General features: G+C 38.9%; 1 pseudogene; it reads left to right on the top strand.

Moving 5' to 3' along the window:
* Positions 1–41,116: 41,116 nt before the first annotated feature.
* LOC117036680 (cold shock domain-containing protein E1-like) lies at positions 41,117–67,476 on the top strand (annotated as a pseudogene).
* The last annotated feature ends 4,613 nt before the right edge of the window (positions 67,477–72,089 follow it).

Here is a 72,089-nt window from a genome sequence, read left to right as displayed (position 1 = left end):
TTGTAATTCCTAAGGCTTGATTCCGACAGTTTTTCTTTCTGAGATGTTCCAGTATATTTCTCAGCTATATGCTAGTGTAAAGCTATGCCCAACTTTCACTTAAGCTAGTGTGAGGTGAGAGTTTATTACCTGACTCAGACACAATGTGAGGTTAACTCAGTTACTAAACCTAAGTAAAGAAAACACACACGCGCGCGCACACACACACACACACACACACACACACAGAAAACTACAGGCTAATATTAAGTATGAATGAATAATAAACCATTCTAAAAATATTATGGAAAAAAACACTAAACCTATGTATAAAAAGACTAACCTACCATAACCAAATAGGGTCTACCCCAGGAATACAAAGACAGTTTAATATTAGAAAAAATTTGTCAACATAGCCTATAGAATCACCTCATATTCAAATAAGAAAAAATATATGATCATCTTAATAGAATGGTATAGTAGGCTAAATAATAACTCCCCTAAAAAATGTGTTTGTCCTAATCCCTGGAAATTATGATTATGTACTTTATATGATAAAAGGGACTTTGCAGTTGTGATTAAAGAGTTTAAGATGAGGAGATTATTCCGAATTATTTAGGTGGGCTCATTATAAACACAAGTGTCCTTATAAGAGATGGGAGGAGAGTTAGAGATTTCAAAAGCTATATGAAAATGAAGTAGAGATTACAGCGATGTCCTTTGAAGAGGAGGAAGAGGCCACAAACAGGAATGCAGGCAGCCTCTGGAAGTTAGAGGTTAACGTTAGCTCAGTAAGACTGATTTTGGGCTCTGTCCTCCATATAGTTAGAAATTTGTATGGTCTGATGCCACCATATTTGTGGTAATTTGTTACAGCAGCAACCAGAAACAGACACAAAGGGGGAAAAACAATAATCTTTCATATTTTGTAACAATTTAGGAAAGGACTTTTTTCAGCTTGACAAAAGTCAACAATCTACTTTAAGTAACAGCCCACAACAGTGTCATGATTATTTTTTAAATGTTGTTTTGCAAGTTTTAGTGTTTGGCATTCTCGTTTCATAAATATGAGGTCACTTGGGCATTACAATAGAAATAACTACATGGTAAGACACCAATGGGATTAAAAGGTGATCATTTTTGTCAGATAATCTTCATCACATTTTAATCAATGCCAAGAAATAACTTAAACTTATAAAAAGAGTCTTTATATGCTTTATTTTAGAGACAATCTTATGTAGTAGAAAGCCTAGTGATCAGGGATTTGGTTATTTTGTAACACTGACCAGCAAGTCACTTAAAAACTCTAGATATCACTTGGCTTTATCTGCTATTTGGTAATAATAATCACTGGAGGCTTTGTGTTGATATACTTATGTGATCCCTTCCATTTCTAAAACTTATGACATTGTCTTAAAGACCATCTCATCCAGAGACGACAGAGGGAAGGACATTATAAAATGATCATTCAGAAGAGTTTCCCAGAACTGAAATTCTCAAGAAGAAAGCAAGAACTACTATGAAGGAAGGAGGGAAGGAAATAAGTGAGTTTCTAGATTGAAAGAGCCCATTAAGTGCCCAGAAAGAAAAAGGAAAATAAACCCACACACAGGCATACCATGAGGGCATTTCACAATACTTGGGATAAAGAAAGGACTCATCAGGAGACTACAGGCTTCTAGAATTAAAAGAAATTGTACATACAAAAATCAGATGTCACAGTGGCTTTAGAATATTTAACAGCAACACTAGAAGTTTCAAAGCATTGGAGCAATGCCTGCAAAATTCTTAAGAAAAATGATCTCCAACACAGAACCCCATATTTATCCAAACTATCCATCAAATATAAAATACAGATACCTTCGAACATAATTTCTCAAAAACTTACCTCTAATTTGTTTTGTTTAAGGAAGCGATGGGAAAACATGCTCTACCAAAATGAGGGTGTAAACCCTCATGGGGTAAAGACATGGGAAAGCCATGGGATACAGGAAAGTGAGGATTCAGTTTAGAAGAGAGGTGAAGGGGAACACCAAGTTGTTAGCTGTGCAGGAGTAGAGATCAGCAAGCCCGCACTGAAGTGGATCAGAAGGTTCCTCTATTTCCGTATTTCTACAGGAATGAGAAACGGATAAGTACCTGATACATCTAAACATCTTTAAAGGAGATTTAGATGATTAATGAATTGAATAAAAATTTGACTAGTGCTTTTTTTCCCAATCAAATAACAACAATTATAGCACTCTTACTGTTAGTAACAGTTAGTAACTGTTTACAGTCATATAAACATTGACTATTATAGAACCAAGAGTACAACATAACAATGTAAGGAGATGAGTTCAGGAGTAGGGAAGGGGGAGTAGAGGGTGAAAAAGCGCTCAATCTTTTTCTTCCATAGGGAAAGTCAATAGAGAATGCCGAAAACGAAAACATCAAGATGTAGTAATACAAGCATATTACGTAGAGATGCGGAGTTAAAATAAAATAAAAACATACTCAGCTCAGTTTGATTTCAAACTCTGTGTTCTTTTCACTACCACACACACAATCCCTAAGCACAGAACGTCAGGGACCCCTGTGCCTCCCTGGGCAATGACAATGAGTAACCCAACATTCAAACAGTCTGTTAGAGATGAGCCATCAGGACACTGACAGCTGTAACAGGGTGCATTGACGTGAGGAAGAGGGGAAAACTGTTTACTGGGAGCTGGTGATATACTTGGTTTTCTCATGTAATCCTTGTTTGTTTGGAAAAATAAATAAACAACACTTCTCTTTCTGAACATCTTTACCTGAAGAGTAGAAAGATATTAACCAGTTCCTGGTTTGTGTGTTTCAAAGTGGCATTTATTCAAGATGCCCATCACTAAAACTAATGCATAAATTTTATATTATAAATATCTAAATGGTGTGTATGATTTTACTGGGATACTGTAGATTCCAGAAGTGTTAGAGGCCAGTGTTCACACTGATTCTTTCTAAACACGACTTTATTTATAAAATATTTTTTGTTTTATGTGTTTCATTTTTAGTTTATTCCAGTGGCTAAATCGAAGGAGGAGTGTTGGTTAATTTGCAACAGTGTACAAGGCATAAAAGAGAGGAACCATTTGGTTAGCTCAAAATGTTCCAGCTTTTGGATCTTACTTAAGGATGTAATACATGGAGTTATAGGCTTAAAGGGAAATAGAATCCTTAGTTATATTTTATCTACCCATCAAATATTAGCATGGTTTTGATCACTGGGTTTTATATGCCAATCTAGGTTTCATAATCTTTAAAGCAACACCTCTAAGCAGAGTTAATCATAAGAAACAAAGAATATCAGTCAAACTGAAAATCGTAAGACACTTAAGGGGTGTGGATTTTCCCAACTTTAATGGGGGATGTTTAAAAATCTAGTTTCAATCATTTCACTGCATTTCAGTCTTGCTTTGAAGCCCACATTACTCCAACTAGTTCCTGTCACTATGTGAGAATCATAAAACATAGATGGTAAAAATTACAAAGTTGGGCTTCCGCCTTCTCAATATCCAAGGGCAGAAAATGAAATGTACTTCAACAATACAAAATAATGGACTAACGGATATATACACACTTATCAACTGTTTCAAAACAAATTTCAAAATAAAAACAGAAAACTTATCCACTCAGGTCCTCATGCACCAGGGCCTTTCAAAGGTATTTTCTGTTAATATTAGGCACACACAAATCTAGAAAACCGAGTTTCATTATTTTTGGAAAATAACATTTTTGTAAATTTACAGACTTTAAAATCTTCATATACCTGAAATCTATGTAACTTTACTAACAATTGTCACCCCAATAAACGTTAATTGAAGAAAAAAAAAAGCCGTAGTTTTGAGATAAGGAAACTGAGGCATTGAGAGGTTGTACAATTTTCTCAAGGTCACCTATTAAAGAAATTGACTTTCAAGTCAACAAACACATGGTCTAGTGTTTTGTTGGTTTAATTGTGTTTGTTCGTTCTCAAAAATATTTTTTGAACATCCACTAGGGGCCCAACACTGCAATTTAGCAATGAAAAAAAATAAAATAAAATCTCTGCATCAAGAAGCTAATAGATTGGTGGGGAGGACAGAAAATCAAGCAAGAATAATAACATTTAGCCAGAGAAAAGAAAATGAAGGAGAATAAAAAGCTAGAAAGCCGTAGATGGGACTGGGGAATTGTGGTAGGAAATGAAGTTGGAGATGCAGCGAGGGGCCGGGCCTGTAGGACTTTGTGGGCCACAGTAGAACTTCATATTTTATTTTAAGTATCATGGGACATAAAGAGGATTTTGAGCATGACATAATCAGTTCCATTACATCATGTTTATTTATAGCATTAAATGTTTGGTTTACTTAATCCTATAGTTATATTTTCCTTTGTTTTGCTTCAAAAACTTGTGTCTACTTTTTATTTTTAAAGAAATGGTAAACCTTATCTCCAGCAGAAACCACCCTAACTTCAATGAAGTTGAGTCTGTGCTAGCAAACCAGGCCCATTTACTGAGTCTGAGGGTCAGATGATTTGTCTGCAGAGGATTTATTCCTTCCTCGAGATTTCTCTCTCCCATTAACCCAAGTCCCGATTCCTTTAACCCATCATTTGTAGTTATATCTAAACAGCAGTAGTGATTTTTCCCAGAATAATTTGAAATTCATTGCACTTTAAAGATTCAGTAATAACAGTGCTATAGAAACAAAACTTAAAAACAACATTAAAAACTACAGCTTCTCTTTTCAGAGAGTGTACATCCTGGACTTTGTAGACTGGTCCTGATTTGAAGTATTCTGTCTTTATGTCTCTAAAAGATTTTTATATTCATTGCCCCATTATTTCTAGTTCTCAATAGATAACTGTACTTATTTCACATTGTACAGCTAAATGAACTTTGATTTGCTCAAAAGAGTTTTCAATTGACCTAATATAACTACATAGTCATTTTGGAAATACATATCAGTATGCAGTTCTTTTCGTATCTCAAAGAGAAAATGTCATGAAAATGCAATTAGTGAGATATGGGTCAGGATCTTTTCTTTCTTAATTTTAAATCTGAAGATAGTATCAACTTTGGAAATACATATTTATCTTCAGTCTTTTGGCAATTAAGTTATTTCAGCTGAAAAGCATTTTTCTTGAATATTGCTCTAATCAAAATTTCCAAAGAGAAGAACAGCTGATATGGGTGTGTGAGAGAGAGAGAAGAAAGGAAGGGAAGAAAACATTCTTTTTCCCAAACCTCCTGGAAAACACTTTAGATTTATTTTAAGTCTCGATACATCATAATTAACTTATTTCTGTTCAATAATCACTCCAAACTGCAACTTTTTCTGCTTTTCATTTAAATCCACCTAGAACGCTTGTCTTTAAATTTATTTTGAATGTAAGATCTCCTCATCTCTTTACAGGAAAGTTCATGTGCTAAGTTACATAAATATTTACTCAGCAGAATATGCAATAATTTAACCAGACTTAAAAATAATTTATGGAGAATAATTTTGGCAGAGATCAAAAATGTCTCTTTAACTTAAATCCAGCTATAGTTTCAAAGTCCATCACGATAGTAATAAGACTTGTTAAATGTTGTTGCTCACAAGATAGACACTTATTCATAAACAAATGTATCTAGTGTACATTTATGCACACATAAATGTACATTTTATTCTGAATCCAAAAGGGACCAAGCAGAATCCAAAAGGGACCGAGCTCGGGGACACTGGGGCTAGCCTTTATTAGACCCGTGAGCTTGAGTAAATTCATCTTGTTAAGCCCCTGTTTTTCCATCTGTAAGTGGAAAGGAAATATCACACGTAGAGTGTTTAGCACAGTATCTGACACATAGTAAGTTCTCATCAATGTGAACTATTTGTTGTAATTAAGTTGGCCCCTGAATTCTCCCCACACCCCTACTATCCAAAAGCAGCTGTGCATCAACTGTCAGGAGACCACAGTAATTTTCAGTTGGAAAGTACCTCAGAGGTCTTCAAGTTCAACCTCCCACATTTCACAGATGAGGAGACTGAGACCCGGGTCAGAGAAATATGGCTGAAGGACACAGGGTTAGCTATTGACAGAGATTAGGGTGTAGTTTCCTGTCTGCCAGACCCATTATTATTTCCTGTAGTTCAAGATGAATCGAATCTCCTCTTATAAGAAGTTACATGAAGCAGATTGATGCTTCGCATCGTGTAACTACTGCCTCATCTGGGGAGTTCCTTGGTGTTAGGGTTGAGGCTCCAGTTGACCCGAGTTCAGTCCACAGGGTAAGTTGCTGGCCTGAAGGCTGGAGTATAGCTTGTGAGCCGGAGCCTGGAGCTGTTCTCTAATGCTTGGACAGGGCAGTCAGAACTATCCTTTTTAGGCACGTATCAGATCTTTTCGCTCCATCAAAATTTTCCAGTAGCTTCCCACTTCATGAGAAATAGAATCTCAAATTCTAACTGCCGCATGCAAAGCCCCCAAAAAACTGGCTCCACTTACCTCTTTGATGTCCCCTTTTACTGCTGTCCCCAACTTGCTCTGCTTCAACCCACACTGGCTACCTTGCTGTGCTTGGAACATAACATACCAGATGCATTTCACCACTGGGCCTTGACTTGGCTTTCCCTGTGCCCAGATTGCAATCTCCCAGACATCCACATGGCTCTGATGTCACTTCATTCAAGTCTCAGCTCAATTTCATTCAAGTCTTACTCCAGAGGCCTTCTGTACCCTCCCCTGCATAGAATGGCACCTCTGCCCTTGCTAGTCTCCTTTCTTCTTAGCCTGCTTTATTGTTTTTCACAGCACTGATCCTTAATGATACTTTGATGGATATTAGTTTATTTGCTTATTGTGTGTTTCCCCACTAGACAATCAGCTCTACAAAATCAGGGAGTTTGATGTGTCTGCTGTTGTATCTTCAGAGTGCAGAAGAGTGCCTGGTCTACTGTAGGCTCACTGAGTGTATATGAAATGAGTGGAGGAAGGGAAGCAGGGCTGAAGGGTTAGAGGAGGGATCTGTAAGTTTAGAAGACTCACTGAAGAATTCTTAGCTGAGATGGAAGTATCAAGATGGAAACTTTAAAGCGGACAACAGGCATCCTCTCTCTTCATAAGTCCTTAAGCCACCCACTTGTTTCAATGTATGTGCTTATTTTATCTGCCTCTTCTCACTCTTTTACAAACTACATGAGAGCAAGAATTTTGTCTGGTTCTCTGCTATGTCCCCAACACTAGACCAGTGCCTGGTATGGGGTTGGTACTCAATAAATTAAATGAATGAATCAATAAGTAAAGTTTTATAAAGGGAAAGGGAGAAGAAAAATAACATGGATATAAATACCTAGTACAGGCCTTGCATATGAGACAGACCACAAAACAGGTAATTTATACCACACTTTGTCTCAGGTAATGCTCAAAACAAAAACAAAAACAAAAACACATTAATTTTCAGAAACTGAATTTACATATTTCTTTCTTTCTTTTTTCTTTCTGCTATCTGTGTATCCTATTGCTATCAATGGATAATCAATGGATCCTGTTTGGATAACAGTTCTCTAACATTCCTTCTCTATTCAACAAATATCATTGGAGGACCAACTGTGTGTTGAACATTGCATTAGATGCCACAAATATAATGGTGAGGAAAAGAGATACAATCTTTGCTTTTATTGGACTCACAATCTTGTAGAGGGAAGAGATACTAAACAAATAAACACACAAGTAACTTAATCACATTGCTGATTGTGTAAATGTTCGAAAGAAAAAGAACAAGATGCAACAAGGGAAAAAATAGATTTTTGTGAAACACATTCTGGGAAATACAACCCAGAGCTGTCCCTCTCTCAACCTCGAAACCATAACCTGATGTATGTCCTGTGGATCTAAGAGGTAGTTCTAGTACCACTCACCTGAACAGGGTTCTTTACTGGAGAATCAGGCTCAAAAGTGTCACCATAGAGTTAATTTGATATGAGATATTTATTGGTAACCTCTAAGTGCTATCTGAAACTGCACTCCCATATCAAAGCCCCTCAACTTACAAAAACAATAATAGTAATTACACCAGACACTTCTCTACCCCACACTCTGCATCAGGCAATATTCTCAGCTTTTCACATATACGCATTAACTCATTTATAGTTATAAAGCAGCTACTATTATCTTCATTTCACAAGTGGGGATCAGGCAATCAGTGATTAAGTGACATGTTCAAGCTCATGCAGCTCTTTAGCGGTAGGACTGGGTTTATTCATTGTTCTCAGTTATTCACCTTTTATAGACTAATGACCCTGATGGCTCTGGAGTGTATAAGAGAAAGGCAGAAGCTCCATTTTGTAATTTTATTATAAACTCAAATTCCAAGCGAGTTGGCATTGCCCAATGGATACTAAAGGTCTTTCCATCTTGTATTTGACACAAGGATGAAGGCTCTTGGTACAAATATTAGTTTTCTAAATACCATTTCTAGATTTGACACTGAAATATGTACACTGAAATATAATTTTACTCCTCTCATTTTCCTGTGTGAAGCATTTGGAGAGCACACGAGGCTAACACATTTCCCACCCACTACTTTGCCACTCTGAACACACTCATTGACCTCTTCAAGCCCTCAGAGGTCCTACAAGCAAGGCAAGTGCGAAGAGATGCGATATTCCAATCACTGAGACAATTTTCAAAGGAAAGTCCTTCTTACACATTATTTTTTCCCCAAAAGGCCATACGATTAGCAGAGAGAAAAGCAATAGTGTAGAAGGCAGTACATCTGGCAAGCTAGGGTTTTAGTCAGTACTTAAAAGACAAACAGACAAAAATAAAAAAAACAACCCAGTATCTATGAGAAAAATTGGATGTGTGTGTCTATATGGTGGGTCCTCAAGCTGGGGTGAGTTTGCCCTCAAAGAGACAGTGGGAAATGTCTGTAGATGTTTTTGAATCATAACTTGGGAGTGACAGAGGCATCCAGTGGGTAAAGGCCAGGGACAGTGCAAGGCATCTTACAAAGCACACAACAGTTTCTCCTTAGCCCCGCAACAAAGAATTTTCCGGATGAAAACATCAGTAATGATGAAGTTGAGAAACCCTGGTCTATAATAAAATATTTGTTTTCGGTATTTCTAAAATGAAATCAAATAAAAATGTATTTACTGAATATCCTCCCTGTGCAAAGTCCTGTGATAGGTCTTATGACAGGTCCTTGATTGAAAACATCAAAAGAAGAGAAAAGACATAAAGCACATGACCATAAAGCACATGACAGACTTCTATTTCTGGGATGCAACATAGATGTAGTTTTCCTTATTCCTTGCTCAAAGTACAATAAAACCCCTGGACATTATCTATGAAATAAACATAAGATGACTTGAAAAGTGGAAATAAGGTGGCAGACTGGCTAGGGAACTTGAGACCCAAGGCACAACATGGTGGTGACTTCCCTGGATTTTCTTTTTGTCTCATGTGTCCCAGACCTGGGGCAGAAAAAGCTGGGAAAACAGAAAGGCCAATAGCCAAAGCCAAAAAAAAAGAAAAAAAAGAAGAAAGAAAGGAAGGAAGGAAGGAAGGAAGGAAGGAAGGAAGGAAGGAAGGAAGGAAGGAAGAAAGAAAGAGAAAGAAAGAAAGAAAAGAAAAAGAAAGAAGAAAGAAAGAAAGAAAGAAAGAAAGAAAGAAAGAAAGAAAGAAAGAAAAGAAAAGAAAGAGAAGAAAGAAGAAAGAAAGAAAGAAAAGAAAAAGAAAAGAAAGAAGAAAGAAGAAGAAAGAAAGAAAGAAAAGAGAGAGAGAGAGGGAGAAGAGGAGAGGAGAGGAGAGAGAGGAGAGGAGAGGAGAGGAGAGGGAGAGGAGAGGAGAGGAGAGGAGAGGAGAGGAGAGGAGAGGAGAGGAGAGGAGAGGAGAGGAGAGGAGAGAAGAGGAGAGGAGAGAAGAGAAAAGAAGCAAAGGCCCAACAAAAACCAAAGGACTGGGAAAGGGAGAGCCTGTCAAGAAAGAAAATTTTAGACAGTGACTTTTTTACTTCATCCAAACACCACAGAAAAAAACTCTAGCCTTACTTCACTCCATGCCAGCAAAGACTGAATGGGGAGCTTATCATTATCACCAGGATGAAATGAGGTGCCCCAACATTGCTGAACGGTGGTGTCAGAGAAGGCCACATAGTGTCCCAGAACTTTCATCCCTGCAATTTACAAAGCCCCCTATCTGCCAGAGTGTCAGAGGACATCACCTCAGAGTCTGAACCTCCACTCCCCGCTGCGGTACTAAGGCATCTGTCTCCTCCCTCCTCCCTGGAGTGATGTCAGAGGAAGCTGAGAGGAGAGTCAAGACTTTCACCATTGCCCAGCAGTAACGAGGCCACTTCCACTGTGGCATTAGTGGAGACCACGTAGGAAGATAGAACTCCCACTCCTGTCCAGCAGCAACAAGGAACAAATCCCCTCAGGTGTCTGAGGCCAAGCGGAGAATCTGGACTCCTACCTACACTTGGTAGTAACAAAGTACTGCCTCCCACTTCCCTGGAGAGTGGTATATTAGGAAAAGGCACATAAACAGAAGGTTTCAATACATAATCTCGTCCATAAAATAGAAGAGGAGGGAACACATCCCAATTCACTTTATGAAGCTAGTTATTACCCTTATATCAACACCAGGAACAGACAATACAAAGAAGGAAAAGATGTTTTTAAATGTTGGAAAATAGAATTCATCAATCAATTAAAAGAATCATATACCTTAGAAAGGGGAACTTATTCCATGAATCAAAAGCTGGTTTAATATAATCATGCATTGCTGAAGGACGGGGATACTCGTACATTGTTAGGCAATTTTGTTGTTGCACGAACATCACAGAGCAGACTTACACAAACTTAGATGATACAGCCCACCACACACCTAGGCTAAATGGTACATAGCCCCTAGGCTACAAACCTGTACAGCATGTTCTATACTGAATGCTATAGGCAATTGTAGCACAATGGCAAGTATTCTTGTATCTACACATAGAAAATGTACAGTAGAAACGTGATACAAAAGATAAAACATGGTCCACCTGTATAGGGCACTTACCATGATTGGAGCCTGCAGGCCTGGCAGTTGCTCCGGGTGAGTCAGTGAGTGAGAGGTGAGTGAGTGTGAAGGTCAAGGACATGACTGCCCTACTGTGGGCTTTATACACACTGTCCACTTAGGCTATGTTAAATTTATTTTTAAAAATTTCTTTCTTCAATAATAAATTAAACTTAGCTTGTAACTCTTTCACTTTATAAACTTTTGATTTTTTTAAAACTTTTTGACTGATGTAATAACATTAAGGCTTAAAACACACATAGCATAGTGGTACAAAAACGTTTTTTTATATCCTTATAAGATTTTTTGTCTATTTAAATTTATGTATGTATGTATGTAAGTGTGTGTGTATTTTTACTGTTTAAATTTTTTGATTAAAAACTAAGACACAAGCACACACATTAACCTCAGCCCACACAGGGTCAGGATTATCATCACTGTCTTCCACCCCCACGTCCTGTCCTACGGGAAGGTCTTCAGGGACAGTAACACACATGGAGCTGTCACCTCCTATGATGAAAATGCCTTCTTCAGGGGCTCCTTTGAGGAGGTGTCACTCTTTTCAGAAATATGTCCATGGTGCTTTGCTTGGTTTCTTTCTTTCTTTCACCATAGATTTGCTCATAAGTAAATAATACACCATGAACATTCCTCTCCATTAGTGAAAACCTTTCAGTGTTGGGGGTCCATGTTTTGAAACTTTTTAAGGAGCTTCCTAAGGTCTGCAAAAGCTTCTGCTAAACCCTCAGTGTGCATTTTCTTCGGGTTTCTTCTTTTTCTTCTGCAGTTTCCTTTCTCTTGCTTCTTCTTCAGCTACGTATTCCTGCTCCAGTTCCAACACCTCTCCATTAGTCAGTTCCTCAGGACCCCCTCTAGGAACTCCTCAGTGGCATCCCATCCACATCCAGATTAAAGTTGTTTGCCATCTCAACCACAGCTTTGTTGATTTTTGCAACCTCCTTATCCTTGGCGAATCTTTGAAGTCATGAACGAACCTCTTGACTATGTTCTTCCAGATGCCATTCATACACTCCTTGATGACATCACACCAAGTCCCAGTAAGGTTCTTGATGCAGTCATAGATGTTGTGAACCTTCCAAAATTGCATCAGTGTCTTCCTCAATTGTAGTAATAGTCTGGGCACAGGACCTCTTCAGATAGTAGGCCTTAAGAACTGCTATAAGTCCTTGATCCACTGGTTGGATCAAAGATGCGGTGTTTGGAGAGAGAAACACCACTTTGATATTGGGATGGCGATCAGTAATAAAAGGAAGATGTTTTGGAACATTATCAACAATAAGCAAAATCTTTAAAAGGTGTGTTATTCTCCAAACAGCATTGTACTTCTCCATTTCTCTGGCACAGCAATTCAGGAGGACATCTTGGAAGAGGAGCTGGGTCATCCAGGACTTCTCATTGCTCCTATAGTACACTAGCAGGGTGTGCTTTTTGATATACTCAAAGGCATGGGGGTTCTCCCTGTGCCAGATCAAGGAGGGTTTCAGTTTGTAGCCTGCAACATTGCCTTCATGCAAGACTGTTATCTTGTTCTTAAAAGCTTTGAAACCTTCCATTGACTTGGTCTTCTTATGAATGAAATTCCTTTCAGGCATGCATTTCCAGAATAGGTTGGTTTCATCCATATCAAATATATGCTCTGGCAAGTAATTTTCTTCCACAAACAGCTATCTAGAGTTTCCAAAAATTCTTTAGCTGCCTTCACATCAGCACTCCCAGACTCACCACTAACTTCCACATTATATGATGAATAACGATTCTTGAATTGTTTCAACTACCCAGAACTAGCAGTAAATGTAGCATTGTAGTTGGGTCCAGTGTTTTCTTTCAACACTGCAAACAAACTCTGCTTTGGCTGTGATTGTCATAGTGCTTAGAGGGACGCACTTCTGTGTCTGGTCTTCAATCAAGGTCATTAGATGTTTCCGCATATCTGATATATGCCCTTGTCGAATTTTTGTTAGTCTCATCGCCTTCAATGAAGATGCTTTAAGAGCTTTTGTCACTTTGTTCTTGGTCTTCAAGATGGTAGATATGGTGAAATGGGACATTCCTGACTGGTGAGCTATAACTGTCACTGATATTTCAACTTTGTAGTTCTTAATAATTTTTAATTATTTTCCAGGTCAATAACTTGATGTGATATCTCACTGGCCACATTAGCAGTGGATTTTGTACACTTATGGGCCACGATGAGCAAAACAACATGAAATAGAATCAAACATAAGAGAAATGATGCAACCAAGAGACTTGGTAAACACGAGATGTATGAGGATGCAGCTGGCGCGATTAACGTGATGAGGCTGTAGCTGGCATAACACAACATACTGTTTCACAGCAATTTCTTTAATAAGTAGGAAGAGTACACGCCAAAACAATGATAACAAGTGTAGTACAGTAAATATATACACCAGTATCATAGTCATTTATTATCATTCCAAGTATTATACACTGAACATAATCGTGTGTGCTATACTTTTATACAACTGGCCGTGCAGGAGGTTTGTTTACACCAGCATCACCACAAACACATGAGTAATGCATTGTGCTGCAATGTTACCACACCTATCACATCACTAGGCAATAGGAATTTTTCAGCTCCATTATAATCTAATGGGCCCACCATTGTATGTATGGCCTGTCACTGAACAAAATGTTGTTATGCAGCACATGATTACATTTGAATCCACCATATTAACAAGCTAAAGAAGACAAATTACACAAACTTATCAATCAACATAGGAAAAAGCTTTTGAAAAACCCAACAGCCATTAATGATAAAAATAAATAAACTCGGAAAAATATGAATAAAGAGGAACTTCTTCAACAACGAGCATTTACCAAAACCCTGCAGCTAACATTAAACCTACTGATGAAATGTTTTTCTCCTAAAATCAAGAATAAGGCAAAAATGGCTGCTCTCACCACTCTTATTCAAAATAGTGCTGGTAGTTCTACCAGTGCAACAAGGCAATAAAGAGAAATAAAGGGTATACAGATCTAAAAGGAAGAAATAAAACTGTCTCTATTGTGGATGACATGATTGTCTATGTAGAAAGTCCCAAAGACTACAAAACACCCCCAAATTATTGAGTTCATCAAGATCATAGGATACAAGATAAACATGAAAAATTAATTCTATTTCCATATACTAGCAATAAACAGAGGGACACTGAAATTATTTACAATTGCTTAAAAATGAAATACTTAAGTGTAAATCTAACAAAACATCTACAGGACTTGTATGTTGAAACCATACAACACTAATGGAAGAAATCAAATACACCTGAATGGAGATATACTGTGTTCATGGATTGGAAGGCTCAACATAGTAAAGATATCAATTCTCCTCAAACTAAAATATAGGTTTAATGCAATTCTTATCAATATCTCAGCAAGATATTTTTGTAGATATAGACAGAATTATTCTAAAATGTATGTGAAAAAATGAACTAGAATAGGTAAAAACAATTTTAGCAAAAGAAGAATCAAGTGGGAAGAACAAATTTCAAGCCTTAGTCTATTCAAGCCTACATTTATCAAGATTGTGTGGTACTGGTAGAGGGACAGACACATAGATCAGTAGAACAAAGAATCCAGAAATAAACCCACCTAAACATCCACAAATAATTTTTGAACAAAGAGCAAATGCAATTAATTGGAAGAAGGATAGCATCTTCAGCAAACGATAACAGAGAAATTGAACATCTACAGAAATAAATACATTTAAAAAAATAAAAACCACATTGTAAACATCACACCTTATACAAAATTTAACTCAAAATGATGAGATGCAAGATGGTGGAGTAGATAAACACTGTGTCCACTTCCTTCCATGAAAAAACTAAAATTACAACTAAATTATAAAACAATCATCCTGAGAACCATCTGAAGTCTGGCTTAACAGAAGTTTTATAACTAAGGATATAAAGAAGACGCCCCATCGAGACTGGTAGGAAGCGTGGAGAGGCAAAACGGTCTAATCCCAAACGTCTGTGTGGTGGTTGAGAACTGGGAGAAATATCTTGTCCATGGAGGTCCACCACAAGAGGAGCAAGGGACCCCAGCCCCACACCATTCTCCCCAGCCCAAAGTACTGGTGCTGGGAAAAGGAGCCCGTGCAACATCTAGCTGTGAAAAACAGTGGGGATGGAAACCATCCAGGTGGGACAGAAGGCAGTGGGAAATCCAGGCGTCCTCTTACAGGGCCCTTGCACAGACTCTCTTACACCCAGGCACTCACCTTGGGCTCCAGTGGAGACACAGTGACTAGGGGAGCAGGGGATTGGAGACATATGGGGAGCAAATGGAGTTGTGTTGTTTCAGGTTGAGGGCTGGAGGACAGTCGCCACTTCCCTGTGCGGAGGTCCTCCTCCCATGCAGCTGGCAAGCGGGCACCATCTTTCATGTGTTGAGCTTGCCCCCACTGAGCCAAATCTGAATCTGATTGGTTTGGTGAGCTCTGCAGCTCCTCTCTGCTAACTCATTGGGATCCCACCCCACTCAACTCTCCCAACACTAGAGGCACTTTCTCTAAGAACAGTCAGCCCACCAGCATTGCACACTTTCTGGGAAAACTATCAGAGTTCGACAAAACCTAGGTGGGCAGTGACTGGCCACAGTGTGCTCTGAGACTTTTGTCAAGAAGCTTCAGGCTCAGCACTGACACCAAACAAGAATTTACATTACCCTGGTGACCACAACTCTTCCCACTCTAGTGACTGCCTGAGACCGTGCCTCATCCAACCTGTGTACCACACAAAGCTTTATCTCTGGCTGAAACATAAGGGAGCTGGCAGGTGGCAGCAGGCTTCAGGGTGTTATGGCATTTTGCAGAGCTACCCTAGGCCTGGTACTTGTGGAAGATGTCCTTTGTTCACAGCATGGCCACTCCCATGCACCTCCAGAGTTAGCACAGGCAGCAGACAATCACAGATTGCTTTGTAGCTCTTACCAGGTAGTCTCTGCCTGGTCACAGGCAGTGAGTGACCTGGGCCTGCACCGGAGACCCTCCCAAGAGGCACCAGAACCAACATACTTGGAGGTTGGCTTCAGACCACAGCAGAGCACCACCTAATTAGCCATGCAAGTGATATACCCAAAGGGCAGTCTCAACAGGCACCAAAGCCCACTGGGGTGAACAGCACTCAGGGGGGTAAGCCCCTTGCACAGCAGCCTGTAAGCTGTGCACGTGGCCAAACCCCACAGCCAATCAGCCTGAGGGTCAATCCCACCCACTGACGTGCCAATAGCAATGAAGTCTCAACTATAACAGGAGGGCACACACAACCCACACAAGGGACACTCCTGTAGCACCCAGTAAAGGTGACTGGGGAGACTGTGCCACTGAGCCCCATGGGGCACCTACTGCAGACGGCCATCCAGCCAAGACTAGGGGATATAGCGGATCTATGTAATATATAGAAACAAGCACAGAGAGGCAGCCAAAATGAGGAAACAAAGAAATACATCCAAAATGAAAGAACAGGAGAAAACTCCAGAAAAAGAACTAAACAAAATGGAGGCAAATAACATACCAGATACAGAGTTCAAAACAATGGTTACAAGGATGCTCAAGGAACTTAGTGAGAACCTCAACAAAGGGATAGCAAGTATAAAAAAAGGACATAGAAACCACAAAAAACAACCAGTCAGAAGTGAAGAATACAATAAATGAAGTGATGAAGGCACGAGAAGGAATCACCAACAGACTAGATGAAGCAGAGGACTGAATCAGTGATTTGGAAGGCAAGGTAGCAGAAAATACTCAATTGGAACAGCAATATGAAAAAAAGAATTAAAAAAATGAGGATAGTTTAAGAGACCTTTCGGACAACATCAAGTGAAGTGTAACAGCATTTACATCATAGGAGTACCAGAAGGAAAAGAGAGAAAGCAAGCGATTGAGAACCTATTTGAAGAAATAATGACTGAACACTTTCCTAAACTGGAAAGGAAATAGACATACAGGTCCAGGAAAGTGCAGGGAGTCCCAAACAATATGAACCCAAAGAGGCCCACCCCAAGACACATTATAATTAGAATGGCAAAGGTTAAAGACAAAGAGAGAATCCTAAAAGCAGCAAGAGAAAGGCAACTGGGAACTTATAAGGGAGCGTCCAGAAGATTGTCAGCTGATTTCTCAATAGAAACTTTGCAGCCAGAAGGGACTGGCACAGAATATTCAATGTGATGGAAAGCAAAATCCTACAACCAAGGGGTACTCTACCCACTCTTGCCACACCATCTCACACTCGCATCATAAGCAAAGCTATCATTTAGAACTGAAGGACAGATAAAGAGCTTCCTAGACAAGAAAAAGCTAAAGGAGTTCCTCACCACCAAACCAGTATTACAAGGAATCTTAGAGGGACTTCTTTAAAATGGAAAAAAAAAAAAGGATCAAAATGATGAATAATAAAATGGCAGTAGCTACATATCTACCAACAACTTATTTCCATGTAAATGGAATAAACGCTCCATTCGAAAGATATAGGAGGGCTGAATGGATAAGAAAACAAGACCCTTACATATACTTCTATAAAAGACTCACTTCAGATTGAAAGACACACACAGAAGGAAAGTAAAGGGATAGAGAAAGATATTTCATGAAAATGGAAATGAAAAAAACAACAACAAAAAGCTGGGGTAGCAATACATATACCAGACAAAATAGACTTTAAAACAAAGTCTATAACAAGAGACAAAGAATGACTTGGTAATTCCACTTCAGGGTGTTTATCTGAAGAAACCCAAACGTTACTTCGTGGGAACATGTTAACCCATATATTCATTGCAGCATTGTTTACAATGGCCAAGATGTGGAATCAGCCTGGGTGTCCAGCGATGGAAGAATGGATAAAGAGGAGATGGTATACAATGAAATATTGATTAACCCTGAAGGGAATAATTTCTTGCCATCTCTGGTGGCATGGAGGGACCTGGGGTGTATTATGCTGAATGGAGTGTCAGACAGAGAAAGACAAATGCAATGTAATTTCACTTGTATGTGGAATCTAAAGAACAAAATAAACAAACAAAACAGAAACAAAGTTAGAGATACAGAGAACATATTGATGGTTGCCAGATGGGATGGGGTGTGAGGGTGAGTGAAAAAAGGGAAGGGATTAAGAAGTACAAATTGGTTGTTACGCAGTAATCATGGGGATGTAGGATATAGCATAAGGAATATAGTCAATAATATTGTAATAACTATGTATGGTGTCAGATTTGTTGGGGTGATAGATGGGAGGGGGTTGGGGGGCAGGGTGAAAAAGGTGAAGGGATTAAGAAGTATAAACTATAGCTCCAAAATACTCATGGGGATGTAAAGTAAAGCATAGGGAATATAGTCAATGATATGGTAATAACTATGTGTAGTAACTATGTGTAGTGCCAAGTGAGTATTAGACTAGTAAGGAGGATCATTTCTTTTCTTTTCTTTTTTTTTTTTTTAAAGATTTTATTGGGGCAGGGGAACAGGACTTTATTGGGGAACAGTGTGTACTTCCAGGACTTTTCCAAGTCAAGTTGTCCTTTCAATCCTAGTTGTGGAGGGCGCAGCTCAGCTCCAGGTCCAGTTGCCGTTGTTAGTTGCAGGGGGCGCAGCCCACCATCCCTTGTGGGAGTCGAACCGGAAACCTTGTGGTTGAGAGCCCACTGGCCCATGTGGGAATCGAACCGGCAGCCTTCGGTGTTAGGAGCAGGGAGCTCCAACCGCCTGAGCCACTGGGCCGGCCCCATTTCTTAAATTATACAAATGTCTAACCACTATGTTGTATACCTGAAATTAATATAAAATAATATTGAATGTCAACTGTAATTGAAAAATTAAAAAGGGGGGGAAAGGTGAAGGGGAATAAGAGGTCCAAATTTATAGATATAAAACAAATAAGTCATGGGGATATAATGTACAGCACAGGGAATATAGTCAATAATATTGTGATAGCGTGGTACAGTGTCAGATGGTTGCTGGACTTATGGTGATCACTTCTTTAGGTATATAAATGTTGAATAACTATGATGTTCACCGGAAATTAATATAATACTGCATGTTAGCTATATTTTAATAAAAACATCAAAAAATAAATTGAAAAAAAAAGATGGAATAAATACGAAAACTTCCAAACCACACACACAAAATATTTAACTCAAAATGGATAATTGACATAAATATAAACCATGAAAAAGAAATAGGAGAACATCTTTAGGATTAAGGGCTAGGCAAAGAGATTTTAGATTTGTCACCAAAAGCTTGAGCGACGAATGAAAAATTAACACATTGGACTTCATCAAAATGTAAAACCTTTAATGCATGCATTTGGAGAAAATCCACACTTTATAGACTAATGACAGTAACTGAGAGGTAGAACTGAAAGCCATACCTAATCATTCAATCTTGTATTCCCCGTATTAACTTATACCATGAAAATAAATAAGTGTGAAGTAAGTACTGGTTGAATGAATATATGAATATGTGTAAAGTATTTTTAAAAACTTAATCTGCTATATGTGATGTAATTCAATTCCGTGTTCATTGAACATCTACTATTGGAAAACACTGGGTTAGATCCTGAAGCATTGAATTTTAGAGAAGGAAATGTAGTGAGCAAATTGCAGAGTCAGGAAAAGTAAGCACGACTTGCCTTTCAGATAATAAACATCACCCTGTGGAAAATGACTCCGAGCAATTTTCTTAGATCCTAGCACTCTTAAAACTTTGGTATTTTGGGTGGGTAAGCTTATCTCAGTCATCTCCACCAGGCCTTGGTTCTATAAACTAACTACAACCTTGAAATTGGCACTGCACATGCTCGGCATGGGTGTACCTTCTTTCCCTTATTACCTTAGTGACAGACATCACTAATGAAGCTCAGCACTATGTCGACCTGTGCCTGGATGTGGTCTTGGAATCGATCTCAGCACAGTGCTCCAGTCAGTGCTTACCAAAGGATCTGAGCTAATTCTAGAGAAAAACCTACTCTTCCCTCGGAGTCTGAAAGGTGACCTCGCATAAGTCAAATGTGTGAGGTGAGGATCTCACTACCTGCGTCTGTGGAGAGTGGCCTTTTAGAGTTCTGGAGCTTAGCAGGAAGAGGTGACTACAGATGTAAGGCTTCAATTGGGTCATCCTCCTTCAGAGGCCTGGCTTTCTAACGGAGTATTTTTCCTAGTTCTCAATAGACACGTCAGCACTCTTCCTACCTGCTGTCTCTGGCAGAGGGAAAGGGAGAGACGGGGACAAAAGGCTGCCACGGATTCCAGGTGTCCCTTAATGCAGTCCAGCGTGGCCACCACAGGACCTCTCTTTGCCCGCAGATATCCTTTTGAGCGTTCAATTAAAAGGGACATTTGCTGACGTCGGTAGGTGGTGTGCGCGGTGCTGGCAGTTTCAACATGTTGGCTTCCAGCATGAATGTTTATAAGATTTGGGAGATTCTTTTTGTTTTTGTTTAAATGCAAACATTAATGTTTATAAGACCTGGGCTGTGTTGCGCTTTTTTTTTTTTTTTTTAACCTCATAAATAACAGGACTACTTTCTTTAACGACGTGGATAATATTTTACAAAAGTTTTCCTGCAATGGCCACAGGTGTGTTAGTATTAAAATTTGAAATTCAGAGCCCAAAACAAAAGTAATCTTCACAATCTCCCAGCAAAAAGTTTGCAAAGTGACACTGAGGAGAGGAATTCATTTTTCTCATTCTTTGTATTATCTTCTGAGAAACTTTAGGCGTGAGGGAGGCTGAGATCGGAATCCTGGATTTCTCTTTCCTCATCCATAAACAAAGGCCAACGATGCCTACTTAGAATTGTTGAAACAATGACAATAATGAGTAAATTCCTTTATAACTTTAGAGTGGGGTAAGGCCTTTTAACAAGTACGCAAAATCCAGGGGCCATGAAAAGAAAAACTGATATATTCAAATACATTTTTAAAATAAGCAAATCAAATAATGAAAGAAAAACTAGAAACAGTATCTGTGTCTGGTATCAGAAAGAACACATCTCTTTAATATATAAAGAGCTCCTAGAAACTGAGAAGAAAATGACCAAAAGCTTCACAAATAGACTCCGTATAGAAAAAATATATACAAACAGCCTTTATACATATGAAAAGAGACTCAATTTCACTCGTAGTAAGAGATAAAAATCAAGGGAAACTACACTGAAATAACAGTTCTCACCTATCAGATTGGCAAAACCCCAAAAGTTTAACAACACACTCTTTTGGCAAGGTGGTAGAAAAATGGGCACTCTCATATGTTGCTGGTGGGAGTGCAAAATGGTGCAACCCCTGCAGAGGATAACTTGGCAATCATTATCAGAATTTCAAATGCATTTACCCTTTGATCCAGCAATTCCTCTTCTGGGAATTTATCCTACAGATAAACTTCATATATATGAAACAATGAATATACATTAATATGCAGCATTAATTAATAGCAAAATGTAAATCCAATGGTCCATCAAGAAGGAACTAATGAAATCAGTTGGTGTATGCATATGTTGGTGTATGCATAATCAGTTGGTGAATCATATGGTGTATGCACACTGTGGAATATCATGCAGCTATAAAACAAAGAATGAGGGTGTTTTCTATATACTGATATGGAAAGGCAGGAGCACTTCTTAGTGAGAAAAGGCAGGAGCAGATACTGCATATAAGAAAGGTGAGGAGTTGGAGGAAAAAATACAGTTGTTTCAATTGTCAAAAAGGAATATTTGTAGTATCCAAAAGAAATTAATAGAAATATCAGTACCTATGGGACACAGAGCTGGAAATAAAATGGATGGGAACAGTGGCAGGAACAATAATTTTTGACATTTTTATATAATATTTTGACTTTTAACCATGTGAATTTGTTACCCTTTAAAAAATAAAAATTTAGAGAAAACAGAATTAAGTTCAGTAACTGAACATGAAATATTTCGCCAGTGTTCCAGATCCATTTGGTATAAATGTTAATAATTGATATAATTTTAAAAGGTACTCTCGTGGTGTTTTGAATTGGTCTCTGCATGGTTCTGGAGCTCTTTCTCACACTGTGGCCTTCAGTACACTAATATCAGAATTTTCTATGGTATGTATTAGAAAGGGAGATTCCTAGGCCCAATTCAGTACTTGCATGCCTAATCAGAATCTCTGGGGCTGAGGCCCAGGAATAGAGATTTTTATAAGCTCTCCAGATGATTTGTATGAACCATGAAGTTTGAGCATCACTACAATCAACCTGTGATACAGGTGGTGATGGAAGTAGCAAGCATGTCGGAGACCATGCTGGCTGTAACTTCAATACCATGCATAGGCTGCCAAGTTCAAATTATATATCTCTAGCCTCGAGCTCCCGACTTGCATATCCAACTGCCTATCAGCATTGTCACTTGACTGTGTCACAGGGATCTCAAATATATCACATCAAAAACTGGATTTGGATTGGACAGGAAATGGTCTCCTGCGCCCATCTGTTCTTTTACATGTTCTTCCTGTAGTCTTCTCCATCTCTGTAAACAATATCGTAAACCACCCTAAAGCTAAGAATTTGGACATCTTTGATTCTTACTTTTGTATCCTTCACTATATCTAATCCCACAGTGAGTCCCTTTCTCAGCAGGGATTGTACAATTTGACACTCCCACCCGCAGTGCATGAGAGTCCCTCTTTACCTACTGCTTTGCCAAGAGACATTGCAATTGGGCATCTTTTCATATGTATAAAAACTGTATGCCCCCTCATTTTTTTCCCTATCAACAGTCTTCTCATGAACTTTGCATTGTTGTTTTTTTTTCCCTAGGTACTCTTTATGTTTTTAGTGGTTTCCGTTGCACTCAAGATAAAAAAAAAACAAAAAACCGTTTTCCTTACTATGACCTCCCAGTGCCTATATGACCTGCCCCTTCCTACCTTTTCTTATTTCATCCTGTGCCGCTGTATCTTGCTTTCTGTGTTGTAGCCACACAGCCCTTTTTCCTTTCTTTGAACATGCCACACTCATCCCTGCCTCAGCGTCTTTGTGTTTGCTAGTCTTCTGCCTGGAACATTCTTTCTGAGTCTCTCTCCCCAGGCTCATCCCTTTGTGTCACTGAGGACTCAGCTCCAATCTTACTTCCTTAGAGAAAGCTTCTCTGACTACACCAATCCAAAGTAGCCGCGTACACTGCCCACCCCTTCGTAGTCACTCTATTGCTTCTCCCCATTTTGTTTTCTTTATAGCACTCATCATGATCTAATATATATTTGTATTTGTTTAGCTCTTTGTTGCCTGAATGTCTGCCATCGAATGTAAGTTCCATGAAGCAGAGGCTCTGCCTACTTTGTTCATGCCATGTCTCCAGGGCCTGGAACTGTGTGTGGCACACAGTAAGTGCTCAATAAATGTATTTGCTAAAGGAACCAATGACCCTCTGCTTTCCATGACTCTTCATGGCATCTCTTCTACTTTCTCTACTTTGGCGCCACTCAGCCTCATCGTCTTGGCTTTAACTACCATGGTTAATGCCTGTTGCTTTTCACCAGTTTTTAATGTAACTCCTAGGGTAACATCTGATGGATCCAGCTCCTCTCTTCCCTCTTATCATAGTTGGCTGTCTTAATTCAAGCTTCTGCCTCTGATACAATCAAATGTGGCTATAGGTGGATGGGTGGTGGTAGAACCAGAGTCATGTGGTTTGCACAGGAGTCTATGAAGGGGACTGCTTCACTTAAAAGGATATCTCTAGAAAAGCATTACAATATTGAGTACCTATAATAAGTGCGGGAGGAGAGGGCCCTATCAAAACAGAAAGAGGAAACTGGGAACTCTCTCTGCCGACTTCACAATATTCAACAGGCTGAGCCTTCTTCTGAAGCTTTGTCTCCACTTTGTCCTACTTGGGTCCAGGTCCTGTACTACAAAAGCACATGAGGGACAAATAAGACCGGGACTGGAGTGGAATTCACATCTTTTGTGAGCATGATCACAGACTTGGGCCAGCCAAACACAGTGAACATGATGTGATTATAATCTGTTGCTCTGTGCTATCTATGACAGCTCTTCACTATAATTAACAAAGAAATCTGGACTTTGACAGAAGAAGCAATTCCCTCTTTAGTGGGTCATGAAAACAACTTAAACTCTGCTTTCTTCTGGCTTCTCCGACTTTGGAGCAGCGGAGGCATTGCAGTCCATTTTAAATCAACATCTTCTTTCCCCTTTGCAGCTCATCCTTTTATAAACTCCTGTAAAATAAAACCACCAGATTCCCAGAAGATAAAAAAAATCCATTCTCTCCCTTCCGTTCACATAAGTGCATCCTCACATGTTCACAGGCTTCTGCAGATTTTAATAAGATCCCCTGTGTGGGTTTCTTCAAATACGAGCAAAATACTAAGAGTGAGAAAATGTCACATCTAATCAAGGGTGCTATAAATGCAGCACCGTGGCAAGCAGACGGCTCACAAGTGGCTTGAACCAAATCACAATCTTTGCCTGTTGGTAACCAAAATTGAAGCATCTCATTTTGGCTCTTCACATTGGCGATTTCAATTAAATACTTAGCATTAAAACAAAACAACAACTATAGTCGAATTGGACAAACTGCATAGCATGCTAATGATGAGAGACCCTTAGCACTTTTGTTTCCTGGGGGAAAAATGCTTTCGAGACCAATGTTCCTTTTAAACATAAATACCTAGATACACAGACACAACAGCCCCTGACTCCCCCTGCCTCCCAAACTCATTCAGACTCTACGTTTCTGCTTACGTTACCGTAACCTTGATCCTCAGCTTGGATTTCTGTCGTCACATGGCTTAAGTCAACACCCCATGCTTTGAGGGTGACTAAGCCCTTCCTGGTGAACCCTCTGGAGGGCTCAGTGTAGGATAGCAGTTCTTACCCAGGGAGATTTTGCCCATAGAGGATGTATGGAAATGTCTAGAAACATTTTTGGTGTTACGACTGGGGAGTGAAGGGTGCTACTGGTATTTAGTGAGTAGAGGCTACGGGACTTCTGTGCATCTTACAATGATCATGACAGCACCCGCACCCCCCCCCCCTCCAAGAATGATCAGGTCCCAGGTGTCAATAGTGCCAAGGCTGATAAATTCTGTGGTAGGGACTTAGTTTCTGCGGAGGCACGCCACACCACAGGTTGCAGCAGCTCAGTCATTACAGGGTCCAATCCTTGGACCTACAAGAGGCTTGGACCTGCACTTCTGCTGCAGCTCCTTCACTGTCTGCAGCTCTGGGATTTTCTCTGTGTGGTGCTGCTGTCACCATACTGGTACTCGTAGAGTGTTGAGGAGAAAACATTATGCTCCTTTTTACTGGTCTGTCCCTTTCATTCCCCTCTCACACAAAGCTGAGTTCTCATCTGGACGCTCTGGGGAAGAATTCATTTGCAAGGTCACCCAGGTCATTGGTAAGTTCCTTGCAGCTGTAGGACTGAGGTCCTATTATATTGCCAGCTGTCAGTGGGGCACTGCTCTTGGCTCCTACGGGTCACTGTTGAGCCCTTGCCATGTGACTCCCTTACCTCAGCAACAGAGAACTTCCCTTGTATCAAATTTCTTTCAAATAAAATCTCTTTGATTTTTTCCTTCTGCTACTAGTCAACAACAACAACAAAAAACCTCTCTACTTTTACGGATTTTAGGATGATCTCACTATCTGAAGGTCGCTATCTGCCAAAGAACACTTCCTAATTATGGAAGTGAGATCCATCATCTTCATAATCCTGAGGCATGTGCAGCAGAAACAGGGACGTCCAGGGGACAACTTAGAATTCTGACTACCATACCAGGGGTTAAGGACTGGATGTGTCCCCCCAAATTCATATGGTGAAGCCCTAACCCCCACTGTGACTATATTTGGAAATGGGGCCTTTGAAGGGGTAATTAAAGTTAAATGAGATTTAATGATGCGGTCCCAATCTAATTGGACTGCTGCCCTTGTAAGAAGAGGAAGGAATGTGCACTCAAAGAGGAAAAGCGACGTGAGGATACAGAGAGAAGGTAGCCAAGGAGAGAGGGCCCTGGAGAAACCAGACCTGCTGACACCTTGGTCTTGGATTTCTAGGCTCCAAAACTGTGAGAAATAAATTTCTGTTGTTTAAGCCACTCAGTCTGTGGTATTTTGTGATAGCAACCCTAGCAAACTAATAACACCGGATAATAATACCAATGAGAATCTAATTTTTAAAAATTTAAAATTGGGATGGCAAGATCCTTTGATGAAGTTTGAAATGTACTCTTATACAAACCAATTGAAACAAGCGTGGGCCAGCCAAGGGGACCAGAACGTGAGGTAAGATGATATAAGTATACACGAAGGCCTAGGCACTAGAAAATCACCTATGAATATAACTTAGTGCAAACCAATGTTGTAAGATATGTACTAAGTGCAATGGAAACAGAGAAAGAGAGATGACCCACAATGGTACTTAGATACCTTCATGGACGAGGCTCATCTCATCTGGTGGGCTGGGAAGATCTAACGTGGTTTAGAAGAACGAGCTGTACTTTCTGTAGATACAATTCTTGGTCAATATTTGTGATTGCTTGTTTACTGACTAAAAAACACCAGTCCAAAAGGAATGCTCTATATATAAAAAGAGAAAAATTATCCGAGGAATACTACTAAAAGGCAGAGGGAGAGAAAACAGCATTTTTTCATTTTACGTTTCTGGCCAATCTGAATTTTTACAATGATTATGAATAGTTTAATAATACAGTTCTACAAAAGACAGCAGATGAGTATTTTAAAAGACATGCATCGATGTGTTCGTTTTCATTTATTTCTGCTCCTCTCATATTGAACCAGTGATATCTGGATTGTGACAATGATGTCCCACAGACATAGCTAACAACTGTCAGACAGTCTTCATGTGGGTACGGTAGGACATATTGTCCAATAGCTTGTTTGTCATATTTGTTGTTGATTATCCAGTTAGACTCCAATGAATTTACTCACACATTTTAGAAAATAGGATTGAGTGTTTTAGGCTTATTATTTCTCCAGTGTCAACATTAACATCTTTAGAGGAAATATGCAAATCCACAATCATTTTATTTTTGAAAGATAAAATATAATCAGTTAAAAATTGAAGGTCCGAATTTTTCTTCCTTGCATTTAGAGATGTAATCAGGGATAAGAAAGGATCACAGGGTATACCAGCAGATCACTTCATTAAACACATTTCCAACTATGAACCTGGATACACACAGTTCAGAACTCTGGGGAAGACTGATATAATCACATGTGTAAAGCAGCAGGCTTTTGTGTTTCTTTTTCTTCTTCAAAAAGACTTGAAAAAGAAAAAAGATTTATTTTGAAATTAGCAAGAAGGAAGGTGGGAAGGGAATGGCAAAGGTTAGCCTGCTTGAGGTGTGACTAATCCTCAAACTAACATCTCTTATAACGTAACGACCTTACCCTGGGACATGGGGGTTGCCACTTCTTTTATGTGTCTTTGAGTCACATGTTGTGGGTGAACCCATACTTCAAAGACAAAGATCAACGAGAGTGTGTGTTTCTGGGTGTAAGATTTCCTGCAAATGGGACTTACATACTTTCATAGCACAGGGCTCGTGGAAGAAAGGCTGCCTCCTCAGGGAGGTCTTGGAGTGGGCCCCTTGAAAGGGACAGTTGAATTTTTCAGTAGGTTTTAAAGACATAAGCAGTTGACTCCCTGTGTAGCTTCCAGAGTCTCATTGCCTTTCCCCTCCTTCAGGAGCAGCCAAAGTCCTGGCCAACCTCCATGGCTTGCAGGACTTCGTATGTCTCAAAAGCAAAGCTTCGTGTCTATAAATTGATGACCTTGAAATACATAGCTATTTCCTAAATTCTATTTTGCCCAGAGAACAGCATTTAGAAATTGCCCTATCTCCACATCTCCGACTTCCTTCTCCCAGAGAAAGCCACAGTTTGATCTCTTAGCCATTATCACAGCTTCCCTCTCCCCGTTTTATTCAAGCCGATAGCTGTAGCTGTAAATTTTAGCTGATATTATACTATTAGCTAGAAGTAGGAAGGGAAGGATGAATGAATGAATGAATGAATGAATGAATGAATGAATGAATATTGTCTGGCAGAAACCCACGGTAAAGCACAAAACAGCATTCTCACACCTCCATTCAATAGCTTCACCAGGCATTATACTGGTGAGTGTATTGCCACTATTGTTGTCTACTTTCAGGCAATGGGCCTCACAAAAATTAAAAAGATTTTCCATTCCTGAAATATTGGGATTCATCATCTTAAATAATGTAGAGGGCCCTGATAAATTCATAACAGCTTCCAACTGCCAGTTTTTGACAGCTTCTTTGGCATTTACAGAAAGCTTTGTATACTATGTGTGGTAATGCATTTTTCCTATTTTTTGTTCTTTTGATTTATTATAAAATATGTCCATTGGAGGGATTTGATTGTTTATGCTACAGGAAATTTGCATGATAAGTTCTATGCATGTTAGCTAAAACCGTTTATTACAGTCAATGGAAAGGGAGGAAAGATATTTTTGTTCCTGCTATTCCCTAAACTATACAAGACACATGGGTTTTCTACATGAGTATTTCTCTCCCCTTCTCAGCACCATAGAAAATTTGTGACACACTGCCCACAAAAGCAAGATGTATGGCCGCTAAGAATCTCTCGTGTGCTGTCCTTATGGAAAATGTTTAAACTAGAAGAGGAAGTTTATCAGGAGCAGGATTTAGCTTCACCTGCTGGAAGCCAAGCTTGGGACATGGAGGGCAGATTCTTCCCACCAGGGCGGGTGCCCCTCCTAGCACTGTGCCTGCGACCACAGCTCTCTGCACAAGGCAATCGTGTTGACCTTGCAAGCAGTGCTTACTTAAGGTCGAAACTCGAAATTCAACTTAAATGAAACCACAGCCCATCACAACTGAGAAAAAAAGAATGAAGGAAACAAGGGAGTTCACGTGGAAACTGACAAGTTTCCCATTGCTTGTATTTGTCAGCATCACATCAGAAGTCCCCACCCACTTACCCTTCCTCCCTTCTTCCCGAAGTGATGCTGCGGGAAACACGTGCAGAAGCAATGGGAACATGTACAGAAGAGAGAGCACTGGGAGACTTTGCCAGAGTGGTTTGGACCACAGCAGATCATTTACCCAGTATGGGTTAACACAACTAGTGCCCGTAACTTACTCTCCTTCGAGTTAAGTTTCAGTACCTGGCAAGTGACATTTAAGTTTGCCTTCTTTGAAAGGGCACTTAGAGGACATTACTACTCAGTTCCCAAGCTGCTTTCAGGACTTGAACTTGTGTGCGAACAAAGGGCAAGCCACATAGTACTTTACCTACCCTACTCCCACACATGGAAACCTGGCTCCATCTGGGCTGGTCTTTTGAGAACACCTTACTGGGGAGTCTCGCTGCCAGTGGTATTCCCCAGGACTCCAAAACAACAAAAGCACAGCAAAAGTTCACTGTGAGTATACCTAACATTTATAGGGCACTTACAATGTGCCAGACCCTGTGCTAAATACTGGACAAAGATGGGCCATTTAATCCTGATAACAACCCTGTGATATAGAGGAAACTGAGGCACAGAGAGGTTAAGTGAATTGGTCAAGATCACTCAGCTGCTAAATGGAGGAACCAGATAATCTCACTGCTTAGCTTATGCTCTTAAGTACATTACACAGGCTCCATATAAATATTTGTGTGTGTGTGTGTGTGTGTGTGTGTGTGTGTCCAATATGTACACAAGTGAGTTTTGGAGTGTAGGTGCTAAAGGTGACACAAGAGCCAAAAGAAGTAGAAAGAGAAGCGAGACATCTTTGAGCCTTAGAACAACTCTTAATGGACATTCCTTCCATGTACACTCTAAAAGGGACCTTTAAAACACAGCATCATCAGCAGGATGCTGGCAGGATGTATAACAATTTCTCACTCCATCCCAGTGACAATTTGAGAAGGCCAATTCAATAAACATCATTCACCAATTACTGGGGTTTCTAAGGAATATCCTCTGGAAAGGTGTGAATTGCATGCAGTAAAAAAGTAAATCCTGGCCTTTTCAGATGCCAAAGCTTCCTTTCTCCAGCTTTTTTCTGAGCAGGGGCAGGAGTGACAGGTGGGAGTGATGAGACAGAGGGGCGAACAAAAGGGTGAACATAAAAGCAAAACCCAGAAAGAATCTTTCCGTCTCACACTGTCTTAGGAAAGGTAACTTAAACAACCTGCTTTGATTTTTCTCCCCACGGTTATCATTGATATTGTCATTGAGATTTCACAGACAACAAAGGCAGGCATCTATCTCATTATTAAAACATGAGCCCTTCTTCAGAAGGTAGCTCATTTTTGACACCTTAGTGAGGAATGCCAGATATACCATTCAATAGCAACCTAGCGGATTGTAAGACTATTGCTTTACAGGTCCAATTGCCATCTTTCTCCCTTTTTGTGCCTGTATAGAACTCCCTCTCGCCACAAGGAGAGTACTTGGTGGGTGAAAATAAAAGAGATGGCAACAGAATTTGATGTATTATATGTTTATTAACACAGGCCCAGGAAAATCACTGCTAGAAGACGTTGCACATCATTCAGTGCCATCTTTTTATCTTTCGGGTGAAGAGAATGAGGCCCAAATATGAACCCTAAATATCCCCAAAGCCACATGTTCTATTCAGGTTTGATCCCACTCTGAATCTCACTTCATGTTCCACTTTTACCGCATATTGTCCATGTCCTCATTTGATTAAGACAGCAGTACACCATTCAACATGAGAAAGGTGGTTCAGGAGGCGTCACTGAATTCAATACACTAATGGTAGGTTAGCATTCTTCACAACAGTGTCTTTCTAAAGAGACCTAAAATGATCGTAATTTTAAAAATGTGACCCTTCTGCCCAAGCTTCACTGTTGGTGAAGTCCTACTTTTCTTTCATAATACAGTACTAGAGATGGTTTCCAAGTTGCTTAACTGCATTGATTAGCACGGTCTCTTACTGAAGAGAACTGAAATAAAAGAAGCAAACGTAGAAGTCAGGTACTGATGGCCGGTGTGAAGACACAGTGGTGACTGCAGGCTCTATGAGGACAGAAAGCTTGCCTATTTTATGTACTACAGTGAACCCGGTATTAACACAATATATGGTAACTGGTAGGCACTCAACAGAGTTTGATTAAATAAATTAACAAAAGGGTAATGAGAGGAGGGGCTTATACATTTTGATATGCTCTAGCTACCATGTTTGCCCAGTTGCCCAGAGACAATGTGTTTTTGACAGATCATGGCACATCTCACATAGCTGGATCAGGTCAGGTAAATAGCATCTTCTTAGAGAAGGAGATTGAGAAGAGAGTACCACTTGGTGCTTTAAACGTGTGAAGATGCCCACATGTACAGGAATGGGAGAGGTAGAGCTGGCTCCCAAGAATGGTTCCTCCCTGCCCTACTTTATCAATACTGTAAGCCACATGTTATCCCTGGATGATATCTCCTACTTCTCAAGGTTGCCTTCTCTAAGCCTCAGGTTCCTTGTCTGTCAATTGTCAGTAATTCTGGTTAAAGGTGGGAACTCAGGAAAGGTGCCATTGCTGGATCAGAAATTTGGGGGATATTTGGAAGACAGAAGAAGAAATAATTTATCGATGGAAAAAAAAATCAAAGCATGGACTGGCAATTCCAAATTGTGCCATGAGTTAGGGATGCTGTCTAAGGCAGTCCAACCCTTCTCAATGAAAACTCAGCAAGGGCTGCGCCAAGTGATTACCTCTGAGATAATCAACGAAAGGACAGCTGAATAGCTAGCTATGCCAGCTGGTCTTCACTTCCATTCGTCTCCCCATATCCTCAGATTCAGCAGTTGGCTGTGAATCTTTGCCTGTGTTAAAACTACAAGAATGGTCTCTCAAAAAATTGGGGCCCTGTTGTGAGGATCAAAAAGTGAGCCTTGGGACAGGAGAGAAACGTAGACTGCCACTCTGAATTTGGATAGAAAATAGAAAGGCAGCTCCTCCCTGAATTGCAAAGGATCATAGCAACTTGCCTCCTAAATTTGGCAACCAAGAATGGAAGTACTATGACCACATCCTTAGAGAAGCCTAAATTCTGTCATTCTTTGTCCATTGGAGAGAACCTTCTCTGTGAGAACAGAGTCCCATTGCAGACGCAATACTTCATATATCTTGAGAAAAATCCATAGCAGATGCCTATGTTAATCACCCAGCCTTCAGTTTATAAAATTAAATGGATAAGGAAGCATCACTAAACATTGAAGAGACATGAATCATAAAAAAAAATTAAAATTTAAAATCTGGAACTAAACTACTTCTAGGGAGAAAGGAAGAAATAAAAGTATGTCAAATACATCTGTTTGAAAGGTGTGGGTTTCATAAATATTGATTTATTCTGAACAATAGGGAAACATGAATAAATACATTAAAAATATATGGCTAAACATGACATAACTGGAAATAAGATACAGATTTTCCAAGAAATAAGACACAGCAAAACACAACACAAAACCAGAAAAAGGAATGAAGAAAATTCAGTCAATCCAGTGACAGGAATGAGAAGAAGACCATAGCAAATAGAAAAAAATTAGCAGAAATAAGATGGAATATATATATATGCACAATAAAAACAAATGGCTTGAATTTACCCATCAGAAGACCAAAACTTTCAGATTAGTTTTTAAAAGAAAAAAAAATACACATATGTGGTTTTTAAGGTAAATAGTTTAAATTCGATTTGAAAAGATTAAAAATATTGAGATTTATAAATGCATTAAGCAGAGAACAAAGGCAATTTATAAGGAAGAAATATAAATGGTCTCCAAATTTATGAGAAAATACTCAACCTCTAATAAGAATAAAAAGATGAATTGAAATGACCATGAGATACTATTTTTCACCTGTAATAACATAGGCAAAATTTTTAACAATTGATGTTAGCTAGGGCTGGTGATGATACAGGGAAATAGGCAATGCTGAAGGAACTATAAATTGGTTAGGATTCTCAAAATTATGGTGGGCTACTGGAAGAGTAGAATGGTATGGTCCCACTGAGTCATACCCAGGATGAAGACTGAAAGACAGGATCTTAGGTACCCAGGTGACGAGTTGTGTCAACAAGCCATGTGATCGTAAAGGCTAGAGTTCCAGACCCAGCTCTGATCCTTATTTTGTTCCCTAGTGCAAGTCTCACACAAGAGTGTCCTTCAATTTCTACACCTGCCTTACTGCTGTCCTCAGAGGAGATGAATTAGTGTATGTAAAATGCTTTGCAGAATATAAAAAGCAACACAATGTTTAATATCATTTTTATAAAAAGAATACACTGTATTGACATGAGCCCACAAGAAGCATAGGGAAAATGAAATGTATATAAGATTGGACAAAATCTGGCTACTACAACCTGAATGTTTTTATTCTGCCTCAAAATTAAAAAAAAAAAATTCAAAAAGTACATTCAGCATCCTTGGATAGATCCAAATATATAGTCAACTTTTTTTTTTTTTTTTAATAAAAATGCAACAAGAGGTTCTCCTGCTCCCCCACAGCTATGCCTGTCTAAAAGTTTCTCAATCACTGGGTTTCTTAGGGAACCCACTTAGAAGAAACCAAGGAAAGGACTTTCAGCAGCTGGGTCCCAAACCCAGGCCACAGGTCTCAGTGCAGCTTGTCAACCCTGAAGTGGGAGGCAGGGACTAAGTAAGGACTTTGGTTATACCTTCCATTGTCTGCCTTTTACTGTCACAGCTACTGTCGTGTTAAGGGTGACATCTGAATGGGCTTCTGACACTGGGGAGAGAGAGACTTCCACAATCCAGGAATGACAGGATTTCTCAAAGGGAATGAAACTTCTCTAAGACCTTTCGTATCATCTTCAAAAGTCAGCTCTTTTATAGAAAATGTCGATTAACCCAAGACATTATATTTGAGAGTCACCACGCTATAAACCAAACAGGTTAAAAAAAAAAGCCAGTATCAGACAGATATCAATATATGTTAATAGTTAAGTCACTAAATTGGAAGGCTGGATCTACTTATTAGATCTGCAACCTTTGTACATGTAGGTTACTTCAATTCTTTCTTCTTTAGATTCTTTTTTCCCTCTTAGCATCTTTCAAATATGAAATACAGTGTAATTATCTACAGTCACGTTACATACCATGACCATTTTATAACTGGAAGTCTGTAGAATACCTTTCGACTCCTTAACCCATTTCTCCCTCCCCCACTCCTCATCCCTGGCAACACCCAATCTGTTCTGTTTCTCTGAGCGTGGTGGGGTTTATTATTGAGGGGAGGAGTTTAGATTCCACACATAAAGGAGATCATATGGTGTGTGACTTTCTCTGACCTATTTCACTTACCATAATGCCCTCAACTTCCATCTATGTTGTCACAAGTGGCAGGATTTCATTCTATTTTATGACTGAATAGTACTCCATTTTATATCTATCTATTTATCTTTCTATCTATCTATATCTATATAACTATATATGTCACATCTTTTCTATTCATTCATCCATCAATGGACACTTAGGGTGTTTCTGTAATTTTGCTATTGTAAGTAATGCTGCAATGAACATGTAGGTGCACATATCTGTTTGAATTAGTGTTTTCATTTTCTTTGGATAAATACCTAGAAGTAAAATCATTGGATCATAGAGTGGTTTTATTTCTAATTTTTTGAGGAACCTCCATACTGTTCTATATTGGCTGCGCCAATTTACATTCCCACCAATAGTGCACAAGGGTGCCCTTTCTCCACATCTTTGCCAATACTTGTTATTACTTATCTCTTTCATTATCATCATTCCAACACTCTAAGATGAGGTGACATCTCATTATGGTTTGGATTTGCATTTCTCTGATGATTAGTGATGTTGAGCATTTTTCATATACCCGTTGGCAATCTGTATGTCTTCTTTGGGGAAATATGTATTCAGATCCCCTGCCCATTTTTTAATGGATTTTTTGTACAAGTTCTTTATATATTTTTGTTATTAACCCGTTTTGGATATATGATTTGTAAATATTTTCTCTTTTTCAGTAGGTTGTCTTTTTATTTTGTTGATGATTTCCTTTAATGTGTAGAAGCTTTATAGTTTCATGAAGTCTAACTTGCTTATTTTTGTTTTGCAGTAAGATATTAAAAAAAGACTGAGGTCAAGGAGCTTACTACCTATGTTTTCTTCTAGGAGTTTTATGGTTTCAGAGCTTACATTCAAGTCTTTATTCCATTTTGAATTATTTTTTGTGTACAGTGTAAAATAGTAGTTTAGTGCTTTTTGCATGTGGCTGTTCAATTTCCCCAATATCACTTATTGAATTCATTTATTCATTTTTTTTTACAATGGGATAATAATAGGCTTGTTTTGAGAATCAAATGAGATACTGCAGTAAAGCACTTGCCACATACATGGCACTGGTATGTGGCAAATGCTTAATCAATAGCAGCATTGTTTTTTGTTATTGTTTCATTCATACTTTATTCTCCTTTTACTTCCATTCAGGCAGAGTCATCATTTCATGAGTACACAGTGTTAGCAAATGAAAGCAATAGGCAAGATAACATTTGGTCACCCAGGAGGAAAAGACCATATGGTCTCGGTTACATTTACAGACACACACCAGAAAAAGCTGGGCTACTGAGGATAAAATAGTTTGAAAATGCGCTACAGTATCAGGAAGGAGAGGACAGGCTTAGTATCTGCCACCAGGTGTAGGGTCAGCTGAGGGGGCATAGCTAGGAATCAGATCCAAACTGGATTCAATCTAGCCTCCTAAGGCTTTTTAAAACTAATCTACAAGTAAGAGAACAACCCCTCCATTTCTGACAGGCCAATTCAAGTGCAGATCCATAGCTCAAAATTACACAATCTGCTAGAAACATGACTTTGAATGAAGTCTTCTCATTTCCTTCCTGACCCATTCCCTCTCCCTCTCCCTTCTTTTTAATGGTTCTGAGTTTTACTGTGGTTTAAGATGTAGAAAATTAGACAGAATATCCCTGTTAACCTAACAACAAGAAAAAGTTGAAGAGATTATCATAACTTTTTTTGAAATCTTCAGATTGCTGAGGTTGCAGGGCACACATATAGCCTGAAATCTAAGGAAAGAGAAGCTCCTCCAGGGAAAGATGGAATGAGAGCTTTGGCTCACTTGCAGCAGAAGACTAAATGAAGATGGTCATAAAAATGATAAAACCCAGACTCAGCTTAATTATAGACTGATTTACTCAATCCAAACATTAATGGCCTACCAGTAACAAAAAAAAAAAGGTCTTGATCCCTGGTCTTGGATGACAAGCCCCCAGGAAAGAAACAGTTGGACAAAACCAACTGCATCAAAATTTTGCCTGTATTGGCTCTTCTGAGTATACTTTATAGAATAATAAAATGGTGCATTAAAGGAAATGGGTGATTTCAGAGGGTATCCCCCAGCAATTTATGTTGATGGAAAATTTTTCTCATAGTTAGCTTCTTTATAGCAATCAAAGCAGGAAATCCCTTGTGGCAAGAGTTCTAAGTTCATGTTAGGTCAGAAAGTTTGGTGACATATTCTCTGGACTATTTCAGAGTTGAGTCTTCCTTATTATGTAATAAACAATAGCCTCTTGGATTTCTATAGTAAGCTTCTTTCAAAGTTGTAAGTATTTTATATTTATTTTTCTTATTAGTCTCTAAAACACTTGCTTCAAATTAGGAAAGCAATGAATACATCACAATTTACCACATATAAAAGCTAAACCAATGATAGAGGTGGGTTCTTAATTGTTTCTCAAACCTAGTTAAAGAAAATGACAACATTTAGAAGAAAATATGATGGAGGCTTGGATTTTGTTGAAAATCCTATAGTAAGGATCAGTATCATGTACGTGGTAGGAGTCAATAGAATTCAACTTTTATTTTTCCTACCAGAAGCCATTTGTTTTTTTAACAGCCTCATTAATTTTTTCTTCTGAAAAGAACTTGGCCATCGAATTTATATCAAATACCAGAAGTCTGTCTTTTGGTTTGAAAGGTGTCTGAGTCACTTAAGAATCACCGAGTTCTGTGCTTGGGGAAGACCTTCTTCGGTGTTGAAAGATGTCTGAGTCACTTAGGATATGAAGAAGGATGGCTCCCTGCCAACTCAAGAGTTATCTAACATCTGAGCAGCCCAAAGTTCATGTTGGCTGTTTGCATTAATCACTATAATTTGACTAACAAGCCTGAAGTGACAGCTTAGCATCGGCATGGCACCAGGGCCACAAACTGAACAAAAACCAAAAAAAAAAAAAAAAAACAGAAAAGAAAAGAAAAAGAGAGAGAGAGAGTGGTGAGGCAGAAATCCCCTGGTTTCCCTCCATGGTGGTTGAGAGTTTCCAGAGTGTCAGTAAAGTCATCAACAATTCCAGCTAAAAAAAAAGCTGTAAAGGGAAGCCCAGGTGAGAAGAGGACAGTTTTCCAACTTCATGCTCTCCTAGCTATGTTTTTACTGTTTTCTATAAATCTTAGCCAGTGTCTCACTGACTCTTGGCTGTGATTCTATGTATGGTACAACTGTGCCTGGATGCCATGGTACCTTGGTTTCCTCTACCATGATGATCAAGATTTCAAGCTGGGCATGTTGATTTTAAAAAGTCAGATACTGTTATTTTCTGTTAAAAAAAAAATGTTATCCTTCTATTTCCAAGACCTAGGTAAGATTAGAATTTTTCTTTTTAGAATTTTGGCAAAACAGAAATAAACAATTTATTTACAAGAAAGTTGAGGGCAGAGCTACATCCCTCACCTCCCATACCACCATCACCACCACCACCACCACCACCACCACCACTACATTACGTACTTATTTGTTAAGTACCTAATGTCAAGTAATTGATCGCCTGACTTTCTGGGCAGGACTCTTCTCTTGCCCATAATTTTTCTACTCAATCTTCTCTCTTCCAGTAGGTTTCAAGTACATTATCCGGCTCAGTATTATGGCTGTACTTTCAAAGAAGCACACATCTTTGCTTCCTTTTAGTGGGAAACTCAACCTACTGGTCAAATGACCGCACTCTTCTCCACAATCAAGTACTTTCCCCAAAATTCTTTCCCATTTCCTGAACTAAATTCACAGAGTACTGGTTTGTGAGAATCCTTTTCCAGAAACTTTCACAAGAAACAGGGATCCTCAGAACTTCTTTTATGTTTGGGTGCCATGTGCATCTCCACAAGAAAACATGGCATGCATAGTTTCCCAATCCTATTTGAAAATGAAGCCCTTTCATTTCTCTCACCAGTAATATCTGTTGTTCCCTATAACACAGCTTGGGAATTTCTGTCAACCTCGTAAGTTAATTCTCCCCTCCCCCCCCACCAATGACAGGAAAGACTAGTCCTTGTTCTAAAAACCCAACATTGTATTATATTTCATCCTATAGCTCTGAGCTTATTTGCTGAACAGGTATAATTGACACAGCCCGAGTCCAATTTCTCTTGCCTGAGTTTACCAACATCTGCAAAGGATACCACTCTTTACAGAAAAGTGGACTTTCAGAATTGGATTCCTTACAGTTATACTGTATGCTTATTTCTTGCATATGGTTAACACCAAAAAGAGTATGCTCTCACATTCCCTCAAGTTCATTCATAGCCCAGAGACATATTATGTTATCTTTTCACCAGTCAGCTTACTTCCTTCTGCTTTGACTTGAACTATAATTTTTAAATCTGTGCCTTAGAGTGTAGCCATAGCACATACTTCATGAAAGATCCTGGTTATTTTTAATAAAATAGAAATAGATATGCCCATACTTTTCTTTTAAGCCACAGCCAGTCTTCTTGTTCAAAAATTAAAGCCTGATTTAAAATAAAAACAGGTTCTCTTCACAACTCTAAACCTGCCTGATCATGTTCTAATTTTTGATTTGCGAAAACAAGGAAACAGTGATATACTCCTTTTTCCAATCACTGATTGAAACTTATTTCAGCTTCTTTTGTTGTTTTGTTTTAGTAGAAATGGTTCAGGTTTGGAGAAATATTTATTTTGATTAAGTCAGAAGATTCCAACTTAATATTTTGCAATAATTTTTTTTTTTTTGTAAGTGTGGGTTCTTAGCATTTGGAACACAACAAAGATTGCTGCCAGGTGAGAGAGGTGTCTCCTATTTTCACAGAGATTTCAAAGCTTGACTCATCCTTGTCATTTTCAAACTCAACTGCCCAAAGCTGAGTCACCGGGGTGGAGTGAAGTGGGCGTTAAACTGAGTTTTGAAATCAATCCAACAATTTTAATACGTGGTCACCTATGACATCATCCATGAAGGCTACTTCATTCATTGCTACCTCATAAATCTTTTGCGCTTCCTTTTCGTGGCTTCCCAGAAAAGAATACATTAGACTCTATTCATATCCCCCAAATGTCCTTTCCTCTTAGAGATAATGTGCTTACTAGCAAAACAACGCCAAATATTTGGACTTGTATAAGTTAATACCTATATATCCTCAAGTTCTCAGTATAGAACAGTAGTTAGCTTATTAAAAGACTGACCATGTTTTATTCTTACGTCTCTTAGAGTTATAGCGAGGAATAAATGAATTGGTATATGTACAATAATTTGAATAGGGCCTAGCACAGAATGAGTACTACTTACTTAGCAAATATAAGTAACAAATGTCAGCTACGCATGTGACTATTAGTACTACTTCTACCACCACTGCTGCTATCAGTGTCTCATTCAGTCTCAGAGTATTTCCTTGAAATTACACCTCAGAATAAGTGAGATGTATTTTTAGATCCTTGTGGTCCATGTGGTCTGCAGAGCAGCAGCGTGAGCATTACCAGGAAGCTTGTTAGAAATGCAGATTCTCAGGCCCCACCTCAGCCCCATGGACTCAGAGCCTGCAGTTTAGCAAGAAACACAGGTGATTCTCACGCACATTAAGGTTGGAGAAGCACTCACATAACAGATGTTCTGGTTAAGGGGATTTGCCACCTACACCACATGTAGATAGATAATCAATGATCAAAGATTTCAAACTAGAATCCAACCAAAGAAATTTGCTCTTTTAGATTGCTAGCGATAAACCTGAGACCACACAGGTCCGCGTCATGTGCCGTATTCTCAGCACACGACGAAGGGAGAACTGAAAGAAGGAAGGCATGACTCCCGCCAGTGCCTACAACCTCCTGAAAATGTCATCCTGTGTACTTCTTTGGCACCTCAAATATGATATGTTTAAAGTCGAACTTAGGGACTCTGTCTTAAGATCCCAGATGCAGGTTCTGAGATAACAATTCCTGGGAAAGTGATTTACTAGGAAGGGTTTCCCCAAAAATATAGTAGGAGAGAGGAGAAGTGGGACTGGGAAGAGATGGAAGCTAAGCAAGGAAGAAACACCAGGAAAGTTCCATGGGTAACATTGGTTCCATCCCTCAGGGGACTCTGCAGACAGTGGTAATTCCTTGCAACTCAAAGTGTGGTCCACGGACCAGCAGTCGACATCATCAGAAAATTAGTTTAGAATTACAGAATCTCAGACCCCACACTAGTCCTACTGGATCAGACTCTGCGTTTTAACAAGACCCCTCAAGTGATTCATAAACATACGAAAATTTGAGAAAGATTGGTATAGTCATACATCAAAGTTGTCCCAATTAAGAATAAGGGGGAAGTATTTATGTCCCATTGCTGTATCAGTCTTTGGGTGGGTAAGGCTGCTCCTAGGCTCCTTAACTCCCTTAATAAATTCCAAGCCATTTCCCCTGCTCTGTGCATGCAAACAAAGAAGTTTCAACAGGCTGAGGTTGGTCCCTGACAGAGAGATCCAGGTTCTGGCTGCTCCCAAGTGTTGACTGAGACTGGTACACACCTGGAGCTAGTGTGAATGTAAATGGTAAAGAAATCTCAGGGGATTATAAACAGAGACCTAACCAAGCCTGCTCTAGTCTCCATTTACGTTCTTCTTCATTCTGCTTTTCCACTTGTCTTTTCTAGCGCATAAATTGTCCACCATCCGCAGAACTCCAAGGTCACTTTCCCTCATTTGCCGAGACCAATAGGTAACCAGTCTTCTCAGGTCTACCTCTAATATTCTCATATCTGTTCTCCATTCTCCATTCTCCATCACCTTGACAATGTCGAAGTTCAGAATTGTACCATGCCACACTAAAGTACGCTCCCCCACTGCTCTCAATCTAAACCCTGTCTGCCACATGTATACTTTGGCCAAGGTACAATAAGAAAAGTCCCGTTCTTCCATGCCTTTCCTAGTCCTTCCAGGAAGAAATGGTCATCTGCCTTCTGTTCCCATAGCAATACTTCTGTACATTTGAGGAGTGAGCCACTGGTCTATGCTAGTGTTGGTCATTTATAGGATCCATCTATCCAGATAGACGCTGAGCCACTTGCAGATAAAGACTGGAGTTGTACTTCCTGTGCTGAGCACGTTAGGTGCTCAACAAATATTTATAAGTAATGAAATTATCGACTCTAATGTATTTTTCAAGTACTTTAGCCTCTGGACAGGTGCTATGAATCTACACTTATATTTAACAAACTCAAGGATGCAAACACTACACTAAGTGAATGAAGGAGAAGGGTGAGAGAAATTATACACGAATCTTTCATGCTTTCCGTAGATGAAATCTCATTCTTTCGCCACTTGGCAGATTTTCTCAATTTGGAAGAATTTATTTGGAATCTTTAATGCAAACAGTTTCCTCAAGAATTAGTCACACACATTGGATTAAGCACCTAACAGCTAAGGCCAATCACTATTTATTATTTTAGCTATTCATCACCAATTTTCATATTCACTGCAGACTTGAAACCATGTTTTCCAGATCTGCGCCTTGAGAATAGATGCTGTTTGCTTTTACTAATATCATCCCAGAACAAGTGCAACATTTGTAACTCGAGTAATTAGCATCCGGTCTGTTCTTTCTAAATTGTGAGTATCTCCCTCTCTCTCACTAGTGCTCTCTCTTTCTCTCTATCTCTGGTTTAATTAATGCAAATGCACACTGCCCTACAAGAATTTGCAAGCTGTACTGAGAAATAATGCAGTGTTAGTTTTGCAATTTAGTGCACAGAGCACATTTGTGCAAAAGCTTTGTAAACTGGGCCCATGGTCAAAAGAAGCAATTAGCACTTTGTTAGTATGCAATGATGTACTAATCTGTGCAGTCTCCAAAAGCAATTGTCTGTTCCATTTTGCCCTCATGTGCAGTTTTTTCCAGTGTATATAGCACTGCTCCAAAAATTACAAATTGCATGCCTGGTGCTGTAAACTGGGTTCCTGATGATTAAGACATATCAATTAGAAAATATTTGTAGGGGGGAAATGCACATGAGTTTGGCCCTGCAATTTCCAGCAAAACAAGGAAGTTGGTGCACAGCCTTCAAGGGGAACTCTAGTTCTCTATTCCTCCCTCAGATTTCACGAGCAGAGTTGTCTTCATCTTCAGAGAAAGACTATGGGAAGGGCATTTGGAGGGAAAATAAGACCTCAAACCAGAATAGTTAACCCAAAATCACACTGACGTCGACTTCGTTAACACTGCACACTGATTTGCATTTAAACAGACACCATCCTGTTCCTTTATTTAAATAGCACATCGGAACCATGTAACAATTTGTGTATTCTTCAGACTCCTCAAGTTCTTAGTAAAGCTCACGACCGTCAGGTTGATGATAAAAATAACAATAATGTCTTATATTTTTACAGTGATTTGCAGTTCCCCACGGTATTTCAGGTACATTGGCTCCTTTGAGTCTCACCACATGTCTGTGGGCAGGCATTACCATTACCACTTTGCTGATGTGCAAGTGTGGGCTCAGAGAGGTTGGGTGACTGGTTCAAAGTCACATAGGAGGCAGTACTTTGTAGTGCTTCAGAACATGGGCTCTGAGAGTAGGCTGCCACGGGCAAATTTCCACTCGGCTTCTGTCTGACCATGTGAAGTTGGCTTCACCATTCTGCTTTCCAGTTTCCTCATCTATAAAATTGGAATAATAATGATCATACCTACCTCAGGGGGTTATTGTGAGGACTAAATGTAAATAAAGCACTTAGAATAGTGCCCCCATACAGATATGTGTTAAATAAGCATTAGCTATTGTTGTTGTTATTATCATTATTATTATTTAGCATAAGTAAGTGACAAAGTTAAGGTTGGTCTCGGATATGGTGAACTTTCAAAGGATTCAAAGCTATCTTTCATTCTCAGGGATTTATTTTTCAGGCTATCAAAGTATCAAACATATTTTTAAAGATAAAAGAAAGCTGAAGGGAAATTTAGTGCTATTAACTTGATGAAAAGCTATTGTAGGAAATATAGAAAATATTGTTCTTCGTTTTGATCAAAGAAGGATATAATAAGCTGCAATAAGGTGAAGCATGATTTGAATTTTATAGAGAAAAACGTTGCTGATAGTGAGAAAAGATTTCTTGAGGAGTTGTGGCAGGTTACAAAAATGACAACAATCCAGCGTCTTTCCTTGTATCAGTCAGTGGCCCTGGTGGGGTAGCTCTGCAGCTCCTGCCATTAAGAAGTGGAGCCCGTTTTCCTACCTTGTGATTCTAGGGTGTCCTTGTGGCTTGCTTTAGCAAATAGAAGTAGTGGAAGTGATGGTGTGCCAGCTCTGGTCTAGGCCTCAAGACACTTTACAACTCCTGCTCTTGTTCTTGGAAAGCCGACCAGTTAGCCTATGCTAACATGCTGGAGGATTAGAGAGAGTCCAGTCACCCATCTGCCCCAGGGAACAGTTAGCAAATTCAGGAGGCAGCCATGTAGCTCGCTGGCACTTGACTGCAGGTACAGAAGCGAGCCCGGCTGAGTCCAGAAGAATCACCCTGTTAAACCTAGGCCAAACTGTTAACCCACAGAAATACAAACTCAATCAGTATTGTTGTTTCAACGTGCCAGGCTTTGGGTGGTTTGCTATACACTGAAAGTTCATTGACATTGGGACTGCAGCCCCTTTGACCTTAAAAATCCTTGAACACAGAATAGGTATCAAATCCAGCTATTCCCTGATTTTGTACAGCCCGGAAGCTAACATAAATCATAAGAAGACTATTTCATGACATAAGAAAATATATGAAATTCAGAGTTAGCGTGCACAAATGCACTTTTCTTGGAACACACAACCATGCTTATTCATTCTTTTAATTATCTATGGCTGATTTGGCACCATACTTACAAAGGCAAAGTTGAGTAATTGTGATAGAAACCATATGGCCCACAAAGCCTAAAATATTTCCTATCATTATTTTTTAAAAGAAAAAGTTTCTGACTTGTGCTTTAAATTAACCTCAAAGCCTCTTTGGTCAAATTACTAATAAACTACCATGCTCCTGTGAAGCAAATAATTAACTTGTGATGCAAATAATTGTCCCATAATTTAAATCTTTTATAAGCTTGACTTTTCACATGGAATTTTCAAGACATGGTTCTATCTCTATGTACTATGACTAACTTACTGTTTTTCAGGTAAATCAGGAAAAGTACGATTTCATAAAGGATCTGACATAATTATCAGTCATTGTATATTGCCTATACTTCTCTAGAAGTAATAAGAGAAAACCAGCATATAGCCTCTACTCCAATTCTAATTGATTTATTTGAAACAGAATTAATTACGTTTGGCTTGAAACCCACTCTGAGTTAATACTGTACATTTGAATGACAACATTTTATGAATATGCAAAATAATTTTGGAAACAGGAAAAATCAGATAATTCACACCAATGACAAGGAGGCCCAGTACAGATTAGCACATTTCTTGGGAGGGAGGCTTAATTGAAAAAAAAAGAGGTAATTTTACTGAATCACCGTGTAAACTGTTCCCAGAGAAACACACACTGTTAACAAGAATCGTTCAGTAAAGATACCATAACATATTTGGTAAACAATGGGAATTGCACTTGCAGGAGACCTCATTACAGCTCTTGGCGATGAAATCTTGGTGGAGAAGTGGGGTGAGACTGCTGGGTCTTCTGTGAGAAATACTGAGTTTGTGGACTATTAAGGAGGTGAGAACCAGTAAATAAGTGGGGTTAGGCTGCACAGCACTTTTCAAAATTCATTCGGTCTTCAATGTTTAGACTGCTAGAGACATTTGTTCCCAGATTCAACTAGAGCCCAGGAAATATCTTTTTAAAGATAATTATTTTGTTTGGTTTGATGTTATTTATTTATTTATTTTTTGACTAGATACTCCCCCTTATAGCAGTAAAAATTTTTAAAGGAGAAAAATTGAACTCAGGGGAAAAAAACTAAACAAAAACAGACTGCTAATAAATAACCTTTGGATGTCACCTTCCCTAGGTTCCCCAACTTCTAATAGGCCCAGGAGAGAGCAGAAAAAAATTTAAACTCAGTAGGAAAGGAAATTAAAATTATTTCCTCTGCCATGGACTAGGCCTGAGCAATCTAATACAGAATTCAAAAATGTTTTCTTCCTATTTTCACTCCTCAACCCATACCTTTCCCCTCCCCCTTAATCACCAATTCTACAAGTATTTACTGAGCACCTGAGAAGTGCCAGTCAAAATCTCTGGCAGTTCTACAGAAAACTGTAAGAAGTAATGCCTGCTGTACTAGTCTGGGTAAGAGAGTTGCTGTAAATAACGCCAATATCTCACTGAATTAACGTAATAAAAGTTTATCTCTCACGTAAGTTTTCAGTGTGGGAATTGGGTCCCAGGCTTCTTCCATCTTATAGCACTGTTATATCCTAGGCCTTCAGGGACCTCCATTGTATTCTCTTCATCAGACCAGCAGATGGGGGAAAAGAGAGCTAAGGATTTTGTGGGAAGTTTCACATGAACCAAGCATGAAAGTGGTGTGTACCACTTATGCCCCTATTTCACTGGTCAAAGCTCAGTCACTTGGCCACAGACAACGCTACTAAGAAATGTGAGCAATGTGGTCTACCTCTTCCCAGGAGAAGGAAATGGGTTTGGGAAAGAGCTAGCCAGTCTTGGCCACACTTGCCTTCTCTCACATGCCAGCCATGACACACTCAGTGCCACCATCCTTGCATGGATAGATTGACATTTCTTTCCCACAGTGTGCCACCCAAGGATCTGAAATCTTGTAACCTCTAAGGATCACTGGAGGCACAAAAAGGAAATCTTAACTTGATTGGAATAGGTATTAATTGATAAACTGCTCTATGCCATTAGTTTAATTTTATTAAAATAAACAATTTATTTTAATCTCATTCAATCTTTCCAGCCACTCTGAAATGTAGGTTTTATCATCAACATATTTCCAATGACAAACTGATTCAGAGAAGTGAAAATCCATCTAGACTGACTAGGATTCAATCTCAGGTCCACTGGACCCCCAATCTAATGCACATTCACTGCACCACTGGTTCCCAAACTTGAGTCTTTGTGCCCCACTGTAATGCTGGTTACCATACTGACATCCTTATAGCACTGTTAGGAGATCCACTCATTTAAACTTAGTCTCAACCAAAGCAATACTTTTCGTAATATGATAGGAGTGTACTATATTTTCTAGTGTCTATTTCATCAGTGGTCAACACTTCATACCTTGGCATTCAGTTTATTGCCTCTATCCTCGTTATTAGTCATTTGTGACAATAACCTGATAAATAATTCTGAGTAAGAACAAAAGACTGATGATTCTATAACCCTTTCCCTGGGATCTTGGCATTTTTATAAAAGATGTGCCATGGTTTAACCCAGAGGAAAGGGTCTCTAAAATGACATCCCCTAAATTAAACCACAATGAGTTATTATTTCACAGCCACTTGAATGACTAAATTTTAAAAGGCAAATTTGACAAACATGTGGAACAACTGAAACTCTCATAAGTAGCTAGAATGTAGAATCATATAACCGCATTGAAAAACTGTGTGACAGTTTTTTTAAAAAAGTGTAACATATACTTATTCCTGATTCAGAAATTCCATTTGTAGGTATTAACCCAAGGGAAATAAAAACATATGTTCACATATACACAAAAAAAGCTGTACAAAATGTATTATAAAGATTCCCATACTTTTAGGTCTTGGGATCTCTTTACATTCTTAATGCTCACTGAGAACCTCAAAGAGACTTGTTTGTGGCTTTCGTCTATCAATATTTACTAAATTAGAAATTAAAAGAGAAATTTAAAAATAGCTGTTCATTCATTCATTCATTCATTCAAGCATAACAGTTATAAACCCATCACTTTTTAACCTAAATAGCACATTTTTATGAAAAACAACTATTTCTCCAAAATAAAAATAAAACAATCAGTGGGAAAGTGGCACTATTTTACATTTTTTTGCAAATTTCTTTAATGTCTGGTTTACTAGAAGACAGCTGGATTCTCATATCTGCTCTCACATTCTGTTATATCACATATCACGTCGTGTCTGGAAAATTCCACTGTACATTTATGAGAGAATGAGAACGAAAAAGTCAAATAATGTCTTAGTATTGTTCTGAAAATAGTTTTAATCCAGACCGCCTCAAGGGGTCTCAGAAACCTGGCAGTATCATGGCACCATGCCTTGACTCCCCTAGAACACTTCCCCACATACCCACAGGTTTGAGAACGTTTAGCATATACAAGAATGCTTATGTCACTATTGCATGTAGTAGGAAAAAAGTTGGAAATAAAAACGATTATTTAATAGGAGGATGGATAAATTTAGCATGTACAATACTAAATAGCAGTTTAGCTCAAGTTACAAGTCTCAAATAGATAAATCTCAGAAACATAATACTGTCTAAAAAGGGCAGGTGGAAGAATGACACAGGATATGAGACTATTTTCATAAAGAAAACATGAAGGAATGTTCTAAATGTTATTTTGTAGTAAATATGTATAAATTGCATGGGAATTATAAACTTCAAATTCTGAGTAATGACTGCCTCTGGATGAGAGAGGAAAGGAAGGAAGGAAATGAGACTGGAGAGGAGTACCCAGGGATACTTAAATTTTATTTAAAATGTTTGATTCTAAAACTCAAAGTAACATGGCACAAAGCTAAGAATTGACCAGGCTGGGTAGTTGGCACATGGGTGAAAATTATTTTATTTGTTATGCTTTCATGTATGATTGAAATATTTCAGAATAATGTTAGAAAATGTTATGTACAAGTACCTCTGGGATTGAGCTAAACAAATGTGTTGATAATCTGTCTTTCAAACATTTTGCTCTTTTGAAGGTTTTCTAAAAGTTCTCAAACAATAAGAGTTTAGACTCAATTCTTGCACATAGTGTGGTTCTTAAAACTTTCCTGAATTTGGAATCTTTCTAAATTTTAAAGGAATAGTCCTTTAAAGAGGGGGTACCTATTTACACTCATCCAATGAAAATTCATTGAACACCCTCATAAAAAAACAAAACTGTGCAAGATACTGAAGAAGTACAAGTATGACATTCCCCATAAGCCAACAATGCAACAAGAAACTTTTCCTTACCCCGGCTTAGTTGAGAGAGAAGTGGGCAGTCAGCAAACACGGATGCTGGGTGCCTGTCCCACAGGAATGCACGCACCAGTACATGCTACAAGGATCTTTACGGATTGTAGCAAATCATTAGCCAGCATTAGGGGAATGGTTAAATACATGATGCTGAGCCTGTGTAATGGGATAGTATCCAGTCCTAGTTTACAGTATTGACATCTGATAAGGCGACACCCCTTTGCATAATTATCTTCATTATTCTTGAGGATTGAGTCTTTCTCAGAAACTTTAACGTAATTTTATCTAAAACCAAGACAAATTTGATTTTTAATTAGAATTGTATTAAATTTAAATGATAATTTTGAGAGAGACAATCTTAACGTTTGTTGTTTTTTTTTTTTCATTTCTGTTGTTATTGAGTGAAATGTTTTCTATTCCCATTTTCAGGTACTCAAGGCTAGAATTTATGAGGGCTACAGATTATTTAAAATATTTGTCATGTATGTAACCACCTTGTCAACTTTTCTTACTAATTCTATCAATTTTTAAAATAAAGTTTTGCTACTTTTCTTCGGAGGTTTCTTTGTAGATCTGTTGGACCAATGGCAGCTCTCCCACCATGAGGAAGTGAAATAGTCCCTTCCAGGGCCCTCCAGTTTAGCTGCACGCCCCCTGCTGAGACAAATAAACTGTTCACTTCCATACTCCTTCCTCCTGTGCAGCTCATCTTTGGCCTCTTGGGCACTAGGGAAACCCAGCATTCTCATGAAAGGTCAGTGACGACCTTCTCCCTGGAGTTCACCACACTGCACAAGGTAAATTGTGGCTGGGGCTCCACAAAGGCGATCAGCTCGCCACAAGGAAGAAAGTCCCCACATCAGTTTGTGCCACAGGGTCTCACGGGCATGCAGCTGCCTGGGTGGACTGGGGCAAACAAATTGAAACTGGTGATGAAGGTGAAGGGCTGTGTTGGGTCACTATGTTCCCAGAATCCCCCTTTCAGATTTCTGGATTATTCGGCCTAATAAAGTCAATGTTACCTTTTAAGGAAGATGTTGAAAACCTGTATCTATGGCTTCATCCTGGCTCAAGCACTTAGTGACTTGGCTGCCATATTCCCTCCCCTTCATTTTTTATCTAACCACACACCTTAATTAACTGGAGTTTCAATGATCTCCAAATGAATTTTATACTCTAATGGGAAGTATATTTCATAGAGAGCTAAGCCAAGAGGTTTGAAACTTGCATTTAGGTGAAAATTATAGAATCGTTGACTAAATTACCTATGCAAAAAGGCATACCCTGCAGGACTGATGACATCACTAGATTATTGTTGGAGGTGGAAGACCAAAGTATGTAACATGATACATTAGCTGGTGTCCAAAGATGGCCCCCAATGAACTACCTCCTCCAGTCTCCCTTTCCTTGTGTAGTTCTCACAAAGGCTGAATCTGGGCTGGGCCTGTGGCTCCCTCCAACTGCAGAATAAAGAGGGAAATGATGCTCAGACAGTTTCAAGCCCTAAGCTTATAAGAATGCCTAGCACCTTTGAGCCACAAAATAAGTAAGATGTTCAGCTACTTTGCTGGAGAGCCCAGGTGGAGGAGAGACCAACTGAAGGAGAGAGAGACCCAGCAACCCTACCCTCTGCCCCACCAGCTGAAGCCCCAGGCTTTGGTGCCAGTCAGACTTGTGAGTAAAGAATCGTGGATGCTTGAGTCCCACGCACAACCTAATTGCAGAGAGACCCTAAGTGAGACCAGTAGAAGAACCATCTAACGAAGCCTATTTAAAACGAATGGGAGAAATAGCATGCAAGTGATCTCCGAGTTCAGTCCTTGTTGAGGCTTAGCTGGCTTAGTTTATTTGAATACCCACTCTCCAGAATGCCAACCCACAGAATATAAAGAATAATAAAATGGTTGTCTTTTTCAGCCACTAAACATTGGAGTGCTTTGTTCTGTAGCAATATATAACCAAAATACATTTTTAAGGCAGAAATTTGGAGTGAAGACAGGGACTCTTACACCCCATGCAATGACGTAGTATTTTCAGAGCTGGATTTTCCATTTTGTTCAATGGTTTCATATCTCTAACCAGAGCCTCTGCTACATTATTACCCTAAGATACAAATCTTAAATTATTTCACGTGTAAGATTTTTAGAACACTCTTGACTCCCAAGGGCTTAAGAATGCTTTTTATTTTCATTATTATTCTTTAATTTAAACAGCTACTTCCTTGAGATCCACTTGAAACCATAGCAAAGAATGCAGACAAAAGCAGTCTGCTAAGGTGGACTCCCCAACACATATGCACCCATTGCTGAAAGCGTGGCAACTTGTTTCATTTCTCAAAAACATAAGGCTTTTTGAATCAGGCCTTCAATCCAGTAAAAGTGTCTAAAAGAGTAAAATAACACACTCACACAGACTCATGAAATCATCATCATAATAAAAACCCTCAGACTTCTTTTTTTTTTTTTTTTCAGCTGTGAAGCAGCACCTGCCATTAGCTGTGGTGGTTCCTATTTTCATATTGTCTGACAGTAGCAGTTGGATCAGGTTTGAGCCAGTGTGACTGAGAGGCAGGCTCCCTGCTTCCACAAAGCTGAATTTAATAAGATGAGAACAGCATGCCAAGATGGGGAGCTCCCTCCCTAACACTTATCCTGACACCAGCCCCTCAGCGGGGCCCGTATTGCCTCGGTAATCTGGGTGAGAGGGACAGAGCGTCCTGCTTACAAGTTCAATATAATGGAACAGCAGGGGGCGAAGGGCTGGCAGAAAAGCTTAGCAAAGTTAAAGCCTATTACTGTATGCTTGAGGAAAAATGAGTCACAAAATATTACACCCAGAGCAAGACTTGAACCTGCCAAATGCAGCAGCAACACACACGAAGCCTTGTCCATAATGGTGCATTCATTATTCTGTGGTCCAGGGTAATGTGGATTTAAATGGCTTTAACCTGAATGGAAATGTATATGCAAATCTCCCTTAAGCCCATCCCTCCCTTGTTTTTTCTGGTGCCCTGTTTGAATCTGATAGGCAAGGAGACTGGACTCTACATATGTCAGAGAAAATGATGCCTCTTTAATATGCCTTTCATGAGAAGAGGAAGGCAAGAAACTGGACAGAAATCTTTCAGCTGCATATTATGACCTGGGTAGTTGTTGTATGCCTCTTGAGGTGAATTTAAAACTAATGGGAGAAATAGCAAGCAAGTGGTCTCTGAGTTCAGTTCTGTTTGAGTTTTAGGCTGGCTTAGTTAATTTGCATGTCAACTCTTCAATATAAGTGAGTTCTAACAGAAACTCTTCAATACTAGTTAATCAAATCAAACTCTTAGATTTGGAGGAGACTTGCCTCATCCTTTCAATCAATCAATGCTTCAGAACCAATCCAGGGCTCCATCTAACTAAAAGACCATTATTTAGAATCCTGAACATTAAGCTACTCTAGGACTGGGTTGGTTTTTTTTTTTTTTTTTCCCTGTTTTTCTTTTTGAAAGAGTTAACAACAGAACTAAGGTGTGACTCCTTTTGCTACCCCCTAGACCAGCAACTACAACTTCTCATTAGAGCAAAGGCCACTCAAATCATCAGGTAAGGTGTCAATGACAGCAGCCACCAATTACTGAGCTCTCACCATGGGCCATGTTCTTGGTTGGATGCTTTATATCCATTATTTCTATATAGTGGTTTATAAGTGTTCTCACACTGCTTCTCAGATATACAAAGAAAACTCAGATTCTTTATTTATAGCTGATCAAATTTTCATGATCCTCTAATGGAAAAACAACCTTAAACTTCAGACTTGCCAAATTGTCTCTCATTCACTTCCAGTTTCCAGTCTGTTTGGATGTGTGGTGTCTGTCAGATGTGTGCTCAGCCTTAGTCTTCCTCTCCTTCCTTTGCTCCTTTTGAAGATGAGGTCTCCGTCTCATGGGCCAAGTGCCAGTGGAGAACGGGGCCTCCAGACTCAAGTGGTAACTTCTGGATCCCTGCAGGCCTCTTCCTTGGGATGGTTGGTCTGATTGGGATAGTTGGCATGCATGGACTGGAGAGCAATCAGGTCCTAACAAGCCATTTGGAACTGCTGGCTGGCTAACTCCTAGAAACGGTGGTCCTTGCCTTGACTCTGTTCATGAATTCCTCATACGTGCAGACTCTAACCACCCCCAGGTGTGTTCCAGTCCACTTCCTGTCTCATAAGCTTTGTGCCCCCACAGCAGGATGTGTAGGAACTTTTGGACACTCTTTATGCCAGGGGCAGGCTGGGCAGAGCAAGCCCACATCCTCAGGCTCGTCTCTCCAGTTCCTCTGTCCACCGTGGTGTATTTTCATTCCTGTTCCATGAGGACATGGTGCAGAGATGAATACGTGACTCTTCCTAAGATACCAGCTATGCCCAGGGAAGGAAACCACTAACCTTGGTGTTGTGGGGGTTTCCTAGACCCGTCTGACCATTTCCATTATCCTCCCACTTACATGCAGGACCAAGAGTGAGGGAAATGAGACTTTGACATCTGATCTCCTCTCTTTTATCTTTCTCAACTTTCTTTAATCCCACATGTCCTGGGCCCCAAAACAGGGTTTGTCTGAACTTTTTCCTGCCTAGTCAAACTCCCTTAATTCATACCCTGAGTTCCTGTTGCACTATGACTATCATAATTTAAGTTCCTCAGAACTAAATAAGGATTCAAATGGATGTAGTTCATTTGAAAGGGGAAGGAAACACCAAAAGCGGAGTGGAGAAGGGAGAGAGGGAAGCAAAGGCAGTGAGTAAATGATGCATTGTAGGCTGGTTACCACTGTGGACAGCGTAATCCCATGGGAGATCTCTGAGTAACAGTATAACATACAAGTTCAGAGTTGTCCACCCCAGGGTGAGAAAGCTGCAACATTTATACACCAATTTCTCTCACCCCTTGGTTGAGGACCACTCTATCTGGGATGATGAAACTGTTCTTACACATGTGTTAAAACTCACAGAAGGAAGATATACAGATGAGAAGCAAGCATGTGAAAAGATGCTCAACACCGTGTGTCAGCAAGGAAATGCAAATTAAAACAAGGAGATACCACTACACACCTATTAGAATGGCAAAAATCCAAAAAACCAACATGAGGGTGTGATGAGGGTTTGGCGCAACACATGCCCGTAGCTAGTCGGAATGCAAGATGGTACAGATACTTTGGAAGACAGTTTGACAGTTTCTTACAAACTAACCATACTCTTACCATGCGATCCAGCAATAGCACTCCTTGGTGTTACTTAAACAATTTGAAAACTGATATCCACAAACACCTGATCACAGATGTTCATAGCAATTTTATTCATGATTGCCAAAGCTTGGAAGCAACCAACAGTCCTTTGGTAGATGAAAGGATAAATAAACTGTGGGACATTCAGACAATGGAACATCATTCAGCAACAAACACAAATGTGTCATTACGCCATGAAAAGACAGGGAGGAAACTTAAATGTTTATTACTAAGTGAAAGTAGCTAACCTGAAAAGTTTACAGACTGTATGAATCCAACTATTAATATACAACATTCTGCAAAAAGCAAAACTACGGAGATGGTGTAAAGATCAGTGGTTCGAGGAGTTGGAGGAGGGGAGATACGTAGGCAGAGCAGAGAGGGTTTTTAGGGCAGAGAAACTATTATGTATGTTACTATAATAGTGTACGCATGTCATTATACATTAGTCAAATCCCACAGAATGTACAATGCCAAGGGTGACCCATAATGTAAACTATCACCTTTGGATGATAATGAGGTATAAATGTAGGTTCATGGATTATAACAGATGTATCACTCTGGTGGGGAAATGCTGATAGTGGGGGAGGCTGTGCCTGTGGGGGCAGGAAATCTCTGTACTTTCCCTTTCATTTTTCTCTGAACCTAAAACTGCTCTAAAAAATAAAATTTATTTGAAAAATTCATAGAACTGTACACAGAAATTCAATTTTACTATAGCTAAATTTTAAAAATGAACAGGAAGGAAGGAAGGGAGGAAGCAAACAAGGGAGGGAGAAGGGGAAGGAGGGAAAAAGGAAGTTACCTTTGAGATCAGAAGATTTGTGAACTATAACTGAAAAATAAATAAATAAATAAATAAATAAATAAATAAATAAATAAATAACGATAAGTTGTTGGATCCAGACAGTACTTGTTCTCTCCTCTGAGGTGATAAGACTCCTAATACAGCCTTGAAAATCAAAGATTACGAAAGAGCATGTTTTAAAGGCAGATAGTCATCGCTTGACTGAATAGTTTCAAATTATTACCTCTGCACACTTACAAATCCTGCCAGGTAGACATTATTGCCCTCATTTTATAGACAAGGAGCCCACGGAACAGAGAAGTCCAATAACTGAACCCTGTTGGTAAGTGCTGAGCCTGTGCATTGAATCCAGGTTTATATGATCTCAAAGTCTTGGCTCCAATCACAAAACACTAATACAAATGTTCAGGGTCAGCTATTGATAGCTCAGGCAATTGAGTAATATTGTATCCAGAAAAAATCCTCCAAGCTGGAAAGGGCAGGTGCGGAAAATGAGGAGGAAAAGGAGATAGGAACCAAGAACAGCCATCAAATCACCAGCTTCACTGAAGATAACACACTTAAATGAGAACGAGCTGGGAGGTTTTGTTTGTTTGTTTGCTAAGTTTTTGGTTTTTCAGCTACAAGTAGAGGAGTGGTATGCTTATTCTAAAGACTGATGACAGCACAGATTAAATTTCTTCAGGTTTCACTTTCATTTGTTTTCTTAACCAAAGTATAACAGAGCATCACGTATTTGTTGTTGCTTCAAGCAAAGCCACTGGATCCTACCAAAGGACAATCTAATTCCAAATGACAGTACCAGTTAAAGCCTGACATTTTAGAGACTTGTAATCTTCCTAAAAATTATTTCATGGATTTAGTGAGCTTTCTTCTTCTACCTGTTGGTCTGAAAAAAAACAAGAAACCACCATTGTAATGTTCACTCTAGTTCAGTGAAAGTCATGTGTGAAAATGGAGAATAATTTGGTTGAGTGTTAATTTCACAGGAAATGTATTGTTTTGGTAAAACGAAATAGCTTTTAAATAAAAATTCAATTAATATGTTTGATCAAACCAAAGCAGTTACAAACCAAAGTAACTTTGATTTGTTATAAATCAAAGTAACATCCAGCCAGACTGAGGTGCCATACTTTCTTTCATTTCTGGGCTTTTGACGATATTAGCCGTCTCTTCTTTTTCCACCTGACCCCCCCGAGTCCTATTCTTCAGTCATCCTTCAGGTTTCACTTTCATGATCTTAGCTCTGGAAATCTTTCTCCCCTTCTGCCGCTCCACTTTTCAATTCCCAAGGAGTTACTTTTACCCATAGCACAAAGTACTTTACCTATCACAGAATACATCCATCTATGTAGTAATGGCCCGTTTTCTTCTCTGAAGCCCACTAACTTGTGAGCTCATGAAGACACTTGACACCTAACATGTCTTATGTGCTCACAATGGTTGCAGAATGAGTGAACTACACTTCTGTTTATTCCCCATGAAACCTAGCCTAGATTAGGAGATGGCACGTAGAATCAGGAAGGCCTGGGATGGGATCCTGATTTACCTGCTCTGTGACTTTTGGCAAATTGCCTGACCTCTGTAATCTTCTGTTTCCTCATTTGTGTTATGGAAACATTCATGTTTACCTATAAAGGATGTTATGATAATGAGATAAGTCAATTGCTTGGCATTTTTCCTAGCAAATGGTAATCCCTCCATAGATGGTAAGTGGGTTCTGCTCTTCTCAACAGAGGCTATTCGGAACCATGTTAATATTTATAATGTATTTATTCCCACCATCCCACTAGTCAGAGAAGCTAAAGTAGCGGTTCTCAAATCTTAGTGTGCATTAAAATCATCTGCAAAACTAACCCAAGCACAGATAACTAGGCCCAGCTCTAAAGTTTGTGGTTAAACAGGTCTAGGGCAGCGTGGAAGAATGCGCATTTCTGACAATTTCCTGGGCGATGCTGATGCCGGTGGTCCTGGGACCACATTTTGAGAATTGATTCTTACTTTCCTCCTATTCCTTCTAAGCTCAGGAAGCTGCATACTGGAATCACTCGAGAAGCTTTCAAAATTACTGATGCCTGGGTCCCATACCATGGATTTCTGATTTAATAATAGGTCTAGGGTAAAGCCTGAGCACTGGGTTTTTTTTAAAGCTTTCCAGATGATTCTCATGAGAAGCCACGGCTGAGAACCATGGCCAGAGATACATGCCAACAGAGCATTATCTCCCAAAGCTTGGTCTTCTGTTCAGCAGCATCAGCATCAGCACCACAGAGCTTGTCAGAAATGCACACATTCAAACCCCACCCTGACCTAACTAATGATAATTCACATTTTTAGTGAGATTCCCCAGAGGAATCCAGCATACATTAAAGTTGAGAAGCCCTGAAACAGAGAGTCCTCCCACCCAACTCACATCAGAGGAAGCATTACCAGATCTCACCTTTGCTCCACTTGAGCTCTGCCTTCCTAAGATACCAGGATGTAGGAAAAAATGAGGAACTCAATAACTCTGCCTTTTCCCCAAAGAGAATGGGTCTTGCCTTCTGCATTGCAGGCATGAACCTGAGGAGTCTTAACTCTTTAACCCACTCTTTTCTCCTCCCCACCTTCCCAGACTCAGTTGCTATCTCTAGACATAGCGTTCATCACTCCTATGTATTAATACCCATCCTTGGGTTCAAGTAAAGACATGAGCAGGAGCGATGTCTTAGTGGGATTCAAAAACATGAAACTTCTTCCAAAAATATAAGTTAGCACCTGGTCTCTCCCTAAATTATCCTGACACAGAGATGTGTCGAGATGGTATTAAAATAGAATCTTATCCACTAAGGGTGGAAAGTGAAAAGTAACATGGAAGGGATGTCTAATGATTTGGAAAAAGAAAAAGATCCAACTGCATTAGTGAAGAAATTATGAGGTGTCTATGACCAGAGAAACCTGAAATGTGCTAATTGAGTGCCCTCAGATGCCATTATCAGTGCAGTCCCTCCAGAGTTAGCAGCACAAGCACAGCTGAGCAGAAACCTGAGCTAAGAGCTAACAGAACCATCTTGACGGCCTAAGAAGTGTTCTGTGTGCATGAATCAGTAGGTGAGGGTCCCTGTGAGGGTGGGTGGGTTCATCAGGACTCCTCCACAAACAGGAGGGGAAATTTCCTCTGGTAGAGGATGCCATGCCATGTTCAAAACCCAGAGAAAAGACAAGTTTGGTTTTTACAGAGAATAGGAAGTAGCAGCCATCACAGGAATATGTGCCTGTACATGTGCGCGAGCGCGCACACACACACACACACACACACACACACACTGCACATCACAACTCTTGTTACTCAAAATGGGCTCCACCAACCAGCAGCAGCAGCAGCAGCACCTGGCCCGAGCCCCACACCTGTTATTTAAGATTGCATATTAACAAGGACCCCAGGTTATTTGTACATACATTAAAGTTGGAGAAGAATTGCTCCACACCAGTGGCTCAAACTTTGGCTGCACACCAGAATCACTCAGGGATTTCAATATGCAGCCAATTTTGAGAACCGCTGATCTAAAATAAAAGATAAAAATATGCCTTCTCTTTTCCCTTCCGATTAAGCCTTTTGACCAGTTTAAAAACAGGACAGTGATGCATAAGAGAAACACTTCAAGACTGCTGTTGGAAGACCTGCTTTATAACACTTTTAAGACTAATCTCATTCTGTTCTGGTAATTAATTATCTCTTATATGCTTTCTAAGACCAGGGGCCAGGACTTATTCTGTTTCACATTAAACTTCAGGCCAACCAAAGGGCTTGGGCCAGGGTAAGTGTTCAACTAATGTTTGTAACTTAATGATAAATTAGTGATAATAAACGAAAGCTCAAATTCTGGCTTCTCTGTGCTATTTTTGTTGTTGTACATTGCAACTGTTGAAGACATTATTAGGATTATATCTCTCCGTTAAGACTACAAGCTCATTGAATACAGAGACATATTTAATGCTCTTTACTCCCCTTTCTATCCAAATATGTATAACATATTAATAAACAAAGAGTACATAGTCAGTACTTGTAAATTTCATTGAATAGCCTCAAGATTTTTGTGCAACTGGGAGACATGATTTTACAGGAGGAACATATGAATGTATGTAATCATAAAGTATGCTCTACTGGAAATTTACTGTTTTTGCATACGATATCTTGATTAATGGGAACTCAGAAAGCAAGTAAAGTAAAAGCTGATGTTAAGAATATGTTTTCTTAAACCTAATTATTTCTAAGCATTTCCCAGATTTATAATATAGTCAACAAAACATGCCACATTTTATTATCTATAAATCTGTGTCAATAAATAAATAAAACATTGACTATCAGTGTTTACAATAATTACACTAGATAAGGGATTGGCAAACATTTTCTGTAAATGACCAAATAGTAAATTTTTGGCTTTATAGGCCATGAATGCTCTGTTGAAACTACCCAACTCTTAATGTAGTGTAAAAACAGCCATACACAATAAGCAAGCAAATGGTTGTACTTGTGTTCTAAAATAACTTTATTTGTAAAAACAGGTGGATTTGGCCCACAAGCTATAGTTTTCCAACCCCTGGAATAGGAGACTGGAAGAACTTTACTATTTAAAAGCAAAGTGGAATAAACTTGACTTCAAAGACAAAATAAATTTGTTTTGGGAAAAACTAGAATATAAACAACTGTAAAAAAATGCACACACACAGAGATAATATCTTCACACAGAAAACTGAACTATAAGTCCTTACTAAAATTTTTAGAGGCAATGCTGGTGAGAAGAGGCAGCAGAAATATGCTCTGTTAACTTCGTAAATTAACAGAATGAATAATTAACCAGGGCCTGATTGTCCTCAAATAGTCAGGTCATTCGTACTTACCTTCTAAAGACTGTATCACCTAGGATGATTTCTTTTTTTCCATTATGGAAAGAACCATGAGATGAGAACCTTGAGTATGTGAAATGGAACCATAACCCCCTTTAGTTTTCCAGAGGAAGCAGAGCAATGAGAAAGCCATCCAGGAGCTGAGGGAAAAATATACTTTCAAAATGTCATCCATCCTACTAGAAGGACTCTTAGCTTTTTGATCTGTGCAGTGACGGAAGATCATTTCAGGATTAAGACTGTTGACCTCTAAGTGTAGAGGTCAAGGGCTTTCCAATCCCTAGCACTTACAAGATTCCTTTGCTCAGAGAAACAAAAGCCATAACGAAGCCCAAGAAGAAACAGCCAAGCCTAGGGTGCTACTGTAGGTCCCGTTACGATGTCTAACGCACTGGCCTTCACCACTCATGAAACCAGATGTGCCCACATGAAAACCCATTTCTCTAGCAAATAAAACATGTTTAAATATTACTTTGGCCTAAGGCAGATGGTCCTCCACGTTTGATTTTGTTTGATAATTTTAGAAGACAGAGATTTTCGCTTGGTTAGAAGTGATTATTAGAGTGTACTCTGGGTAAAATATTCAGTATTTGAAAAAGAAATTCAGTTTGAATCAGGATTCAGCAAGTTGGTGTCACGTTTTCTTTTTTGTTGTGGTGGTGGCAGTGGGGGATGTGGGAGTGGCTTTTCTTTGGGTTTGGTTTAAGACTCATTTATTAAGGTCTTTAGCAGCTCCTTCTTTCTCCCCCATTCTAAAATTATCCCTCCTCCAAAGCAGATGTTTAAACAATACTTGTTAATTAACCACAAAGAAACATCTCAACTCCGTATTGCACAAACACATTTTTAGCTTGAGAATTTGACTTTGCTTTAGAAGAGATGAAGTATCCCTAAGGAAGTCTCTTAGATTTAAACTTCCCTTCAAACTTTGGGCTCCTGTGAGAAACAGTTTCCCTGTCTGTGGCAGTCTGTGGAAACTGTTAATCAGCGTGCTTTTGTCAAAGGCCATCTAAAAAAGGAATTGATAAAAATACATGTTCTGATTTGACTAGGATAATCTCACTTTTCGCCCACTATCCCAACAAAATTATTAGTAGACTCCCTTTTCAATCTCAAAAGTGTCCACACTGGACAACGAATTAAATGGTCACACTAATAAGAGCTGACATCTACTGACCTCTTACCTAGCTGACCGCTCTGCTAAGCGTGTCTATGCAAATTATTTCATCAAATCCTGACAGCATCTCTCAGAGATGATAATATCATTGTTTTCAATTTATAGATGAGGAAACTGAGTATAAGAGAGCTGAAGTTACATGAACAGCAAATAACAAAACCTAGATCTTACCCCATGAGAATAATTGTAAAAGTCAGAATGCTTAACCACAATGTTCCATCTGTTAATTAGAAGTTGCAGGGGGGCAGCCGGATGGCTCAGTTGGTTAGAGGGTGAGCTCTTAACAACAAGGTTGCTGGCTCAATTCGCGCATGGAATGGTGGGCTGCAGCACCTGCCCCTAAGACTGAAAATGGCAACTGGACTTTCGAGCTGAGCTCGCCCTCCACAATCAGATTGAAGGGCAACTACTGATGCGTCCTGGAAAAACACACTATTCCCCAATAAAAATTTTAAAATAAATAAATAAATAAGAAGTTGCAGTTAGAGCACAATCCAGGAAATTGTCCTATCTGCTCGGGAAAAGCTGTGTTTGGAAGAAGGTAAAAGACAGACAGATAGAAAGGCGGTAGCTACATAAAGATAACAATTTTATAAGCAATGGTAGTTCCCCATCTTTCTTTTCCTTAGTTGGTGTAGTCTAACATATTGAAGTCAAAATGTACATTTCTAGATGGGTGTGTACACGTATATGTACACGTATCTGTACACGTATGTGTACACGTATATGAGCTAGATGGAGATGAAATCATAAAGAAACTCTAACAAGGATGAGGTCATATTTGCCAATAAGTCTGTAATGAAGGTTATATGTTCCAGTTTACATTCGTTATAGATCAAATACTGTCTTTTAATTATTTTAGCATCTCATCCCCCTTTCACTCTCAAACACCCCCAATTTGGGCAATAAATTGTAATGGCAGCCCTATCCATAATAAAATATTTTTATACTTTCATAAATTCATTCATAAATTTATTTGTTTAGGCACTTTTAATGCTTCATTATCTTAACAGATATTTAAAAATATTTCTTGGACTATGAAGATGGCAGCCTATAAACCAGAGACAATTAGGAGGCTATTCTAACAAAGTCTTATTATATAACAGAGGTATAGGTAAAGCGATTTTTGGAAAGAGTAGGCCTTATCAAAGATATAATTTTATCCTGGACATGAAATATATGACTAAAAGTTTATTTGGCTGTCAGTGTAGCGGAGGACTATTTCAGAAGAGGCCAGCTCTCTATGCCTCCAGTGCCAAGTAGCAAAAGAATAGAGAGGGGAAAAAAAACAGAATATGGGAATTTTCCTCATAGTTTCTCTGGTGAGAGGAGAACTCTCCTACTTTGGAGTTTTGGTGCCTGACTAGCCACCCCTGCTACTGCCACCACCACCACCTCAGGATTGCCTGGGAGATGAGGCTGTTAAAGAATGAACAAAATCCAGGTTTTTCCTTCTCTCTCTCTGACCCTAAGGGCACCCTCTTTCTATCTCTTCAGACCAAAAATCAAAGGGCTTCACTTGGAGCTCTTTCTGTCTGTACTTGGTGCATAATTCCAGGCTTCCATCTGTCTTTGCGTCTAGAGCAGGAGATACAATTGGAAGAAGTTTGGTAAACTCACCACTGTCTCAGTGGTACTGTGAGTTACAGTTTCTTTCCCCACTCTGCTGCTACCATCAACTTTTCAGTCTTTGACTTGCACCCAGGGTTTTCAAATGCATTCATTGAAAGAGATAGGATGGAGTATACTTACTCCATCTTGGCTGGAATTGGGCCCAGAAAAAACATCTATTTACTGTGATGCGACTGACTTTGTGATGAAAAGTGTCTAGCAAACTTCTTACCTGAAGTTTGAGAAAGTCACACTTGTCTTAGATGTCACACAGGAACTGGAGGAGAAAAGAATATAGTTGTTTTATACATGGTTTTTTAACCTAGTAGTTATATATGGTGAAATCTTCATAAAGAATATTTACAGGTATTTCACCTTCAGCAATCAATTCTACAGAGCTGGCATGAAAAAAAAAGTGAATCTGAAAACAATTGAAATGCTTAATTATTTTGCAGAGTAGAGAGTACAGAAGAAAAAGCTCAAGATCCTAACTCTGGCTCTCCGCTTCACTGAATCACCAAAATAAAGTGAAGTCTTCAGCCATGGCTTCAGTCTGAGGCAAGATGGGAACTTCATCATGCCTGGGTTATTATTGGAGGGTTGATTCAAAAATAAAAGACCTACGTTTCAGCTGGTCCCAAACTATGGAGAATTTTATTCACACAAAGCCCCCATTTGCCAATGCAAATCTGGTAATTGGACACTTAATTACCCTATTTGCACACATAAATGAGGGGTGTGCCTGCGAGAAATCAGAGCCCACTCTTAAAACTTTGGCCCTAAGCAATGAAACCACATGCTTTTGTCAACAGCTAAATTGATTAGAATTGTGTTTATTTCTGCTCGTGTTCATCCACATGTATTTTCACTGAAGCCTGATGTCTACTGAGTTAAAAGCTTAGTTAAAAAACCTATGTTATGCAGACAACCTAGATAGTAATTGCCAACTATGTGCCAAGACTCCTTTCATTTTATAGAGAATACAAGTTCTGAATAAAAAGAAATATTCTTTGCAACCTCATATGCTTGGGCAGACTCAGCAGCCTTATAGTCATAATAAAGACAGAAGGGCCTTTTAAAAGAATACTTTAAACAAAATTTCCAGCATGGATTATTCTGTTCAGTAAATGGTTCAGGCATTGAATTTTCCCATTTCCCTAGGGCAGGTAAAGGGGTGAATTTTCTCTGAATATCTTCTAGCTAGACAGTATCTTGACAGTGTCCTTAGGGGGAAAAATGTTCTTTGATTTGGAAGCGTGTACTGTGAGTGAGTCCATCTGGGTTTCCTTTGCATGAATAGAAACATCAAGATTTGGCTGTTTCTTCATCTTTGATTTTATATAGACCTGGGTTCTAGTTCTGGCTCTAACTCAAACTAGCCATGCACTATTGGGGACAGATTCAACTCCTTACAATTGTTGAATAATGGTGAAGAGAAAAGGGAAAGCTTGTCAGGAAGAGTCATGCAGTATATCTGTGAAGTGGAGGCAGGCCCCAGGAAGTCACTAAGGAATCAGAGGTAAAGGAGGATGAACAGTAGAGGATGATCACCAGATTTGGTGATTTGAAGGCCAGTGCTAACTTTGTCATTGTTTTGGTCACCAGATACTCAATAAATACTCGTTGAAAGCGTGACTGAATTATCAGTACCAATTAGTCAGGCACTTTCCAGGGAGCATTGTGTAAGGACTCAGGAGGAGCCAGAAAAAAGAAAATGGGACCCTTGACTACAAGACTATTGAAGAGTATTCCTTGCAGAGTAAAAACTCACTAAGGTGTGACAATACAGAACAAAACAAAGTTGAAAGACTCCATGTGAGAATCAGGGAGTTCTTACACAGCAATAGGTATTCCATAGAAGGGTTCTGCTCCCAGCCTGGGTGTCCAGCGGCTCAAACTGTGGAATGACTAGAGTTGACTTGCCTCTCTCACTGTGTGATCTCCTCAGGTTCCGCAGATGCCAACCAATGCAGAAGAACTCTGCACCAGAGGCTGCTCCACCCTAACAGGGAGAACCAGAGGACCCTGAAATCAGGCCTAGATTTCGGCAGCCCAGAAATAGGATGCTTCACTTCATCACTTTTTTGGTCTGCCTGGATTATGGGACATCAGGGCACTTTTGCCTGGGCTCCATCTTCAGTTATTGCTCGTGTGAGATACATACAGAGGGTGCCAAAAAAATGCACACACATTTAAGAAAGGAAAAAATTATTAAAATTGTAATATTCAATATATACCAATAACAAAAGATGAATACAAGTCACATTTGACTTCTGCAATTACAAGAGGTGCTCAAAGTGGTTACCATCAGAGTCTGGATACTTCTGATTATGGCGGATTACTGTTTGAGCAATGTTACCAAAGTGTCCATTGTATACAGTTTTTGGTACCCCAGGTATATCTGAGAGAGATTATCCATCCATCCATCCATCCATCCATCCATCCATCCATCCATCCATCTTTAGTTATAAGAGGGAATTCTCATTTATATTCTCCTTTCACATCTAAAACAGAAAACAAATCAATGCTTAGAAAACTATGCTTCTGTGTATTGTTGTATCTCAAGGCTAATTTTCAAAAATATTCTTCTGCTAATAGAGTTATGTGTGAAAATGGCTAGGTTGAGAGAAGCAGCAGAAGTACAGGCTCTGCCTGTCATATTCCTTAACATAACTAATCTCCTCACTACCCTCTGCCTGTCAATAAAAAGTGTTTTTTAATCTTCATCACAATTTTTTCTTCTTTTTTGAGAAGCTCCAGATGCTATTCTGATGGGTTTGATCAGAGTAGTTCAAAGTAAGGGACTCTATTCATTGAACACAGAAGACACACTATTTAAAGATGCATTATCAGTGGTTAATCAAAACTCGGACCAAACTTTCGAAGGCAAGGGATTAGGAAAAATATGTTTTCATTGCTAACAATCTGTGAACTTCAGCTGGGTCTTGTTGGTTTAGAAGCTTAAGAGAGGACAAGAAAGTAACATTTATTGCCTATTTGAGTTCAGGCTTTTGACCACATCATCTCTGCTAATTCTCTCTACCACCTTAAAGTAATATTAACATTATTTTACAGACCAGGAGAGTGTTGTTTAGAGAAGTTTGGCTTAAGATCATCCAGTGAAGGGAAAGAATCAGATGGACTATCGTATGACCTCAAAACATATCTAAGATATTGGTGGTTTTCAAGTTGGGGATAAAGAAATCATGTCATGTGTCATGATTAGAGTTTTTAAAATTTAAATGATATTAGATTTAAAAAAATCCAAGTATTTTTCCCTGAAGCTTTTGCTTTAGGGGGTGGGTGTGTGTACTGTGTCATGATGAAAAATGTATTTCTCCCTGAGTGTTTGTCAAAAATTTTGAAAACCATTGAAATTGCCCATGTTGATGCTATGCAATAAGAATAATTTGTCTGGTTAATTATAATAGGACATCCATATAATTTATAATTCAAACCAGGGCACTTGGGGAAATGAAAGGAAGTTCTATGATTAATTACATAAGGTTAGCAGATATGAGTATAAACAGGGATTGATCTGGGGGAAATGGTTGGGCATTCACCCTAGTTATAACCCATTCTGCATCTCCACTGATCTCTTCCATTTAGCAACAAAATGACTGATAGTAAGCAGAAAATACATTTAGGAGAGTACGTAGCACATCTTGTACGAGGTGGAACTAAATCAGGCTGCAAATATTTTAGAATTTGTTTTCCCCCAGCACAGTATTGAGTTCTAAATCACTGTACATTTGTCCAAATAATATAACTCTTACTGGGAGATTGTAATACTTGTTAGCACAATCTGGCATTATTAATGTTTTACTAATAATTAATTATTGAAATATGAAATAAAGAGCTGTAATATAAAAAGACAGGTTTCTTGTGGCAGGAGCAGAGGGGATTATGACCGTTTTGTTCCAGGACTCATTTTATGCAACACCCATTGTATTCTCATAGATAATAGCAAGAGCTTTTGCAAAGCTAACTTCACCACTTCATCTTCACTACATTTTATAAAATATGTGTGGTATCAGTACTAGAAGGCTGAAATTCTAAAGTAAATAACTAGCTGAACAGGCATGGAAGAAGCAAGGAGCAAAATATTATATGACATGTTCTGTCTAGAAACATGGATGTTCTGTGTGTGGACAGGTGCTTAGTGACAGTTGGAGTACATGTGGTCCTTCAACACACCTGGCTCCTCTGTTCACTTTTAATACTGCATGAAAAGAGTGGAAAATATCAGGATACTGGGAGCACGACCTTTTTGATACCACATCTCTTCTGGTTATTTTTCTGCTATTTATTCATTTTGTAGATATATTTGTGAGATATACGCTAAACAATGTGCTGAAACACTAGGGATAGAAAGCTGAATAAGAAATGATCTCTGTAAGGTTGAACTTAGAATTAGTGACAGAGGCCTGGACAGCTGATTGCAACTGTGTGCAACTTTTAGGTCATAATTCTAACTCCAAGAGATTCTTGGGTTATGTGGCGACTCTGAAGGATAACCTTGGATTCATTGAAACAGACAATCATGATATGGAAATCTGTTTCCATTACAGTGAGTTCTCTGGTGATGTCAATAGCCTGGAATTAGGGCCATGGTCAAGTACAGCATGTCCAAAGGGAAAAGCAACAAAGTCAGTGTAGAAAAAGTCAACAAAACACACTTAGTGAATGGCATTACTGAGGAAGCTGATCCTGTCATCTACTTAGAAGTCATTCGCCCCTTGAGGAGTGTTGATCCAACACAGACCGAGTACCAAGGAATGATTGAGATCGTGGAGGAGGGTCATATGAAAAGTGAGGTCTATCCATTTGGCGTAGTTGGAATAGTCAATAAATGGGATTGCCTGAAGAAAGGGGAGACTGTCAAGTTACAATTGTGTGTCCTGAGCCAAAATGTACAGACTTTGGCCTACAACATCACACCCCTGTGGAGGGCCACAGTGGAGTGTGTGAAAGATCAGTTCAGCTTCATTAACTATAAAGTAGGAGATAGCAAGAAGTTCTTTTACTATGTGAAAGCAGTTCAAGAAGGCTGGAGATGAGGTGGAATTCTCAGTGATTCTTAATCAGCACACTAGCAAGGGCAGCGCTTGTAATGTTTGGCGAGTCTGTGAGGGCCCCAAGACTATAATAGCTCCATCACCTGATAGGTTGGTCAATTGCTTGTAGAACATCAACCTGAATGATACCAGTGCTCCTTGCCTAACGGTTCTTTGTCAGCCAAGGGGACCAGATAACTCAATAGGATTTGGTGCAGAAAAAATATCCATCAGGCGGGTGTCATTGACTAACCACATCCACAAAGCACAGCATTAATCCACTATAATCAAGTTGGGATTCTGGTAAATGGTTCTAAATATCTCCCTCTTCCTTCCTCCCCAAATCTGAAATACTTATTCTATTGACCTATTATAACAATTTTTTAAATTAAATTTATTGGAGTGACAATGGTTAGTAGAATTACACCAGTTTTAACACCTTCCTCATGTTATGTTTAAAAAAATAAATACATTTAAGAAAAAAAAAAAAAAAAAAAAAAAAAAAAAAAAAAAAAAAGAAATGATCTCTGTCCTCAAAGCTTATATATTCAGAGAGAAAGACAGATGATAGATAGATAGATAGATAGATAGATAGATAGATAGATAGATAGATAGATAGATAGATGATAGATAGATAGATAGATAACCAGATAAAAGGCAATACAATATGACAAAAGCTATAGTGAATGAACAGAATTCTCTAGAAATTCAGAGTTCTGTAAAGACCATCTCTGCCTGGGAAAGTCAAGGAGGCAGAAGAGAGAGAAAGAGAGAATTTCAGGCAGATGAAAAAGTGTATACATGGCCTTGAGTCCTCAAAGAACATGACATATTCTGAGACTGGTAGAGATTTTACACAGAAGCACTGGAAAATATTTGGAATACAGATTGACACCAGATTGGGAAAGGTATTCAGTGTCATGATACAAAACCTGAGTGTAATTACTGAGGCAACAGCCAGACCATTGATAATGTCAAGTGTAGGAAGAAAATAATCAGGGCTTTTTTTTTTTTTTTTTTTTTGTCAATAGAAAGATAACTTCATAGAAGCACAGGTGATAAGTTGTAACTGGAAGTTTGTGGTACGATGTGAGGCAAGAAATGAGGACTACAACAGGTTAAAGATAGCTGCACAGGTAGGAGGATTTGTCCCTCTCCCCTGAATCTCTCTGACTGCTTTGACTTTTGGATTATCACTCAAGTGACACTACACCTATTTCAAGCCTACCCATTAAGAGGACTGGCAAATTCTGCATTGGTGTCTTGGAGCCTTAAGCTGCCATCTAAGAAGTCCAACTACTCTTAGTAGAGAAGTCATGTCCACAAGGCATGTGAGCAAAGCCATCCTGGGTCAGTGACTATCACTGAATGACCAAGTGGAGTGAAAGAATGATCAGGTGGACTCTTGAGCAAATTCCTGATTCATAACACAATGAGATGTAATAAAATGGTTGGTGCTTAAGCCTCTAAGGTGGGATGGCTATCCAGCAGTATATTACCAGAACAAGGACTTGGATTAAAATATTTTGATGGACAAAAAGAGCTTAGATTCAAAATATTTCCAAGACAGAATCAATAAAACTTGGAAACCATTGAAAGTGTGAAGTGGAGAAGTTAGATTTGAAAATAATTAACTAATACTTAATGGGTACTGATATGTGTCAAACACAGTTCTAGCTAGCATAAGAGCCATAACCATAAACATTTCCTACGCTCTAGAACTTGAAATCTACTAGTGGCTCTGATTTCCAAAGTCTAAAATTATTTACTCATCTTTACTAGAGAGTAACAGCATAACTCCTAAAAAGACATGTCTTCCCTTCAAGTAGTTTTGCTAACAAATCTATTTTTTTTAACCTAGAAGGAAAATCACTTGAATTCAGACCAACATAAATTTAGCAGGTTTACTCGTAGAGTTGACTTGTAAGCCTGAGGTTGTGCCCATTTAAAAACACTGAACCTCTAGGACAGGATATCAGAAGTTCTGCTATGCTTCCTGGGAGAAATGACAAAGATTTTGAAACAGAATCACAATGCTTGAATCACGGCAGTTGGGGGCATTGTATCAAAGAAAAATAAAATCCAGTCCAACCTCTGGAAGAAGTTTACTTCTGGGCAGGGAACTCAAAGAACTTAAGATGAAAAAGGGCTACCTGAACCTTTACAAATTATCCAACAGGCTACTCTCTGAGAACCCAGTAAAAACCCTAGAACACCAGTGGGGGTGGGGATAAGGGGCTGCCCTCAATTCTATGAGAGCAGAAACAGTGTCAAGGTGAATGCCAAAATTAAGAATTGGAAGGTCAACAGCCAAGTCAAAATGCACACTGGTTTGTGTGTGTGTGTGGGTGTGTGTATACATACACACAAGTGGGGGTTCCAAAAAAATGTATACAAGTGGACACTTTGGTCAACATTGCTCAAGCAGTAGTTCGCCATAATCAGAAGTGTCTGGATGCTGATGGTAACCACTTTGAGCACCTCTTGTAATTGCAGAAGTCAAACGTGACTTGTATTCATCTTTTGTTACTGGTATATATTGAGTATTACAATTTTAATACAGTTTTCCTTTTTTAAAATGTGTATACACTTTTTTGGCATCCTCTGTATGTATGTGTGTGTGTGTGTGTGTGTGTGTGTGCATAATCTGCATATATATTACATTATATATATATTACATTACATACATATTACATTATATATAGTGCATTATCTATATTACATCTATATATGTTACAAACTCAACAATGTACTGTTATAATTATTAATTTATATAATTTTATATCTACTAAAGAAGCTAAGAAAGGAGAGCAAATATATATTTATAGTTTGTTATACTTTCTCTTTAAATATTTCATGTTTTTTTTCCCTTTTTTCTGTGGATTCAAATTACCAACTGGTAACATTTGTTGTTGTTTTTTCAATACAGCTTGTTGCCAACCTCTTCCTTTTTAATGTTATTGTCAAATATAACATTTCTATTCTATACACAGTTTTATTAAATTTACTTTTAAAATTAGTTCAGAGACTAAAAAAGGGAAACTATGCATTCATAATATCTTTTAAAATTATATTTACTATTTTGCTTTTTTTCTTTAATGGACATGAATTACTGTCCAGAATCACTTGATTTCAGCCAGAAAAACTTCCTTTAGTATTTCTTGTAAGACAAGTTGGCAAGCAATAAACTATTAGTTTTTGTGTGTCTGGCAATGTTTCTATTTCATCTTCATTTTTGAAAGATAGTTTTGCTGAATGTAAGAATTTTGATTGACAGGTTTTTCTTTCAGCACTTTGAATATACCATCCCACTGACTCCTGACTTCTATTGCTTGTTTTGTATTTGATGATAAATCAGCTGTTTTTTTATTTAGGTTCCATTATATCTAATTATTTGATTTTCTCTTGTTACTTCCAAGACTTTGTCTTTATCTTTCAGCATTTTTACTATTATGTGTCCTGGTGTAAATCTCTTCACACCTACTTTGTTGTTTGTGGAGCTTCTTAGATGTGTATATTAATCATTTGCAGCAAATTTGGGAAAGTTTCAGTTGTTATTTCTTCAAGTTTTTTTTCTGCTTTTTTTTCCTCTCTTCTTTGGTACTGCTATTGTGACATGTCGATACTCTTAATGACATTCCACATTTCTCTGAGACACTGTTCATTTTTCTTCCTCCTTTTTCTCTCAGTTCTTTAGATTTCATAACCTCTATCAATCTATCTTCAAGTTCAGTAATTCTATTTTCCTCTGGCTCAAAACTACTGTTGAACCATTCTCGCAAATTTTTCATTTTGGTTATTATAATTTTTGACTCCAGAATTTCCACTTGGATTATTCCTTTTCTAATTTCTATCTCTTTATTGATATTCTCTATTTGATAAGACATTGTCATTATAGCTTCTTTTACTTCTTTAGGTATACTTTCTTGTAGTTCTTTGAACACATTTATAATGGTTCTTTGAAGTGTTAAACCTGAAATCTGAGCCCTCTCACAGTCAGTTTTTGTTGGTTGTTATTTTTCCTGCAGGGGTTACACTATTGTGTTTCTTTGTATGTCTTGTAATTTATTATTATTATTATTATTGTTGTTGTTGTTGTTGTTGAACACTGAAATTTTATTGTAGCAATTCTGAGTATTGATTCCCCTTCCCATTTTCCAGGGCTTCTTTTTGTTATTGCTTGCTGTTTTGCTTTTTAAATGACTTGGCTACACCATTTTAATAAGGTCTATTTCCCCATGCAATGTGTAATCTCTGTTGTCACTTCTCAGAGGGTGCAGTCTTGAAAATGTGCACAGTCAACCTGGAGTGACTAGTTTTGGCAGGGCTCACTTTGAATTTATCTTTGCGTGATCTTTCTGCTAAGCTGTCTGCCTGTGGTATCACACCCAGCTGTTAGGCAACATTAATTGCTGGCTGATTTGTCTGTTGTTTTCAACAATGCTCTGGAGTATAAATTGATCCACAGTCTGATACAATTAAGTTCAAGCAGGAATAGTTTTTGAGGCTAGTCTTTGAGGTTTGTTCTGATCCCAGTAGGGATATTCTTTCTTAGATGTCTCTTTCTCAGGTTCTCTCTAGTAAATTTGCTGGCCTATGGTTTAGCTTGTTCTCATAGAATTATCTGCCCCCTTTTAATTATTGATCAACCAAATCTCCAATGTTTTGAGAGTACTCTTAGGCTTAAGCTTCGCCCAAACTCTGTTTCATATAGAGTGAGTTCCTTTTGAGAGCTTCAGAGGTCTCAATTCTAATAAATGCCTCTCCACCTGGGAAAAATATCTGGACCATTGCTCTGGGCACTGGGCAAGAGCTATAACCTCTGGTCTTCTCAGTTTGCCTTCCTGGCTGAAAACTTCTATTAG

This window comes from Rhinolophus ferrumequinum, chromosome 17, assembly GCF_004115265.2.
Source record: "Rhinolophus ferrumequinum isolate MPI-CBG mRhiFer1 chromosome 17, mRhiFer1_v1.p, whole genome shotgun sequence".
NCBI classification, from domain to species: domain Eukaryota; kingdom Metazoa; phylum Chordata; class Mammalia; order Chiroptera; family Rhinolophidae; genus Rhinolophus; species Rhinolophus ferrumequinum.
Note: the sequence above shows the minus strand (reverse complement) of the source record. Positions and strands in the feature narration are given on the sequence as shown.